This window comes from Thermobia domestica, chromosome 10 (assembly GCF_964235325.1).
Source record: "Thermobia domestica chromosome 10, izTheDome1.hap1.1, whole genome shotgun sequence".
Classification (NCBI taxonomy): Eukaryota; Metazoa; Arthropoda; class Insecta; order Zygentoma; family Lepismatidae; genus Thermobia; species Thermobia domestica.
This window is the reverse complement of record NC_137463.1, coordinates 207,939,154-208,011,242: the sequence shown is the minus strand read 5'-3', so window position 1 is coordinate 208,011,242 and position 72,089 is coordinate 207,939,154. Positions and strand designations below refer to the sequence as shown.

At 34.2% G+C, this 72,089-nt stretch overlaps 1 protein-coding gene across 1 annotated transcript; it reads left to right on the top strand.

Moving 5' to 3' along the window:
* The first annotated feature begins 11,790 nt into the window (after positions 1-11,790).
* On the top strand, positions 11,791-68,098 carry LOC145662157 (uncharacterized). Its single transcript, XM_081727491.1, has 5 exons — positions 11,791-11,940; positions 49,658-49,792; positions 50,303-50,452; positions 55,408-55,577; positions 66,383-68,098. The coding sequence occupies exons 2-5, from the start codon at positions 49,664-49,666 to the stop codon at positions 67,587-67,589; spliced, it is 1,656 nt and encodes a 551-aa protein (XP_081583617.1). The 5' UTR covers positions 11,791-11,940; positions 49,658-49,663; the 3' UTR covers positions 67,590-68,098.
* Positions 68,099-72,089: the final 3,991 nt, after the last annotated feature.

Sequence of the window (72,089 nt, the reverse complement as noted above, 5' to 3'; positions counted from 1 at the left end):
TTGTGTATAACCAATTTTATTGCTATTATCAGCCTCCTCTCTGAAAGACGGTCAGAGACAGTAAACTTGAAATTATGAGGAGAGCGTATTAATGTTGTGTATCTGATTATCAGATCATTTAAGAGATCAGACAGATCTCCAGTATTCATCACCATTTTTGTTTTTTTTATATAAAATTCCAGTGTGAAAAATTTGTGTATTTCAATATGTGTGTGGTGCACCATAAGTATTAAGGAAAGTCAAAGTGTGTAAAATTACAATGGAAGTGTTACGTGCTTCTATTTTCATCCATGGTTCCTTTATCGAAGAATAAATCTTCATCTATCCAAAGTATTTCCAGGGTGTCTGTTTTCTTGTACGGTGAGTACCTGAATACTAATTCCAATGTTTTGTTTTCAGGAGTGAGAGTCAAGGAAACATTTTTCCTTGTCTTAATGTACATCTGACCATCTTCCTGAATGGGGCCCAGGGAGAATTACGCCCAAAGAACTTAAAGGACACAGTTATGAGTATAGAGAGTAATTAACAGGCTGCTACCTGTTTGGTTAAAATTCTAAATTTTTTTTACCCTTTGTTTATTCTGGAACTCTCTATAAGTAGCTTCAAGACCATAACTGTAGTCAGAGAATACCCTGAGATTCTTGTTTGTTTTTATTCATATATTTCATGCTCTACCGACTATTAAACGTGGCAGTGGCGGCTTCCACAGGAGATCACCAGTATCTCCAAACAGGGAATTACTTATGCTAATGCATCTTATTTGCATTTTATTTAGATTTTCTGTATTAATTTGAATATCCCTAGCCACTCCACCGTATAGTATCATCTTTTTTGTGGTGGTGTACCCTGGGTATACATAGATTTCTTCTATAGCTACCTGCACCTCACCCAGCGTGCCTTCTTCTTCAAATCATGGCTCTCAAAACTTTGTCCCAAAGAAGCCTATAGATGAAACCATACAAGTGCTTCCTAGCCAGAAAAAGTTTGTGTTCAAAAGGGACGTCATGTCACAGAAAAACATTCCACTCAATTTCTCCAAATATTCGGATAATGAGAATAAAACAACTCCGAGGAAAGACGCAAGCATCGGGCGCAACAAAATCCAAGGACACTATAATAAAGAAGAGATTTAATACAGAACCTGCCAAGAAAAAAACAAAAGCAAATGAAAGCTCGAAAGAAACTGATATTCTTTACCACTTCCAGTGACGAAGATGTAGGCCTAAGTCTAAAGATGGCTGCAGGCAATCAAAGTCAAACATGGAATTGCTGTTATTGTCTTCTTGATTAGTATTCAGAACGTTCTGCTAGAAAGGGAGACTGGATTCGTTGCCAGCGTTGTAAGACATGGTTCCACGAAGTCTGTGTCGGTACACAAGGTCGAAAACAGTTTACCTGTTGTCGTTGTCGTTAAATACGAACGATGGAAGATGAATAACCTATTAGGGATCTTTGCCTTAGATAGTGTTCCTAACAAATTTCTTTAGTGTAGGCCTACATTCAAAAAGATAGCTACAGGTGACGCATAATTACAATTTATGTACTTCTTTTCATTCAAAATTAGCATATTTCAACTACCGTAGATTTTCCAATATAACAATTAAGTACTTTATACATTATTTCTATATGACTTGCTTATTTTGTTTGTTATTCATATTACCCCACTCGTTATTCAAATTGCCCCTCGCATTTACGTTTTTCGAAATTTCGGCGGGGAAATTGAATACCCAAATTTCACAATGATGTATCTCAGATACTATCTTAAGAAAAATTGTTAAGCAATAGTAAGGTTCAAAGTTTTTGTTCACAATTTTGTATTTGAATACCAATTACAATTTCTGAGATATATGAGAAAATTTCTGAAATTATAAAAATTACCCCGCTGTACCATATAGGTGCTACAATTAAAATACCTTTCGAGGCCAAAGGGAACTTGGCGCCCCACTTCAAGCACTAATTAAAACCCTAGTGCCATTCGTTAGTGCATTGTTAGTGCTTCTAGAAAACACTAACAGTTTCGTTAATACTTCACTATTAGTGTAGTTATGGCCAATTACATGTCACGAAACTCACATAACAAATTTATTGGGAATTCTAATTGCATCAAATTTCCGCCTAATTCAAAAGGCACTAATGATCTCTTCTAGTGCAATTGTTAGTGCATTGTTAGTGCTTCTTAGTGCACCAACCCCTAACGTTAGTACTTCATTAGTGTACGTGTTACAGGTAAATTATCTTTGGAAGGCACGGTGAATCTGCCCCAGCTTCAAGCAGTAACAAAAAAATTGCCATTCATTAGTGAATCGTTAGTGCTTCTAGAAAGCAAGTAGTAAGGGCGTCACCTGATCGCGTTTTGGACTTTGACCCCGACTTTTGTGACGTCATAGGTCAAAGGTCAATGACCTTGGCCCGGAGTCAATGACCTAGAGGTACATTGATCCACCCCTTCAATTTTGGAAATTGTCCATTTTAAGCATTCGGTATTATAGTATAGGACCTCAAGATGTGTCATGATAAATTTGAATGTTCTACCTCGTTCCCTTTCATGGGTAAAAAAGTGCCAAATTTTAGTACAACCACGTGTTTGGTTTTTGGCCCATTTTATCCCCTTACATGAGGTCCTATTACCTTATATGGTTATATGGGCGGATACAGGGATCCATTCCCTTTCATAAAACATAGATACATTTGTGAACCCCTTGAAATTTTTGGGAAGGCTATCTTGGCCCCCCATTCAATTTTGGAAATTGCCAAATTTAAACATTTGGTATCATAGTATTGGACCCTAATAAATATCATTATAAATTTGGGTGGTCCATCTTGTTCTCTTTTGGGGGTACAAAATTGCCAAATCTTAGTATAACCACGTGTTTGGTTTGAGGCCCTTTTATCCCCTTGGATGAGGTTCTATTACCTTATATAGTTATATGGGCGTATACAGGTGTCCATTCTCTATCGTAAGACATAGGTACATTCATGCATCCCTTTAAATTTTTGGGAGAGGTACCTTGGCCCACCCCTTAAATTTTGGAAATTTTCCAACATATGCATTCGGTATCATAGTACATGACATCAACATGTATCATGATAAATTTGGGTTGTCCACCTTGTTCCCTTTCATGGGTAAAAAAATTGCCAAAAAGTTAAATTTCGTGGGTTTTGACCTAATTTATCCCCTTTGATGAGGTGTTATTACCTTATATAGTTATATGGGCGTATACAGTGGTCCATTTCCTTTCATAAGATATGGGTATATTGATGCACCCCTTTTAAAATTTGGGAGGGGTATCTTGGCCCACCCCTTAAATTTTGGAACTTGTCAAATTTAAACATTTGGTATAATAGCACAGAACCCTAGTATGTATCACTATAAATTTGGGTGGTCCACCTTGTTCCCTCTTAGAGGTACAAAATTGCCAAGATATAAAAGTAAGAAATACATTGTACCACGTGCTCGGTTTTCGACCCGATTTATCCCCTTGGATGAGGTCCTATTGCCTTATATGGTTATATGGTCATATATAGGGGTGCATTTCCTATCACAAGACATGGGTACATTGATGCACCCCTTTAAATTTTGGGGAGGAGTACCATGGCCAACCTCTTAAATTTTGGAAATTTTCCAATTTAAGCATTCGGTATCATAGTACATGACCTTAACATGTATCATGATGAATTTGGGTGGTCCACCTTGTTCCCTTTCATGGGTAAAAAATTGCCAAAATATAAACATAAGCAATATGTTGTACCACGTGTTTGGTTTTTGGCTCAATTTATCCCCTTTGATGAGGTCTTACTACTTTATCAAATAACAAGCTGGTGTCCCTCTTATGGCCAACTATTCAAATTTTAAAGGTTATTGACCTATTTTATCTTTTTTGATACGGCTTTATTATTGAATGAGTACAGGATTTATTACTTTTACATAAGACACAGGTGTATTTGTGTACCAATCTTAAATTTTGGGAGGAGTACATTTCTTATTGTTCTTAGAATTGGGTAGTATCTCTTTCTTTGGGTAAATCATTGTCAAATATGAGTATGGTCACGTGATCTGTTATTGACCTATGATGGTATTAGGTGTCCAGGACATTGGAACATTTAAACTTTGTATGATAATTTGAGAATTGTCAAAATGAAATTACGTTATTGGTTTTAATTATTCCCTCCAAATATAAACGTAAGCAACACGATGTACCATGTGATTGACCTTGATGAGGTAGTGTACAGGGATTCATTTCCTTTTCAAAATTCGTGGAAGTTATCAAATAACACGTTTCTAGACAACAGTTGATTCTGCTAAGATAAACAATTCACGGAGATTATTGAGTTTATTGAACATATAATGATATGGTTAATTCTAAGACTTAGTTATATCGGGAGAGGTATTCTTTAAATTTGGGAATTGTGATAAACAAAATTTTAGTATGAGGAGCGAAATTTGAAACAATACTTTGAACTTTAGTTAAGCTCATAGTCTAAGATCATTGGTGGTGGTTGAATTAACCTTGAATTTTCACAAATCCGATAAGTAACCTTATGGAATCTTATGACTCATAGACGAAAGGCAATACATGCTGCAACACTTTGAAATTTAATCACATAGTGATGTAATCTGCCACTGGCAAAGTTATTGTTGATGCAATTTGATTGGCTGATCACTATCTTTTATGCAATCTGATTGGTTGATCACTGATAAATATGATCAAACCATTTATTTGTTAATCGAATAGTTAAAAACCGGATAATCTTCGACGGTTAACCGTGAAACGTGAAATTATTTTAGTTGAAATTTTTAGCAAATGAATAAATGCGTAAACATTTGGAACACTGTTTCACCATCTTGCATATTGGTTGATCTTTATGGTATGGTACAGTCAGATGATTTGTATAGTATGTTTCACCATAAAATTTACGATTGTATTCTGGGCATTGTTTCTCCGTATTGGTCTTAACAGCATGGCGGTTTCTGCAAACATTTCTCACACATGGCCGAACAGTTCTTGACGTGTCTATTAAGATGATCATATTTTTTGTGGCATGCAACACAATAGTACTTAGTAGAAAACACGAACGTTAATGATGTGATGATGTCATAATGAGAATTGATGCACATTAAATTGATTGGAATTTTCTCTTCACGTCCAGGCCCTTCATACAGAATATCCTCTCCCGAAAAGCTGGTGTATACAGTAAGTTTATAATCGGTCAAGTAGCGTTGCAATTGTCGCAATTCTTCCACAGATCCCCTATGGTCTAAATTCACTGAGGATCTGGACAAAAGTTTATGTACATCAGGGAGAACGACACACTTTCTCTGGTCCTGACATTGTCTGTACAGTTTCTTATTTGTATCTTTATATTTTTTCAATCCAATAGCAATCACAATCGCATAAGCCAAACATCCTTTGTCGATGCTTTTTACTCGTAGAATGCCATTCTTGCGTTTCAGTAACTCGTCGTTTGATAAAAGACCTCGACGCACCAATCCAAATCCACGGGGCACATCCACATGATGAAAATGTACAATGAACGGTTCGTTCATGAGAAAACTATCGTTACTTTGAACTATGCGACCGAAGGAAGCCCATAAAGTCTCCAGTGTCAAATTACTTGCACGCCGAAAAGATAAATAAAACGGCTTGTTCTTCTCATCTTCTAATCTGTCCAAATTGTTCTGCTTTGCCCAATCGAATCACAGGTTCAAATGTTGTAGCACAGATACCAACCATGACATGTTTTGTTTGAAATATATTTATTGGATAACAGCTTGCGAAGAGGAATTCTTTATCGTTAGAAGTATACATCTTTCTTGCTGAAACGCACTTGCTCGAATGATTTCATGGGCTGGCACGGTATTTGCTGATTTCATAGAGCTATGACTGATGTCATTGGAAAGGAATGTGCTGCCGTTTGAATTCACATTTGCTGACGTTATGCTGACCAACCAAATTTATAGATCACATTCTGTGATTAAGATTTCATCATACGGCTGCGGCTGACGTCATTGCAAAGGAATGTGCTGACGTTTGAATTCATGATTCATGATTCACATTTGCTGACGAAACCAAATTCACAGATCCGGCTTGTGTACAAAATTCAAATTGATGACTCCGTCCAACGAGTCTTTTATAGCATAAAGATATAGATCCAGTGTTTAAGAAACGTAATAGTTCTTCTTGTTTTGATGCTTCCATGGGTAAATATCTTGCTGATAAAATAATATCCTTATCATTTTCAAGCTTCACTACGATTCTTAATCCAAACTTTGTAGGAATCATTTGGCTAGCTAAGATTCCATAAAGTATATTCTGTTGTAAATCAGTAATCTTGGTAAATGATTTCATCACATCACGTGAGTTAGAAACTGCAGACAAGTAGCCATGATGATGTTATCATGAATACTATTTCGAACGATGATGCAAAACTGATGACGTTGCATTACCATGTTCTGACGTGTACTATTGCATCATGATAAAAAAAAATGTTGCCAGATATTTTTGTTCTAAACAGTTACGAAACGGTTCTTTACTAATGAGTGCATAAACTTAAAAATTTGAAACAAAAATTTTCCAAACAAAAATTTCAAACAAAAATTTACAAACAAAAATTTCAAACAAAAAATTCAAACCAAAATTTTCTAAACTAAAATTTCAAACAAAAAATTTTCAGTTTTGAAACGAAAAACATTTTAAAACAAAAAGAATTTCAGAAATTTCAAACGAAAAAATTTCAAACAAAATTTAGAAAAAAATTTCAATCAAAAAATTTGAAAAAAAAAATTCAAACGAAAAATTTTCAAAAAGTTTCAAACAAAATATGTTCAAACAAAAATTTTGAAAAAACTGAAAAAAATACCAAAAAATTTCAAACGAAAAATTTCAACTAAAATAGTTTCGTGTTTCACGTTTAACCGTTAAATATTATCCGGTTTTTAACTATTCGATTAACAAATAAACGATTTTGATCATATTTACCAGTGAGTACAAAATGTTGAACAAACGTGTTCAAACCAAGATTTTTAAATGTTAAACAAAACAAAACTGAATGCAGCAAAGATTTTAAAATCATCAGCCAATCAGATTGCGTGAAAGATAGTGATCAGCCAATAAAATTGCATCAACAACCACCACCAATGATCTTAGACTATGAGCTTAACTAAAGTTCAAAGTATTGTTTCAGATTTCGCGCCTCATACTAAAATTTTGTTTATCACAATTCCCAAATTTAAAGAATACCTCTCTCGATATACCTAAGTCTTAGAATTAATCATATAATTACATGTTGTAATTAGGTTTCAATTAGGTCAATTGTTTATCTTAGCAGAATCAACTGTCTAGAAACGTGTTATTTGATAACTTCCACGAATTTTGAAAAGGAAATGAATCCCTGTACACTACCTCATCAAGGTCAATCACATGGTACATCGCGTTGCTTACATTTATATTTGGAGGGAATAATTAAAACCAATAACGTAATTTCATTTTGACAATTCCCTAATTATCCTACAAAGTTTAAATGTTCCAATGTCCTGGACACCTAATACCATCATAGGTCAATAACAGATCACGTGACCATACTCATATTTGACAATGATTTACCCAAAGAAAGAGATACCACCCAATTCTATGAACAATTACCAATTATTAATTTAACAATAAGAAATGTACACTTCCCAAAATTTAAGATTGATACACAAATACACCTGTGTCTTATGAAAAAGTAATAAATCCTGTACTCATTCAATAATAAAGCCGTATCAAAAAGATAGAAATAGGTCAATAACCTTTAAAATTTGAATAGTTGGCCATAAGAGGGACACCAACATTTACAATGGGTCCTAGAAAATGTTCACCGAATTTTGTTATTTCATAATTCCCAAATTTAAAAGGGAACATAAACATATAAAGGTAATAAACCTCTGTACATACCCATATAACGTGCTAAATCCTTATCAAAGGGGATCAATAACCTCCGAAATTTGATTTTTGGTAGTTCTTTACCCATGAAAGAGAACAAGGTGGACCATCCAAATTTATAGTGGTACATATTAAAGTCCTATACTATGATACCAAATGCTTACATTAAACAATTTCTAAAACTGAGTGGATGAGCCAAGATACCCCTCCCAAATTTTTAAAGGGGTGCATCCATGTACCCATGTCTTATGATAGGGAATGGACCAATATACATGGCCATATAACCATATAAAGTAATGAGACCTCATCAAAGGGGATAAATTGGGCCAAAAACCAAACACGTGGTACAACATATTGCTTATGTTTATATTTTGACAATTTTTTTACCCATGAAAGGGAACAAGGTAGACCACCCAAATTTATCATGATACATGTTGGTGTCATGTACTATGATACCGAATGCTTTAATTGGAAAATCTCCAAAATTTAAGGGGTGGGCCATTGTACCCCTCCCAAAAATTTAAAGGGGTGCATCAATGTACCTATGTTTTATGATAGGGAATGGACCCCTATACATGATCATACAACCATATAAGATAATAGGATTTCATCAAAGGGGATAAATTGGGCCCAAACAAAACACATGGTACAACGTATTGCTTACGTTTATATTTTGGCAATTTTGTACCCCTAAAGGGAACGAGGTGGACCACCCAAATTTATAGTGATGTATATTGGGGTGCTATACTATAATACCAAATGTTTAAATTGGGCAATTTTCAAAATTAAAGGGCCGGGCCAAGGTACCCCTCCCAAAAATTTCAAGGGGTGCACAAATATACCTGTCTTACGATAGGGAATGGACACCTGTATATGCCCATATAACTATATAAAGTAATAGGACTTCATCCAAGGGGATAACTTAGGTCAAAACCAAACACGTGGTTGTACTAAAATTTGACAATTTTTTACCCATGAAAGGGAACGAGGTGGACCATCTAAATTTACCATGGTACATACAACGGTCCTATGCTACCACACCCAATTTTTAGATTTGACATTTTCCAAAATTTAAGGGGTGGGCCAAGGTACCCCTCCCAAAATTTTAAAGGGCTGCACAAATATACCCGTGTCTTATGAAAGGTAATGGACCCCTGTATACACCCATATAACTACATAAGGTAATAAGACCTCATCAAAGGGGATAAATTAGGTAAAAAATCCCGAAATTTAAAATTTTGGCAATTTTTTACCCATGAAAGGGAACGAGGTGGACCTCCATTACTAATAGAGGTACATACTATGGTCCTAGGCTACCATACCCAATTTTTTTAGATTTGGAAATTTCCAAAATTTAAGGGGGTGGTCCTATGTACCCCTGGCAAATTTTAGGGGTAAACCAAGGTACCCCTGCCAAAATCTAGAGGGGGTGGTCCTAAGTACCCTAGGTCATTGACCCTGGTCATTGATCCCGACCTTTGACCTATGACGTCACAAAGGTCGGGATCAAAGTCCAAAGTGTCCTCAGGTCAGGCCATTACTACTAAGCACTAACAGTTTGTATGGACTTTGATATTTCTGAAGTTGGCCCCCACCAAAATCTTGAATAATTCCCAAAATATGGTAATGCTAAAGTTAGTGTTTAGTGTATTTAAGTGCACTAACGATCCACTAACTATTGCCGTTAATCGCATGTTTCTACATCAATTCGTATAAAATTTTATATTTCTGAAGTTGTCCCCACCGAAAATCTTGAATAAATCCCAAAATATTGTAGCACTAACGGTTGTGCTTAGTGTGTTTAAGTGCACTAACGATGCACTAAGTTTTGTGAAAATCTGTCTGCATAAAGATAGGTGGGGGCTAACTTCATGAAGTTGGACCCGCACTAAAAATCTTTAATATCTTGTAAACGCTGATAGCACTAACGTTAGTTCTTAGTGCACTAACGATGTGCAACGTTTTGTGTAATTTGGGAGAGGTGGGGGAGCCAACTTCAGGCACGTCAAAATAAGTCCATGATAGCTAGGCCATTATAATCCAGAAATATTAAAGAACTAATTTATCCTAGTATAAACAATTTAAGATTACGGATATGAGTCTACATGATTAATTTTTAGTAAAGAAAAGTTTGTTACTTACAATTTCGATAGCAAAAACTGTTTAACTTCTTTAATTACCGACTAACGTTTCTCAATGTTGCTAATTGAAATGTCTTCAAATTATTAATTATCTTGTTAGATATAGTTCATTCTTCTTGTTTCTACTGTTGTAGTAGTTATTTTATTGTGAAATAGATTTCTAGGTCCTCAACTCCTGGAATGAAAGAGTGCAACAATGAGGGTTGTTTGGGCCATTCAATAGGTCTGAAGAATTGAGCTTATAAGAAAGCTGGGAATACAATATTGAAAGTTGCAGGAGAGTATAAGAACTCGTTTTTTCACCGCAGACTGTTTTCGTCTTTAAGCTCAATTTAATCCTTTGAATTCTTATGTCTGTTGTGACCCTCTCCTATCAAGTTTCCGATCTACTTTGTGTCAGGACATCCTTACAACGTAATTTCTTCTCCGATCTGCACTCGGATGGCATATCTCAGCTGACCTTTTTAAAATTCTATGTGTAGTTAGTTCTCTATTTCTACAACAGCTGGCAAGAGTGTCTGCAATGTACTCCTGCCTATCCACTGCTTATCACTACATGAGACCAGTGGCGAAAAGTAATCCCACATGTAGGGTAGGTCCGATAAACTAGTAACACAAATAACATTTGATGTGCCACAAAATGTTTAAAGTTTACACTCAGAATTCTATTTTAATTATTGAGTTAAACAGAAAAAACTACCAAAACTATTTATTTTAAAGAACTTTGTTAGTTTTATTTCTAACTATGTTTAGAGCCAAATCTATGTGCATGTATAGATACATAGTTTTTTTTTTTTAACAAGAATGAATGAATATGTTCTCTGGCAGTTACCAACCTAATTTGTTTTTAATATTTTAAAATTTAATATAATATTAGTAGTAGGGTCAAATTTAGAAAATCTACTTACATATAAATTTAAAATGTTTAGCGGGGTAAAGGTATGTGGACTTTCTACACCAAGTGTTTTTCCTACATGTTTACTTGCTTGAAATATATTGTAAGTAAACATGCAGAGAATTATTTTGACGTATGATTAGCGTGATACTAAAGGCCTGACTACTGAATGAAACATATGTTAGTCTAATTCTTCAGTATGGCACTAATCACATATCAGAACGACTCTGCAAAAGGCCCGTAGTCTCTAAATAACATAAAATATAATAACATAATACCGTTCAGAATGTACATGTTAAAGAATCCTCTGGAGACAACAGTAATAAGTACACTGTGTTAAAAACGAATTTTATTTTGAAATCATAATATAGTAAGAGAATGGAATTTCCTTTGTGTTTGTACATAAATTCCAGGAATATTCTTATTTTTGGGAATTTTCTCGGAATTATTCCCAGGAAACATACCCGAAAAATATTTTCCAGAAAATTTACTCATCACTAGTCTCATGTCACCTCACTGCATGGGGTGACATGAGACAATTTATATTTAAAAATAAATAATGATAAAGAAGAAGTGAAGACTTGGCGGTACTATGAATGACAAGTGTGATAAATACCTCCACAATTCCAAACCAAACCAAATCTTGCCAACCATGCAATGTGTCGTGACATACTAATATCCAAAAATTTTCTCAAGTCGCCCCATTTGACGGCAGTAAAGGAAGCTAATGAAGGACGATAGATCATGAAGATAATTGGAAAAAGAAGAAACAGCATGCTTTCCCATCATGTTCTGCGCCCCGATTGGATCACCGTATTGATTGTACAACAACTTTGGTATTTATACTGTATATTTTATTTAATATTCAGCGCAAAAATAAATTCCCTGGCTCTAGCAACATAAAAGAAGAAGAAAAAATATGTAGTATATGCCATGAATAATCTTATTCTGTAAATGTTTATTTTTCGGTCGTTAGATGTAAAAGGTATGTTTATTGGTTATCTTTAGTTGATGAACATCACTCCATGGAATATTTTCATTCTGCTTCATCGTATATACTCCAAAGCATTAGAATTCAAATCGATGTATCACAATGGATTAATCAGTACAGATTAAGAATATGGTTTTAAGTTTTGGGAATTTGGGCAAGAGTGCACTTTGTGCAGGACAAGTGGGTTTGTCACACTGTTGACATGACGCGAGGTAGGAATAAATAGGGTAGGGTTGGGTTAGCTTATGGTTAGGGAAGTTTAGATCCATTTTAAAATTAATAGAGTGTAATTGCTCATATCGCTATTATTTTATCGGTTCCTATCCCAGGCAACACGTACGTGTACGGTACATGTGCACTATCCATGCATAAGCCGTACATGTGCATTTGTGTGGATGATGCATACGTACATAACCCGTGCTTAAGCCGTACATGTGAATTTTCGTGGATGAAGCACACATACATAACCCGTGTATGTGCATAGGTGCATTTGCGTGGGTTATGCACACGTACATAACCCATGATTAAGTCGTGCATGTGCACATGTGCATTTGCGTGGATGAAGCACATTTAAATAGGCTACTGCACATGTGTATGATACGTCCATAGTACCGTGTAAATGTATATCTTTACTTTCATTCTCCTAGTACTTAAAACGCAATATGGCAATAGTATTTTTAATTGAAAGTTGTCGTTTTCCCTCTAGACAGTGTTATAGAGACTTTTCGACGAATGACAGCTGAATGACTGTAAAAACTCCGTAACGGCTGTTGAGCTAGGATATAAGATCAACAGGTGGCAGCACTGTACTGATGTAACTACTGTCAGACAGTTCAGAGGTTTACAAAGTTATTTTCGTGATCAGTTACAGCAGAACATGTTTCGTTATTTCTTACTTGGCAAATATGTCAAATATACTACCTAAAACTTTGCTCATTGCAAATAATAAACTCCAAAAGTAAAATTCTCACTGACAATTATTAGTTACTTCTGATATACTTGGAAGGTGATGTATACACTCTTGCTTACTCATCAGCTTGACGTACCATACGTCAACAGCTGCTTTTTGTAAGAACCTAGCCTAGCTGGGAAGTGTTAACGTGCCTTCGAGGACGTTGTGTTGCATACGCTCTCACTAGGATTGACAGCGCTTTTCAGTACTGGAGGGTGAAACGTTTCATCATCATCATTACTCATCTGTAGGCGCAACAAATCTCTTCATTCGGGCATTCGCCCAAGGACGGATTTTTCGATGGCGGACTCACGATTAGGCCCTGGCAAAACGACTAAAGGCAAACATCACGGGTTACCTCAAGTTCTTGTTGGACCATCCGAGAGTCCTAAGAAGACTCAGCTTCGGAAAGATCCTAGGCAATGCCATTCTTCCACTACTAAATCACAGCAACGCCGAGGTTCCCAAGCTTCCATTGCTTCTGCTTCTTCAATTGTATCATCCGATTCCGTTCGTAGTAGATCACCATAACCACTAGCATCGAACGATAGCTATTCCGAACGTCTTCAGCAATCTCCACCATCCAAGAAACAACATCTTGCATCCACATCGGATCTAGATCAGATTCCAATGAACACTACTGCATCTACAACCGATAACAATGCGCCTCCTTTGTCTTCTATCTATTCCATGCTGCTCACAAATTTCGATACAAAGTTCAGCAATGCAAAGTTCGCCGCAACTCAACTTCGTAAATATCTTCCTCGAGCTGCGATCACACAAATCCTGCATACTAGAAACGGCATCATTCTAAAAACATCTAATCCAACTCTTCTTACTACCATTAAAAACAAGGTGCCTATTGATACCTTTGGTCGGGATGCGAAGATTCAAGCACTCACATCATCCACTCGCAAACAGCCTCCACCTCCGAAACGTTCCCCATTACTATCTGTTGTCATCTGTGGGGTTGACCCATCTTATACAGATGACGAAATACAAGAGGAGCTCAAGCTGGAGGGTCATACCATCACTAAAGTCTTGCGAATTCGTAATGATCAAGGACCCACATACATAGTTCGTGTCCTAACCACGCATCAAGATACTATTGATGAGTTATTAGCAACAGGTGCTTACATTTACAATCATAAACACCGTGTTGAACCATCAAGGACACCGGTTCCTATGCCAGTTCGGTGTGAACGGTGTCAGGTCTATAATGCTCATCATACAAACGATTGCAAAAACACAAGTAAATGCGGATATTGTGCAGGCCCGCATACCACCCGGACTTGTAGCAACTTACAGTTACCACCTAAATGTGCCACTTGCAATGATCAGCATCCGGCATATAGCTACAAGTGTAAAGCTAAACCAGAAGCTATTCAGGACCATCCAGAACTCGTAGTTCCACTCAGACCACCTGCACAAACCCACACTACTCCACATCCGATAGATGCACCTGTCTCGTTAGATCAACTCTTGACTTTCCTGACTTTAGCTTTACAGAACATCCATCCCTTTATAAGACCCCACATACTCCAGCAAATCATTCTTGCGGCAAAAACCACTTTTCATGTTAATTTCACAGCCACTTATTCAGGAAATACAGTTCATTTTCATAAATCCCATACAACTAATCTTGACTAGTTTACTCTATACCATGGCTGTTACTTTTCTGTTTCTTAATATCCGGTCTTTACCCAAAAACAAAATTTTATTCGAACAGCTTTTTCTTGAGGAACGTGTCACAGTGTTCTTACTAAATGAAACTTTCCTCACAAAATCACGAACGTCGTTTACCAGGATACACTATGTTGCACGCTGAAAATTCTCTACCTGCACTCCGAGCCAATGGGGGAGAGGCCATTGGATTTTCTCCTCATCTACCGTTTCGTCAACATCATTATACAACGACACCTCTTCCGGAATATCTCCTCGCCACTGTCTATTTCAAAAACGCCATTATCACACTGGCAACAATATACATCAGACCCAACCATCCTCTACCGGAGCAGTTCGTGCAATACATTTCAAATACTTATAAGACGTACATTATCATGGCTGACTTTAATATGCATAGCCGCACCGATGGCGAGAGGACAAATTTTGTTAATTTCATTACGACCAATACCACTGGAATCATACTTGATCTTCCACAAGCAACCCGTCCTATATCCAACACAAAGCCAGATATATTTATAACCTCAGCAAACCTCGTATCGCATTGCACGCTAGATATTCTTGATCTTCTGGGTAGCGACCATGCTCCAATTAAACTCACCTATCAGCCAAATCCCACCACCAGGCATATTTCATCTCCACCACTCCGCTTAAGCGTCCGTTACGATAAGGCTAACTGGGATAAATATCGCACACATATCTCTCAACTCACTGATCATCTTACTGAACCAAATACAGGTGAAGACTTAACTGCTGTCGTTGATAATATTACTTCAGCTATTCAAGAGGCCAGTCATTTATATATTCCAACTACCAAATCTCGTCCATATCAGCCTAAACTTCCGCCGCAATATCTCACACTGATCCAACGCTCACGTCAATTCTATAGAGATTATCTTCGCACCCGCAACCCTGAAGCACTCCGCCATCACCACCAACTACAACGCACAGTTCACAATTACATTAAAGCGTATAAACTTCGTAAATGGGTAAACACCTGCAATAATCTATCCGAGACTTCTCATCCAACCAAATTTTGGAAGCGTTTCAATGCATTATGTGGGAAATTTACTAGCACACCCTATCCGATTCTGCAAGGCGACACGCCTGTTTCCACCGATAGTGATAAGGCAAATGCTTTTGCTGATCACTTACAGGAGATTTTCACGCCATCATTCGGCAATACTCCAGTCGCTGCAGATAGGCTTAACACGTCCACACCGCACCTTCAACCAAACACTACCCATCTCTTACAGCCAGACACAGCCATATCTCAACCCATAAGTGTTCACGAGATCTCACAGGTTCTCCACCATAAACGAAATACTGCACCTGGTCTAGATAATATAACATACCGCCATATCAAAGAGTGTCCTGCTTTGTCATTACTCCTCCTCGCTAATATCTATACGTTTATCTTGCGCACAGGCTTCTTTCCCTTAACATGGAAAATCTCTAAGACACTCATGTTTCTAAAACCAAATAAACCACCCCAGAACGTTTCATCATATCGTCCTATTCAGCTAACTTCGACTTTCAGTAAGATTCTGGAACGCATCCTGGTCAAGCGCCTACATATCTACCTAAACGATCGCAGCTTAATTCCTATCACACAAGCCGGCTTCAGACCCTCCTTTTCTATTAATGATTAGCTTTTAAGACTCACATCACTTATTACTCAACATTACAATTCTGCAAAACCATCCTGTCTAGTCCTATTTGACTTAGAGAAGGCGTTTGATAAAGTCTGGCACCATGAGCTAATATACAAACTTCTTCAGTTTCGACTCCCCATGTGCTACATCCGCCTAATATACAATTTCATTACCAACCGTCTCGCCTACATATCCATTCATGACTGTTTATCGCATCCGATCTTTCTACTTACTGGAGTGCCACAAGGGTCTGCATTATCTCCTTTACTCTACCTCTTGTACGTCGCTGACATGCCCAGACTACCTGATAACGTTCATCTTTTTCAATATGCCGATGACACGGCTTTCCTTGGACTCGGAAACTCTATCCAACAGATCAATACCGTTCTCCAGCTTGCTATCGATCGTTTCAGTAACTGGTGTAATCATTGGAGACTTACTATTAATGCAACAAAAACTCAGGCCATGGTCTTCTTACCTCCACGACGCTCTTCCCGAGTTCGCAGAAACCCACGTCGCTTATCTCTCCATGTTGATCAAGTGCCGCTTCAGGCCAAAAATACAGTAACGTATCTGGGAATTACCTTTGATCGCCATTTTACATGGTCGCAACATCTGAAAACAGTCACTACTAAGGCCTATAATCGCATCAATCTTTTGAAACGTCTTACTGGTACTACATGGGGTCTGAAGCCACACACAATCCTCAACACCTACAAAGTTTTTCTCCGACCAGTTTTGACATATGGTTTCACTGCCTGGATAGCCGCCAGACCTCAATACTATCATAAACTTTTCATCTTAGAACGCCACGCTTTCCGCACAGCTTATCGAATTAAGCTCCCTAGCCCTACGCAGGAACTTTACCGCCATATTACTTTTCCAATTCTGAAATTTCACCTCGAAAAACTGCGGCTAACATACATCTCTAAACGCTTTCAAACTTGCCACCCATTACTCCAAGATACAATGCATTATTTAGCAGTTCATCCCACACCTTACACCTACTATTATCCACCACTCTCCCTACTGTTTACATTATATCACTATACGCTTTAACCACCAGACCCAACTTTGCAATTCATATCAGAATATGTTGTTCACGATCATCTTCCTCTCATCCATCCATCATTTCCCGCACAGTGATAACCTTTGTTTATTAACTTGGGCTCCCCACGTTCTCATCAGTGCCTAGAGCAGCCCCTAGGCTGAAGAATAAGCTCATCTGTCTCACTAACATAACCTAAAGTGTTGTATTGTGTATTGCACTTCGCCTCATATTTCATTTCATGCTTATTGATATTTTGAAATGTTTTGTATTATTATTTCTATTCTTATATTTCACGTACATTTTTCAATGCACGTTTTCACGTATTTCTAATCATTATGTTTTTGTATATTTACCTTTGTTATATTCACCTCACCAAATGTTAAGGATCAAAGTTCCTTAAGTCACCATGTTACATTCATTTTGACAATTTGAAGTTAATAAATATTTCATGAAACAGCCCAACAACGGGTAAACTTAGCCTATCCTATCACTGCACCTCATTCCTAACAGAGGGCATAACCCTCTTAAATGTGGCTAGCCTTTCTGGCTAGCATGAAGGGAAAAAAAATAAACTCTTGGAAGGTATAAACTCTTTTTCTCTCTCTCTCTCTCTCTCTCGTTGCATCTGAAATATGCTTTTACATCGCCTTTGCACTAGGAGGAAATCACCTGTATCCTACATGTAAGTCATCTGGCTACTGCGTGTAAATCACCTATGTGGTACATGTAAATCATCTCTGTTCTACATATAAATCACCTGGGTACTTCGTGTATATCACCTGTGTGCTACGTGTAAATTTACTGTGCGGTAAGTGTAAATCACTTGTGCAGGACGTGTGCATTGCACAATGTACTGCGCACGTGAAGATGTTGAATAGGACCTGTGATGCTTACGGGTACTGTGCGTGGATTGTGCTGCCTGGGTATGAATGTTTTGCACAAAGTGCACTTACCGAAATGTGCATCTAGAGTATGGTAATTCGCAAAGGAAGGATAATGTTTAAGGAACCACAATATATGCAGATTAAAAATATATATTATAAAATTACTTTATATCAGTTTTCTTACCTTAGATATTAGCCTAATATATTCTAAAGTGTTATTTTGTTGGTGCATGCTCAAACAACTGCGTAGAGATCTTTAATATGTCTACAAATTGGTATGTTATTAAAGATTATAATGAGGCGGTCTGCCTAAAAAGGGCACATAAAAGAAAACTATGTTTTAAGTAAACGCAAAAACAAAGTAGTAATACTGTATGCTATCAATAGAATAACGGTTGCTGCCAGTGGCAGTTCTAGCACGGGGCTGGGGGACCGTAGGCTTCCCCAGTTTTTAAGTGACTTCAAATTATACATATATATATATATATATATATATATATATATATATATATATATATATATATATATATATATATATTTGCAAGTTTGTAATAAAATCATGATATACCTACCATAGTCTGGATTCTGGCTGCCTCTCCCAGTTTTCCTCTTCTAGATCAGTCTCTAGTTGCTCTGTTAACAACAAACCACATAGAAGGTACAACTTTTGCAAAACGTAATTTCCCGATAACGCTATATTGCACTTGCCTATTAAGTAATGAGTAATAAATGCAAATTTGCAGTATAGTTATGTGCCCTTTTTATGTAGAACATTTTTATAGTACAGAACGGATAATTGAAAGCCATATTAAAGATTCGGAAGGTTAAGAGCTGTATTGCCGGATTTTAGGAAGTTTACCAGGGCAATTGGAGAATTTATTTTGGTTTGTGAGGAAGAGTGAGTAAAAGTCAGGTGAGGCGAATAGTTGAAGTTACGAAAATTGTTTGTTTGTGTGTGTGTGTGTGTGTGTAAGCAGTACTGTATATAGAGCGGAAGGGACTATTTGGCGGAGAGGTACATTTGTTATAATTTAGTCGAGGGAACGGAGTGTGGAAATGGCGCGTATATTTCTACACGATTGTTCACAATTTTTGCTCGAAATCGGAAAAGACACAGCTGTGTTTTGAAGGTTTAACCTAACCTAATTTACTACATTTTGGTACTTTTTTGGATAGCATTTAGTATCTCCTCAAATCCACACATAATTTAAGTATTTTATGCCATATTCTATGTTTTGCGCTCGTCGTTTATGTATATCCACTGTCGCTGACGCACTTGCTCCCTACGAACGCAACCTCTCGCTTCCGCATGGGATCCCTTGCTGCACTCCTGTTCTGACTCAGATAGTATTCGTGCTTTTTAGTGACCAGCAAGAACAAGTTGGTTAGTGTCTTTTGCACAGTAGTTCTTATCGGGTACGTACACTAAAGTCTTCCTAAAGTGAATCTGCTTAGAGCAATGCTAGTGTACACCCCCATACACGGGTCCGGAACCGGTATTTGAGGCAGAGACACAAACACTACCAAGTGATTTGGAAAAGAAATAAATAGTACCTCCTTCCTTTCGATTTGCTAGGAAAGTTTGCACGCCTCTGTTTTGAAAGCCTAACCTAACCTAATTTAGTACATTTTGAATTTTTTCGATTTTTTGTGTCACTAATGCCGTTTTGGAAACTATCCTTAGTTTGTCAAGATGTATTGAAGCCGAAAGTTATGGAGGTTATGAAACATATGTTCGATAAAGTCAATATAGTCCTGCTGTAACAAGTGATACAAACTTTTAACATTATTAACTTTTAACTGATTCACTTCGGGGTAAGGACATGTTGCAATTCTTACGTTACTAAAATCTCCAATCTCCTGAATAGTCGCCAATAAGTAAACACATCTTACTATCCAATATAAGTTTTCGAGCACAGGAACGCTCCATTGTATAATAATTTGATGATAAGATATTTCATTAAAGTAAAAGGAATGTTCGTTTTTGAGACTTTGAAAAAAAATAAATAAAAGAGGAAGAAACTTCTGAAAAGGCCCGCAGTCATGTAAAAGTTCTGCGTTCATCACAGTTTTAAAAGGTAATGGGTTTTCCTTACAACACCATTGCAGTTAAATCAGGCTTTGGATTACCAGTCACCTCCTTTTTTAAGATGTTCTTTCTGATCAGACGGAATTTTGTCGCACTGAGAGAAACTATGCCCCCTAACCGGAAAAAGTTAAAGGACATGACATCCTTTTCATAAAGTCTTGCAAACCAAAGAGCAAACCTAGTCATCAAAAAATTTCTATTTTGACCACCTGTAGCACCAGAAAGCAAAACAGTCGTGAAAATATCAGGAAACTTCTGAAGTTACTTTTCCAGACAGTCATGCAACAAACAAATAACAGAGTTTGGATTATCTAAACCGTTACATTCAATAAATATATAGCAGTAACTCGAGTCGTCATGACATACATGTATATTAAAATAATACACCCAGAATATCCTTTTATAAAATTAGTTATTCACATGTAGTTTGGGAGTGGGGTAGTTTTGAGAATAGTCAAATTCTCCTCTCTACTTTGGTGTTTCGTGTGCAATGCCCACCCAAAATTGAAGTATTGACACGTCGATGTGCGAGTAGCTAGTGGCTAAGTTTCGGTGACCTTCTCAACAAGTTCGACCACACTGAAAAAGTATGCAATGCAGAGTCAGCTGCTTCAATTTGTCAAGAAACACATTTTGTTACAATACGTTCTCTGCATATGACATGTCAACTTCAGAAATGTGTACCACCGCCAATTTATGAGATATTGACATAAAACTTACACCACCGAACCATCTTCGTAAGGACAAGGAACCAACGTTGAATTTGGACTAATTTGTTTCGTTGGTTTGAACACAAGGTCTAAAATACAGACAAAACAAAAAGTTTGAACATTTGATTCTATCAATTGTAAGATCTTCAAATGGTTTTTGGTTTACAAATATCTCTTTAACACTTTCACTGCTAATCACATATGTATATGGAGTAGCGGAGCTTCTGTAGACTGTGGATCACGTATAAATACGTAGTTCCGTTCAGGTTTATTTTATCGGTTTTCCTTCATATTTGTACGAAGTTATCAAATCTTGAATTATTCTTTGAATTTGATAGATCGTAATTTTGTGACTAGATAGTGTGCATATGTTCCTTACAGTTCTTTTGCTTTCTTTGTCTAAAAAGGATATGTACGTTGTTTTACTGCAAAAATGATGAGAAAAAAAGTCTGTCGAACGATTTTATTCACCTTAGTTTGGAAGAGGAATTTAGCGAAAGTTACACCAGTCTTTTTACTAGAAAAGAATATCGCATTTTTCTAATAGTTTTGTTCTATTCTTTTACACTGTATAACAAAACTACATAGAACAGACTATCCCTTTCTGAGTTCATGAAAGTTATTATGATGCTCTATCTATAGAAAGTAAAATATAATATACCGTCTCGGAAAGGAAGCTTTAAACGTTGCATGTTTTTTGTATTTCTAGATATCGAGATTTGACTTTTTTCAAATGTAGCTAAAAAACCAACCTTCTTGTCTCAAGAGACCAGCTCTAAAATTGTTTAAACAGCTGACTATCAGAGGATATCATTTTTTAATATTTCTCACGATGTACAGTAGTTAAAAATCTGTATTATTTCTGTAATAAATGTGTGCAGTGATGTAATACGTATGTGCGTACAAGAACAATTAATTGTCTTAGAATAAAGGAGAAAACTGGGTTTCAATATATGTTTTCATAAAATATAAATTTTGTGAGATATTTAACAGCTATTTATTTTGAACTCAACAATTATGTTTCACAAGCAGTGAGAACTTACATGTAAGCCATTCAGAACTGAAACGACGTCGAATTATTTAAAGAATTTGTAGACAGATGTAGTATGTAGACCTTTATTCACTTGAAGTCTGAATGGCGGTAATAGGAAGACAATACAAATTGTAAACGAAGGAAATTCAACAATAATAGTTTACTCACCCATAATCATTATTTCTAGAAAGAAGATTTATCAAAAATGTAGTTTTTCGAACAACTTAAATTTAAAATAAATAAACACGCACTGATGAAGGCGAAAGTCTAACTCTGAAACGTCTGGAACTTGATTGTTACTCTGATGCCTTAAGCGAATATTGAATTTTTGTAATTGTTATTTGGTATCTGTGTTTTGACATATTTGATAAAAAAATTTTGTGGCTAGATGTAGTATATCGACGTTCATTCACCCAAGTTTGAGTGCTGATAATAGGAAGACAATACAAGTCGTAAAGCAAGGGAACTCAACAATAATGGTTTATTCACCGATAATCACTATTTCTACAAAGAAGATTTATCAAAAATGTAGTTCTCTGAGCAACTTAAATTTTAAAAAAATAAATAAATAAACACGCACTGTTGAAGACAAAAATCTATCGCTGAAACGTTTGCAACTTGATTGTTATTCTGATCCTTAGGGAAATATTGATTATTTGATGCATCATCATATTTCATTAAGTAATGATATTCAGATTGAATTATGTACTCTATATATAAGATACAGTACTTTCTTTTCACAGACTATATGTCGAGAATGTACATCAATTTTCATGCTGTTACATGCAATTAACACTAAGGATAGATCGGTTTAATTTGTTCAAGGTAGATACTATTAAATAATAATATATTTTAAACTTCTTTTAGAAATAAATCATGAGCTTCGTGTTTCTGCAGCTGAAGCTCAGTATAAAAATAAGCTTTGGATGATGTAATTTGGCAACGTTTCTAGTACTTCAGCTTTAATATGTCATTAAATTAGAAAGTAAATTATGAAATTGGAAACTAATTGATTCCTATAGTATCTAAATTTCAGATACCATAATCTAGGATTGAGCACATGAAGTAGATCAAATATAACAATGGGTAGACAGAGCACCACGTGCCAGCTACTATTCATGCCTTTAGACCGGAATTCCTTATATCTTAATTTAAGTATTTTCAGTTACGCAGAAGTATATGCTTCCACCAAAAATCGAAATTGAATTGTTTAAGTGTTCGATCTGGACAGATCTTTACCAACAAATACATAAGTGACTTATCCCCACTAGCTAAGCTCAAATTAATTTCAGTGTACATTAACATCGCCATAAGAATTTGGATTAGCTTAGCTCTAGTATAGACCTACTTTTAGATGTTCAGTTACTAGTAGCACGTAATAAAGACACTTCTTAAGCTGAATATGTTGTTATACAAAATCCGAAAGTTTTCCTCCATTTTTTTTTTTTTTTTTTTTTAAATTTACAATATAAACTTTGTTTAAAGACAAACCTATAGAGGGTATGGATTCTGGTTCGGATTTCTACAATCCCCTCCCCTACTCAAAATGCATTTGGCAAATTCGTGTTTCTGAAGGATTTCACATAGAAACTTTGGAGAATTAAATGCAAGCAAACACTACGTTTCTATCTTTAATATGAATCAAATGCATATTAATCAAGAATAGTTTAAGTTTTCGGCACAGCCTTCTAGAAGTATTATCCGTCAAATTTATAACGAATTCAGTAAGTACACGTATTTTTTGAATCGTTCCATTTCGTCAATATATATGTGAAACAACTCGGCAAATCACATTTGGCGGGATTTATTAGGACTATTTAAGATTACTTCTGCAATATCGAAACATAAAGTAAACCGTATATGATAGGTAAACCCGAATTAGAAACCTTTGCATTTGTCAAATGTGTAGGATATATCTGCATAGCAATCGAAAACAAGACTGCAGAATCACTGTTGCAGAGTTAAATCACTGTTGCAAATAAACGTTTTCTTCTTAAAAATCCTCATTATTAAAAATTATTTTCTACAAGATAAATAAAGAGTGATTATTTGAGGCGTAGAATATGTTTATTGCAATATAAAGGTACTGAAAATATTAAACCGTTTTGTTGCACCAGAGAGAAATACAAAAATATAGTAAGTCACGTTCAGGCCGTCAGTCAGTGTCAGGCGATGGGTTAGTACTTGTACCTAGCATTACAGAGTTACCGTTGTTAATGTTTTAACACCCAAATATTTTAGATTTAATTATTTTTAATTTATTATTTAATTCAATCATAATTAAGTTATTTCTTGTGATGCATTTAGCAATATACTTGCTTTTCTTTCATGTCGAAAACTTAAATGTAATCTTTGTTTTGTAGAAAAGAAAGTTAGAAAATTATTTTTTCGATTTTTTCAAGATTAGCTGTTCCAGGGTTCACACAAGTCTAGAAAGTGAGGAAAATGCTAAATAGTCAGGGAAAGTCAGGGAACGGACATTGCTATGTGCAAAACATCAGGGAAATAAACGAAAAATTAGTGAAATTATTTCAGTTCATAAAAGATGCATACGATGCTCCTACAAACCTGGAGATGGAACCTATTTTCTAAGTGAATGAAATTTTTATTCGTGCCAAAATTCGGGGAAATGAACGAAAAATCAGTAAAATTATTTCAGTTCATAAAGAATGCATACAATGCTCCTACAAACCTGGAGATGGAACTTATTTTCTGAGTGAATGAAATTTGTGTTCCGAAGTTAAATTTATTCACATTTAAGAAACCATATTTTTAGTTTAGAAAAATACTTGCTGTCTGAAGTAAGTTCTGTCTCATCATTATTTAGTGATGAAGTGGGAGGTTGGAGGGTATGTGCTCCGTGCAGGAAGGATTGAGGGAGCTCTTGGATAGTATGAATAAAAAGAAGTAATGGCTTGTTTTGGGAGTAATGCTTTTCCTTCAAGTTTTTAAGCAAATACTTCAAAAACTGTATAAATAAACATGGGAGCAAATGCATTTGGATACTCTTTTTAAACATTTGCTTCTAAAACATTGCATTCACTTCAAAAAGCAATTACATCTTTTTACTCCTACTACCCCTTGTGTCGTGTATCGTCCTTTGTCGTATACGATGTGATTTAATAGTTATATATTAAAGACATTAAGGTTAGAGCTTTGAGACTTGTTTTATTCGGTTCAGAAGTCTTTGAAGATTTCAAAACTACTACATTGAAGGCATCGAAAATTTTCGTCATAAGATCGGTATCTTCGGGCAGGGTCACATATAGTTTTTTTTTTTTTTTTTTTTTTTTTTTTTTAAGGCTACTGGCACTTAAATAAATATGTATACTGTTCCATTATACTACTTATTACTTTTGAGCTTGCATTTACATGCCTTTCTCTTCATTGTAGGTGTTATTGAAACGGATCTAAGGATGACATGTAAGAAAACTAATTTTAATGAAAGGTGGCTTGTTTTGCATCAGTATTCCCAATTTGTTGGATGGTTGAGAAGAGGACCTCACGAGTACCAGGGTTATTGTACGGTGTGTAGAAAGTCTTTCAGGCTTGGTAATATGGGACGCCAAGCAGTACTGTCATATGCGAGGGGAAAAATCCTTTCAAGTTTGACCTAAAATGTACACTCTCAGTCATCTTTGAAGACTTTTTCTATTACTTCTCATAAACCTGGTGTAAAAGAAACACAACATAAAGATCCCAGTCTGGAAGGAAAATCAGATGTATTACAAAGTATAAAATGCCGTAGTAGGGTAGTTGATGTTAAAAAGTGCTTCATCTAGCGAATCAGAAGTGCAGTTACTAGAGACTTTTTGTACTAAAGATAATGTTACAACATCAGAGATTTTGTGGGCACTGAAGGTTGTTTATAGCAAGCTGTCATTACATTCGTGTGAAGATTTAGGCCAAACATTTCGTTTAATGTTTACAGACAGTGCAGTTGCTTGCAAATTCCAGATGAGCTCTACAAAATGTTCTTATGTCATAAATCACGGACTTGCCCATATTTTGATAATCACTTCAGGGCAGGTTAAATGAATGTGATAACTTCGTTATTTGTTTTGATGAATCGTTGAATAAAATTGTGCAACAGGGTGAAATGGACCTGTTTGTGAGGTGTTTTGATGTCAATAGTAATAGAGTGTGTACGCAATATTTTAACAGTGTGTTTTTCAGAAGAGCTTCTGGAATTCGTCTGCATTGCTTTCTGAAGAAATACATTCATTGCCATTAAGGAACATCTTACAGGTTTCAATGGATGGACCAAGTGTGAACCCAAGTTTCTTAAATAAATTTGAAGAAAAAATGAAAGGTGATAATCCTGAGGGAAAACAACTAGTGAACATTGGCGTTTGTGGACTTCATGTTATTAATGGATCAACTAAAACTGTACTGGAAGTGGTTCAGTGGGATTTTTTTTTTTTTTTTGTGATACCTTCTACATTTTTAATGACTCAACTGCTCGTTGTGCAAAGTTCATTGCATTAACAGGAAAAAGTGTATTTCGTATCAAGCATTGTACTACTAGATGGCTGGAGAATGTAACTTCTATTGACAGGGCCTTACTGCTTTTTGATGATGTGAAAAAGTTTGTGGATAGTGAAAAATCTACGCATACCAGACCATTTCATAATGTTTTGGAACAAACGAAAGATGTGTTTTGGAACAAACGAAAGAAGAAAAAGATTATCAGCTGATTGTGAACCATTTTTGAAGAAATATCAGACGCCAGTGCCGCTGTCACCCTACTTATTTTCTGACTTAACAGCGTTAGTAAGAAATCTAATAGAGCGAGTTGTTAAGCCAACAAAAATGCCAGTTACCATAAACAAGTTGTTTGCTATTGATCTGGATAATGTTAACAATTTACGTCCCTTAATGGATGTTAATATTGGGTTTCAAAGAAACTTTTTCGAGAAGTAAAATCATCTGAAGTTTATGTCAAAAAATTCCAACAAGAATGCCAAAAAATTGTAATACAAAAGATTAAGAAGATTCTTGAGAGGAGCCCTCTAAAATATAAAGCTGTTCAGGCATTGTCATCATTGGCCCTTGTGTGATCGCCAAGCAGATTGAACAGGGGAAACTAAGATTCGGAATGTTGCTGCAAATTCTAAATGAAAAAAAAAAACCTTATTACTGACGGTGTTTCAGAGAAGGCAAAGGTTCAGTATACTTTGTTTTGTGATGAAGGTGCTTCAAACTTGCAAGGAAACTTTAGTGAATTTTTGGATAATGCTACTTCTAAGAAGCTAGACGATTTCTATTCATCCCTTTTGTTTGACAGAAAGGCATATGAAGATTTATGGAAGATTGTAAAGCTGTGCCTAATATTTTTCCACTCTAATGCAAGTGTAGAAAGTGGTTTCTCTGTTAACAAAGCACTGCTGGTAAAAGTTTTATTGCACTTAGGAGAGTGTATGACTCTATCAGATATTTTGGGAGAATACAGAAGGTGCCAATAACACAGCAGATGTTTTATATGTGAGGGGAACTAGGAGGTGCTACGAAGAATATCTTGAAGATGCCAGGAAAACTTATACAGAAGAAGAAGAAAAAAAAAGAGTTGAAAAGAAGAAACTGACAGAAGAAATTAAAAAAAAGAGGAGAGAAGGAAAATAGTGAAGCTTGAAGCAATGCAGAAAGAAGAAGCAATAAAAGCAAAAATTGGAATTTTGGAACAGAAGAAAACTTGATGTGACTCAAAATGAACATTGAATATTTCGTTCGTATGAGCCGTAGAAATATGATACGTATTTCATTGTTACACTTGTACATTCTATAAATATCCAAGCAACAGCATAAACTGAAGGTTATTATCAGTCATTACACTAAAATGTTTAGTGATATTACAGCCTCAAGACTACAGAATTTTGAATAACTTTCGTGTTGTAGTGATAAATGAAGATTTGTATTTGTTTTTATATCTACCTTTTCAGCTTTGTTTACTGTAAATTTAATGTGGGTTTTAGAAAATACTGTACAAGGTTGTCTTAAGGAGAGAGTTGGCCGGCTATGGGGATGGTAGAGACCGTTAGTAAACAGCGATAGCTGTTGGTCAGGGAAATTGATTACTTTAGTCAGTGAAGGTCAGGGAAAGTCAGGGAAATAGATTTCAAAATTTCTATGTGAACCCTGTTTCCTTCTCCAAGCAGGAACAGATAGGTTGATACAAATGATCAGATGCACTTGCACCTGATGAGTGATTTAAACTGCTATGGTAATAGTACTACCAAATGTTGATAATAAGAACTGGATTATTGCTTTCATATCACTTCGAAAATCTAGACAATTTATTTGGGCTACGAAGAACAGGTGAAGATTTTCATGAACTTTTAGTTCACAACGGTAAAAGAACAGAAGTTTAACATGTTGAACTTACAGTAAATCTGTTCAGAGCCACTCCAAGGGCTGGAGTGAAGACGCATGATGACAGGAACACCAAAGTGAGCACAAACTACATACTATATTTGCATAACATATTATAAAGGTCAGTAAATGTCTTTGTTTCTTTGTGATGTAATAGGTATATCCTAGTAAGGTATTGATCCAATTCACATGTAAAAGAATCAGAATCGATAATTTGGGTTACTTCTTTTTCTCCTCTTTTTAGTAGTATTATTATTTCTTGGACTTTTTCAAGCTTTCTTTCAAGTTTTCTAATATTTTCACACAAAATTAACAATTGCTGCACTCCAAGTAAAACCACACAGGAAGTGGGATTACTAAAACAAATCAACGTCCCTCTGTGGCAACAATTAATTACCACTTGTTGACAATAGTTGGGGCGGAGCAGACAGCGGCGAGAAAATTCACATTATACGTTACAAAAATGATTCACGTGTGTCTTAGGTGTGATTTTTCAAGTAAGTACTGCGAGAAAAGTGCTTATAGTCTCTTACGTCCTTGATTAATGTTTGCCGATGTCTCTTTTGGATGCTAACAAGTCAAGTTACCTGACGAGTATCGTTTCATTTATAACGATATTGTTATAACAACTTTTTAACCAACCCTCATATTCCCAATGCTAGTTCTTGGAATCAATATGTAGCCAGCCGGAATTCGCAGAAGAGCGAGACACTGGAATTTTCTACCCAAAAGGTGCCTCATTCTTCAAGACATTTCAGCACCTCCCGTCGGCCCTTACTTAGTAAGGAATTTGTTCATTCCCTCACCGACGCCCACGCAGAATTGATTCCCAATCAACTACAATGAATTATGCGTCGTAATGTGAATTTTTGTGAATAATTACTAACTTTTTACATTATTAGGTACGTCAATATTCTCAATGTATTTTCAATAAGAAAATAATCAATCCATTATTTCCTATTTTTGGAACAGTGATATAAAAATTAGATGTTTTATGTGAACTATTTTTTGTTTCTGCATTGTATTTCTACGCTTTGAAACAAGCAAGAGAAGTGACGCTAAAAAGAGGCGCGAGAGTGCTCCTTCAGATCTTACGTTAACAACAACTAAAGTAAAAGCACTCGTAAAAGGATTTTATCAACTCACCCAAATAAAGCCTAAAATGAAGAAAAACTACAAATAAAATTTACCTAAACGAGGACTCTGATGCTGGAAAATACTAAGGAAAACTTTAATTAGTGATGCGAAAAAGGATGAAGTACTTCTGAAATGAACTTCAAAATCTTTATGGAATTTATCGTGAAATTCGTAATTTTTATCGGTATCGTTTCGCGCCCGTTCGAATTAATTTCTTTGGGCCATCATCATTACTTTTTAGTATGTTGATTAAAATACATGTGTGCTAGTGATGTTCAGTGTATTCTTGTTTTCGTAAAAGTTGAGATATAAAATATAAAAATATTTGGTGCAAAACCTATTTTATTAATCATGAAATAATATACAAAAGTGCCATTATGTGTGATATTTAGTGTTGTCTTTTCTTTAGTTGATGAAAGAAAAGTATCATTTCATAATATGTGCACAATTTAGTTCAGCATCAGGTTACAGGTAAAGTATCTTAAAAGTAGCGCAGTACAAACATATATTTTTGTCTCTCTGTAACCATCTGGCGTTACCTATGCTAGTTGTTCCCAGCTCAAGCTTTCTTTTTGCAGGTGTTAATAATTTTGCTTTATGCGCGACTCGACAGTGACGGTGGGCACACGGCGTAAACTTTCATAATTATCCAAAACGCCCGAACCGAAAGACCGTAAGTGTGGACTTCTTTCGTAGTAACTGGTGTTCTTGTTCATTAGCATTTAGCTATTAATTACTGAAAACCAGAATCGAACCGGGGCATGTGGCAATTGAACCACGTTATTGTCATAAATTGTCTTCTCAAACAGGGACAGGTAAGGTTCGAACCCAATCGTCTTATAAATTGGCTTTTCCCACCCAAACAAAAACACACGATCTTTGAATCCCATTTTTTCATACATTTAATATCTAATTAGGAAACACGTAATGCCTGGAAAAAGACCGCAACATGTAAAAAATTATTTTATGAATTGTATTTTGTATTGATACGTAAGCAGAAAAAATAACATCTTTTAGATCTTTCTTTGTTTTAATTTTCTGTATTTTTTTTTTTTTTAATTTTAACGGTCTTTCTCTCATATATTTTGGGTCCTCAGCTTCCGGATCTTAGAAAAGTCAATGTATTGCCAACATACAAAATTTTAAAATGATTTTGTTTATAGGCAGAATACGAGGGAAATTCAAATATAAAATATAATATTTTTTGTAATTTTATTGGAACAAATAGAAAGAAAGAAAACATACGTACATATTTTCCCCACCAAATTTTATGGCAGTTTGTCCATCGAATTAGTAGCTTCTTTAATGTCATCCTCGAAGATAGAAGAGGGTCTTGTGTAATTACAACCTGTTGCACACAAAATGTTTTGTCCCTGTATTGTCTCCTAATCACTGTTCTCCCAGTTTTTCTTTCAACGGGTCAAACAAATAGTAGTCGCAGAATAATAAGTATGGACTATAAGAGGGATGTTTCCAGAGTTATGCAATGAACTTAAACAAACTTGCTTGTGCAAAATTTTTAGTTTCTGGATGAGGATAAAAGGAACTAGTCTGGCAAACAATTTCCGAAAGTTGAGTTCATGAACGCTAGTAGCTCGAATGCTGCCATAACTTATATCTGACGTAGAAGCAATTGCCAAAATTGATATAGGGCCATCTTCTTCAATAGTGTCACTAAACAGCACGAAAGTTGTCTGCAGTGGTGCTTGCCTGTGTTCTGTGCACGCTATGCTACGAACTTAAATTTCGTTGGGTACATTAATCTGTGTTTGGATCAAGAATTTGGATGAATGTGGATTCAACCAAGGAAACTTCGTTCTCTGTAATTGTTTAATGCAGATTCATTTTTGTAAATAGAAGTATCTTTTTGTTAATTTACAGAATATACAAGTTAAAAGTAAACACAATTTCACACAAAAAGTCATTGTTTCTACCGTATTTTTATTGTAACTTTAAGAGAGAAAACTGAGTAACAGTTTTTTGCTTGGGGTATTCAAATAAAAAAGACACAGGATGTTCTTTTTTTTTTTTTTTTTTTGTAAAATTTAGATATGTTGGTAGAAAATGAACAGTCTTCTACAAGAAGAGGTTATTTTATAAATCAAAAATTTATAGTAATTGAAAATAAGGTCATTCTTGAACTTTTAGTTAATCTATGCTTTTGTACTTTTACATTAGCATCATTATTTAGAAATTAATAAAAAATCGCAACAATAGAAACGTCAAATATAGTTTGCTACAAACTTCTAATTTACAATACTTTTTCCTAAGCTCTTCATCCAGTAAATCGTTCAAATTTGAATTCTGTTATGTAAAGGCATTAAATTTTTGTTAGTATCTCTCTGTATTAGTATACTTAGAATATTTTCTTTTGAATATCATTTTTTTAAAAATATAAATTGATTTTTTATGATAGTAAGAATTATGGTGTAAAAGTAGTATTCAAAAATAAAAAAATAAAATTCATGATGTTGGTGTTTGAAAAGTATGTTGCAAATGTGTATAAATGTATATAATAAAAATTGTAAAACTCAATCTGTAACCTAGAATTGTGTATTAACAAAGGAGTGAGATGGAAAACGATTGAATTAACCTGACGCAAGCGGACTTCAGAAAGGTTGATCTGGAGATTGAACTCGGGATCTTTTTATTACATGACAAATTATTTGATATTGCATCTTGTTATTCGATATATCATATCAATTCGAGACATTCTTATACGATAAGAGTTCATTCCAGTAACTCTTATACTGTGTACGTACGTATTTCATAAGAAGTTGATAATTGATCAAAACAACATTATGTGTCTCTGTAAGTTACATAATTTGTGTTCAAATTGTTAGATTTGTGTATCAAAAATAATATGAATTGAGTAAACGTACTCGTACATATATGCAAGCTTATATTGTTATTTCTTAATTGCATTCGAATTAAATTCTATAACCCGTAGAGACAGAATAAACATACCGTGTTAAATACAATATTTCGTATAAAGTCTTTATGTAGAAAAAAGATGTTATTCTTTTTTTTTATCACAGATAGTGATTTTTTTTTTCATAAGTAGGAGCCTGTAACTTATTTAAATGCAATGCATGAGTAGTTAGTGGTTCAAGTTATATTGCAATATGTATGGTTTTCCGTATTATAGTTTCGAAAAACAACGAAGACAGCTTTTTATTTAGCTTGAGGAGAAATATAACTGTGTTCTACATTTGAAAGGTTTTATCATTGTTATGAAACTGATAAGATCTTATCTTAAAGAGACATACTGTAGTTAAGTTTGTTCAGTTACCTTTTCTGACAGCATTGTACTACTCGAAACCAATATGATTTGAAATAAAGCTTAATTACGAAAAAAAGTATTATTTGCGTTGTTTGTGTAATATAGAACATTAGTATTTCTCAAGTAGTTTACTGATTTCTTGCCTCAATAAGTTAAGGAAAGGTACTCACTCAGTTCCACAACGGAAACTACCTCAGGGTTTTTTTTTTTTTAATATACATAGAACAAATTTGGGAATTTTTAAAATTAGGACAGCCAAATTTCCCAGTAGATACGTTATATCGTTAAAGCATTTGCGGCTTGTGGAAACCTGATCATTTGGAAATAAAACGTGTAACCACTGCAGCAAAGCGCTGAGTGCTACAAGTCGCTTCCGTAAACTTAAAAAAAAAAAGGCGAAAAACTAGCCGTCGACTAACGATTGAAAGACAATGACGAACTTGATTATTTCAGAGAAAAAGTATTAACATGCAACTGGCATACCTGAAATGAAATTATACAGTGTGTCTGTATGAAAATATACCAATAAAAGATTTGAAAAACTCGAGAACTAGTAGTGATGAAATCGTCGTTTTTTTTTGGGGGGGGGGAAGAGGAAAGAATATAATTTTATGTCCATGAGACAATTAAACGCAACAGGACTTTACGCGTGCGCATTACTCGTGAGCACAATGGCGTACTGTCCTGCTTAGCAGTAAGCGGAGTGCTGTTTCTGATTCGCAGAGTTCAAGTCCCCTATAAACGTGCAGTGAAGATTTAGACATCAATACGGACAGGAAGAAAGGCAGTAGGGATAAACCCGAAAATGAAGAAATGGAAACGGTTCGGGATGAGTGAAGTACACACAAATCGATAAGGCGTATGAGTACACATCTGCAAATCTCGCATTTGACTGCGTATGATATCGTACATAAAAGGTTACACATCAGAGCCTACAAGCTACAGTTTTTTCAAAAACTTCAGTTTAATAACAAGCGTTGAACATATGAATTCGCTGCACATTGATGAGAACAGTGATTTCCTTGAAAGGTTGGCATTTTCTGACGAAACCACCTTCCATACGTCAGATAAGGTGCATAATCACAACTGCAGGATATTGGTTGAGAAAAATGCACATCAGTTTGTGGAACATAAAGCAACAGCCCAAAATTAACCGTATGGTGTGCATCGATTGAAAATTCTGCCATCCAACAAGATGGCGCTCCTCCCCATTATGGCCGTTGCATGTGAGAATTTCTGGATAACCATTTTCAGAACAATTGATTTGAAAGAGGAGGTCTTATTTAATGGCACCGAAGATCGCCCGACTTGATCCCTGGATTGTTTTCTTTGGGGATACGTGAAAACTTTTGTGTGCAAGACCCAAGTTCAAGATTTGGGTGACTTAGAACAAACAATTATCGATGGTTCTGGATCCGTGACATCTCGAATGTTACGCAATACCTGGAGGGAGGTTGAGTACCACCTTGATGTTTGTCAAGGAAATAAAGGAGTACACGTGGAGTTGTACTGAGGTGAGTTGTGATTTCTTGTCCTGGATATAAAATTCTATTCTTTCCAAAAAAAAAAAAAAAAAAAAAAAAAAAAAAAAAAAAAAAGATTCTGTCACTGTTGATTTTCGAGTGATTTTTTCTCTCAATACTCTCAAATTTCTTAAACGAACATTATTACATTTTTCATAAAATATTCAGCTTTGTTCTTTAGTAATGCAGTAAATGGGTAGCTAGGGATGAACATATTTACCATACCATATTTACCACGTCTGACAGCAAGAATGTTTAAAATATACAGGGTGTCCGGAATGGTATTAACAGTGTATAATTTTAATATGGTCAGAGATACAGAAGAAAAAACATTCATATTGAAGGAAAACTCAACAAGTTTTGTTCAGCAAATTTTCATACTTGAGAATACATATTTTCAATGTTGTAAATACACAAAATACAGTAAAATTACTATATGTGCACATCGATAGATGTCCATTCTTTATGAAGAACTACATATCTCATGTGACTGGAAAACAAGTCATGAAAATGATATATACAGGGTGGACCATTTATCTTGATACATCCTTATAACTTTTAAAATTACGGACAAAAAACGCTGAAGATTTGGGTAACGCGAATATAGGCAAATGGACATTGTTTGTCATACTCAGTGATATCACAAGATAGATAGTGTTGTTAACCCAACATAAAGTTGTATTTTTTCATAGGGCATTACATCAGGTTATTGCTTATTTCAGATTTGCTTGCTAAATGAAAACTTAGTGTTACTTTATTTTTCAGTGTTGCAAAGTAAAGATGTTACGATATCACAAATGTCCAAATTTTGATGGCCTATACAACAGTAATAACGCAGCTAAAACTGACGGGACAATGCATATCCAAAGTACTCCAATGTCTAACACTTTTATCATAATATGACGTATTTCAAATGAATATGAATAAAGATAAAAGGATTTAAAAATTGGCTTTTTCAAAAGCTTTTACTTCGAAAAACTGCTTAGATAAGTGCCTCATCCAACTGCATATATTGTTCTCAATGAATGAGAATTACAATATTACAACAATTTAATATTTCAAACCGTTCTGAAAGATATGGTAAAAACAAAATTTGCAACATTGCTTAAATTACGTAATAACGAAAATTATTGTAATTACACCTACCAAAAGTATTGTTGTTATGTTATACAAGTGAAGAAAATCAAGAATTGTTCCAAAAAGTTCCCATAAATACGCCATTTTAAACAACATATCAAATTTAACAATTTTGTGACATCTCCCAAACGGTGTGGGATATCAAATTGCTGTAAGCGGTATTATGATCTTATTGCAAACCATATATATGATTCGATGTGATACTTAACTAAATATTTTTTCGAAATAAAGTACTGTGAAGAAAGAAAAAAGTCTCTTGTAACTTTGTTTCTACTTGGGTTCGAAATACATCATATGATGACCGTAGTAATCGACATCAAAGTGCTTTGGATGTGCATTACCCCGTCCGTCTCACTTGCGGGGCAGAACCCTCCGAAATCTGTTGTTTTCGATGTTTATGATGTTGCATACTTTGTTTTCAACAATGCAACATTGTAACTCTTCGTTTCACATGTAGATTTTAAATATGTAATAACCTGACGTAGTACCGTTTGAAAAAATATAATTTTTTGTTGGATTGGCAACACTGTTAATCTAGTGGTATCACAAAGTATGCCAAACTGTCACCCTGCCGTTGTTTGCATAGTACAAAATTTCAGTATTTTTTATCCATTAGTTTAAAAGTTTTAGGGTGTATCAAGATAAATGATCCACCATATATATATATATATATATATATATATATATATATATATATATATATATATATATATATATATGTATATATATTTGTCAATCAGAATTGTATTCTATTGAAGTGAACTACTCCAATACAGCATGCTATTAAAATTACTCTGTATTGTATTTTCAGCACTTAGAACATCTTTCTAAGAACAAAAATGAAAGTCTGACTGTCTTTTTCTCTTTTATTGCGTTTATTACTTAGTATTTTACTTTCTATTAGTCTTTAATAGTAAACTCTCATTTAGGATCTGAAATTCTATGTAAATAGTTTTCTTGAACGCTTACTTATTGCACTGGTCAATTCTTTTAAAATCAATATAGCATTTAATTTTCTCCTTCAATTGTGCCTCAAATACTTTTATATATCGTATAATTTCACATACTCTTGCCACTATAAAATTTTCTTTCCATTATGCACCTCGAAATGTAAATAGTTCTCTTTCAGCTACATATTTAAGCCTCTGAAATTACCGAATTTACTCTTGTAATTGGATTTTCTGTATATTTGTCTGTTAACCAATACTCTGTTTTATTTATTTATTTTTAATTTAGCCCTTGGGGTTGATAATCTTGATAGATTCCACAACTTCAACTAACTTCTCAATATTTGATATGTTTAAGTATTGTTGGGTTATTCGAAAGTTCTGATAATAAGAACATGTGTAACTTTCATTTATAGGTCGGAAATTCTAAAGAACTGAATGTCATTCGGCACTGATTGAGTGTCATGCAAAATAATTTAGATTGAATGTAAAATAATTCTCATTTACGAACCAAATATTAATTCTGTCTAGCATTTGACCCCGTTTAATAAAATTCCTATATAATATATATTGTACATATAAAGTTTATAGTTTCAAGTCACTCAAATCTGTTTCCAAAACATATATTGAGAAACTACATGGGATGAGAAGACACTATGCGAAGAGATTAAGAGTATATATATATAGAGAGAAGTTCGTAATATTAAAAAATTAAACTTACCGCTTAATGACAATGTTATTTTCTTTAGTACCATTCTTTTTAATATGATAATTATGTAACTGATAAAAATATTTCTCTATCCAACTGTAATACCACCAACATAATAAGATGAGGGACAGATTTCGGTAAAAGTTACGAAAATTCTACCCGAGTGTGATGTATTTGGATCTTTTTTTTTTTCAGTAACAAGACTCATATTTTTTACATTTTTGCTGTAAAACGCCAATGATAAATACGTTTTGTTCCCTTGATACTCATGGCATGTTTAAAGAAGAACAAAGCTGATTATTTTATGAAAAATGTAATAATACCCATATACTTGGGAATTGTGAATATCGAATTTTAGGAATTTTATTTCATTTTATTTTATTCTGTTTTTTTTTTTTTTTTTAGTTTAACGTCCCACATTTAAGGCCCTTAGGCTAAAAGAGATAGGCGACTAATGAAAGTCAATGATTGTGAATTTAAATTTTTTGTACTCTTCAACCGAGAATCGAACCAGCACCACGTGCTCCAAAGGCACACACAGTAGCCATTAGATCAGTGAGGTCAGAAATTCGAAAATTTTAAGTGTTGTTGGATTACTCGTATTTTCTGTTAGCAAAATGTGTCAATTTATATATCTATCGAAACAACCGACACTTATACATTTAAGATCTATTTTTCCTTAAGATGTGCAGGTTGGAAATTAGTATTTTTATTTTATTTATTTATTTCATTAATTTTTGTCTTAAATAATCAAATCTGGTTATGCTTCTTTAATCTTTATACGGCGGATAGTTTCTTGCTGATTTCACTGAATTTTAGTGAAAAGTTGTTTATAATTTACAACACCTTGCCGCAGTGGTGTAAATGGTACATTTTATTTTCAAATGAACTGTTTTCCCACACCGCTAACAGTTTAACAGTATCACATGTCTAGTAGAAATAACAAGACAATTCACTGAAATTTGATTACTGTAATTTTAAAGAAAATCCCAAAATTGCTCTCTGCGCCACTGAATCTCAAGAAAATGCTCAAAAATATTTGATTCATATAGAACATCGTACGAAAGTTTCAGCTCAACAAAATCTTTTGTTCTGGAAATGGGTTTAAATATATTTGTGTGGTCATCGTCATAGGGATTCTGCCTTTATTGGCAGATCACTTGCCGCAGCTGAGAAGCTTCCATGCTCCATGGTCCTCCGCTAACCTCTTCGTTTTCGCGTATGATTTTTCTGTTTTAATATCATCCATTAATTGTAGTCTCCTTCGCCCCTCCCTCTCTTTCCCGTCACCATACCCTCTACGACTTCCTCATGATACATATTTGTGTGGAATTAAGCTAATATATATATATATATATATATATATATATATATATATATATATATATATATATATATATATATATACAGGGTGCGGAAAAGTCCCGGAACGGTTTAATATCTCGCGAAATACACAGATCAGCAAAACTAAAATAACACCTATCAAATAGTTTTGAAAAAGCTATTCAATGATACCAAACGCAACCTCCTATCACCACCCCCTTCGAGGGTACAGGGGGATAACTTTAAAATTTTAAATAGGAACTCTCATTTCTTATTGCACATTTGCATTCTCCAGATAAAGTTAGAGCGATTTGACCCCAAATTAAAAACAGTGTCTTCACGGATGGCGCTTGAATCGACACACACACACACACAAATGACAACCTCCTTGCCTCTTGCCTTAGAATCGGGGACGAGTGCGTTATGACACAAGGAAGTCTCTTCCGCTCATTATCCGGAATGAACGGGATTTCCTACCTGGTTTTAATTATTACTTTGCGAGAGGATAATTAAGAACTCCAACTATTCTATGAGATCTGTGTATTTACATTATTTAAAAATGTATAATGTAACGTGTGTGTATAAGTGGATATGACATAAGCCTTCAGATCACAGTACCAACTTGTCTGACAATCCAGCCACAAGCAACCATACAGCTGAGGAACACATACCTGCTGATGTTCTGGGTCGTTGATGCTGTTGTCTGAGCTGTCCACCCTCTGGAATCTTCTCTGGAAGCGTATGATAGAATATCCTTTACCGCTTACTGTCTTCGTAGTAAGACGATAATCATCGGTAGGTGTTACTTCTTCTTGGTTTAATAATTTGTACAAGGAGGATAATAGACCATGATAATACAGTCTATTCGATCACGAACTAAAGCTTCTAGAACACTATTTCTCTTCTCGACGGATGCTCAACTCTTCGACTCTCTCTCTCTCTGACTAATCGTCGACCCTTCTCGATCCATCTTGGCTTTGGTTTTTATGATGAACCTCCAGACGATGGAATCTGCCGTCTAATGTCTGGAACGCCTCTTGTTACCCCAACTGTTGGCCAAACTCTCGTTTCTCCATTGTCACATCATGACTGAAATTCCCAGACAGCCCGTTTCTGCAAATCTAATTATTATGTCATATCCGAAATTGTGTTTCCGTTAACAATGTCATGATACAAACATCTTTCTTCATTTAAGAATTACATTTTCTTTTCTTACTCTATTATTTACATCATTCTGCCGACTTGCGTCTCGAAAGCGTTACATCAATAATAACAACAAACCACAATAACAACAACAAACCAACGTCCAACGAATTGTGAATTGTTTTTGTTTACATAATTTCTTTGTACTATCCACAGGCGAAAACTTAATTTTATTCTGATTCAATTTTAATATGATTTTACATTGAATAAACTTAAATAAATCTACTATAATTCTCTGTTCTTTGACACGCTCCCCTTTGAAATCCAAGTAGCTACGCTACTGACTAGATCTCCCAGCAGATCGATTTATACTCATATAAATATCTCTTGATTACCTAAAACATAATAAATAAGAAACATATACATAATAAATTGACTATTAACTTTAAAAAAATTCCCAAAACCTAAACAAAAATAACCCATCACTAATATTTTCAATTTACATTTGGGTTTAATTCTTTATTTTGTCCTACCTGCTAAAATATATATATCAGCTACAATCATATTCCATCACCTACAAACTTCTTCCTGTATATATTTCTTTTTTTGTTACATCTTTTATTTCATTTATACAATTACTTAGCTATATATATATTAAATACATTCGTTTATTTCTCTTCCAAAAATATTTACAATTTTAGTTTTAAATCCTGTTCGTAACATATTACTCGTTCTTTAGAAATGTATGCTTCTGCCATCTATTGTCCCGAGCCATGAACCTCTAGGTGTCCGCTACCCTCTCTACATACATACATATATTTTCGCTTCTCATCTCGCATCAACTCATAATGTTCCTGATGGAAATTTCCTCCGGACGATAGATTATAGTTCAACGCATACTTTCCAACTGAAATACTTTTATCCAGGATTCGTCACATCCTGGTTTCAACTTTTCTTGCACTGCCTACACTTGAACTTGAAACACTAAGCACTATAATTTGCTAAATAAAACTAGCATCATACTTTCGTACTATGTTTCTGCACTCTTTATACGTAAAACACTAAGTTTTCCAAACCCTTCAATACATCATTACTGCATCGAACCATACAATTCATCTTTGACGGATTGGCAATACTGAAATCACCTTTGTCCCACTGCTTCGTAAGGGTTTTTGGATTCCAACCTTGACTTTGACTTTCTACGTGGCCACTTAGCGTCTTATCACTGTGATCACCCGTAGTCCTTACACGTTGTCCGAGTCTTTTCGGTAAAAATTCTCAGAAATCTAGAGAATTAAAATATTACAAGGAGTAAAATACTCCTTCACCCCTCTAAACTTTTCAGTGCCGAACTCATGGTTCGTAGACAGTTTATTTTCGTTTAACCAGTTCGTTTCGTGAAACAGGCCGTGCACCATTTCTTCGGTATTACCCTACACCAAACCAACGTCTTCCTCGGTCCGTGTGTTCGGCTTCTCCTCTGTACTATTGTTGTTAACCTGTGATTTATTGGCCTGTTCAATTATGTGATCTGATAGTGATTTTGTGTTGTATGTGCAGTAATTAAGTGTGTTCGAATTGTGTGCTTTCAAGTGATGTGCTTTTACAGTTTCTTTGTTAATTTTCGCATAAATGGGAGTTATGTCTTGGTGAGTACCTATACCTATCTTATTTTTATTCATGATTAAATTATTATTATTATTATTATTATTACGCGTATATTTATTTACAAAATTATTTATTTCCTTAACCTACATGATTATATATATTGAATATTTATTTAATCCTACCTATCGATAACTGAAACCAAAACCTGTTTATAGATTCAGGGTATTGGTATCGATGGAAATTTGCATTTCCTCAGATTTCGGGTGGAGTTTTGGTCGTTCAACGGCTGCTCGCCTAGCCGTGCATCTTTAAACCTGCTTTGTTCCCAATTATCTTTTTATATCCTATCTACTAGTATATTTATAGACTATATTATATATACAACAATATTAAAGTCTCAATTTTATCTCCATTTTCCATTTTTTTTCAAACACATCTTTCTTCTCCATACTCGTAAATGTTTTTTTCAATTATCGTTTTAAATCCACGTCAAGTCCGACATAATCCTAGCTAAAACGTCTCTTAACTATCGTCTCGTCTGTTTTAATTATAAAATTCAAATTACCTAATGTGTAGATAATTAAAGTTTTAATCCAATATCAAATCAGTATATTTCTTTTCCTCAATCAGTACAGTAACTAAATCTGCGTCGGTGGCCAACCAACAACAAAATGACTTACGCCATCTTCACAATCGTATGTCTTTTATCTCATTTCCTATTAAAATAAACAAACTAACCCCCAGTCATACTCCTATATTTACTTTCTTTATTATCTTATTTTATCTTATCTTATGCCTCTCGGCCTGGCTTGTGAAACGGTCACCTTAATCTGTTATTATAAACTAGATATTTTTACCGTCTCGAAACTTTGTTCTTACTTGTTTAGGGCAACTTTTAGACCAGTAATACACCTGCATCTTTTTACTTCCCTAAAACCATTTTTCCTTTTTTTTCACTATAACTCTATTTATAACATCTTTTATTCTTCACTCTTTATTCTATATCATCCTAACCGCACTTATTTCTATATATCTATTTTCTCTATTCTTCTCTATATTCATTTTTTATTTTATCAATTATAATCTTATAAATTATTTGTCTAAATCAGGTTCCATAAATGTCAAATCCTTATCTATATTCTTAAAGTCGATATTCTATTTATCTGTCGCTATGATATCTCTTTCTCTATTATTCTATTGCTATTCTTCCTCTTCTTTAATTCTCTTTCTATCCTGATCTTTCCCACTCTCTCTCTTCCATCTCTTCTCATTCCTTATTCAATTAAGTGTCAATGATTAGCTAGACTCTTGTCCACTCCTTTCCTAGGCATTCATCTAATCTAGCATTTCATTATATATCAAAGCTTATACTCTACATTACTATTTTACTACAAATCACTATTTTCTTAAAATCACTATGTTTATCTCACTCTTATACCTTAATTCTTTTACTTCTTATTAATTACATTAACCTTACTTAATTTAAATCTTACTTTTGTACTCATCAGATCTTCTTCTAAATAAGTCGGATTCACTCTAAAAAAAATCACTGCTTTCCGAGTGATAAACGAGGCAACCTCTTTGTCTCTTCTTTCTCTATCACCGAAGACTTACGTGACCTTATACATAAACTATTCTCATTGACGTTTTGGTAATCGCTCACTTTAAACTCAAAGAGAATGTGACTTCCTACCTATCTAGTTCTTTAATCTTCTGAAAAGTTCTTCAAACTTCCATGTTATTTAACCAATTCTTTTCTTTTTTAGTTGTCTGCTAGCTAAATCATTAAACATTAATTTCGATCATCCCTTTTTAATTTTCCATTCTATCTTGCCTTTTCCTACTCATTTTAATCTAGGTGTTCCTTTTTGTTAGCATTTATTACTATTTTTTCATTCTTCTTTATCGTCACATTTGTCAGTTATTATCTATTCATGATTAATTTTAACTCTCTAATTACTTCTATCTTTCACTCTTCTTAATCCTCATGTTCACTAGATATTTTCTCTATTTACTACTTTCTCTCTGTCTATCTATCATGTTTATTTATTTGTCTATCAGTTTATCTATGTCCTCAAGACATAGTGCTACTTTCTATATTTTAATCTTCCTAACTTTCCTAGCTTAATATCTACTAATAATACATTATCCTAATTACCTAATCAACTTCACTATCTAATTTATATTTCTTAATCCTATAATTCTAACCTAACCTTAATACTAAAATAACAATAATACTAACCTAATTCTAATATAATCATAATCATAATTTAAACATTACTATATCTATATATATATGCAATAAAACCTAATTTCGATAATTTCTAACCTAGTTCCTTTACAACTATCTACACTTATGACCATTTCTCCTTTCTATTGAAACAACCAAGCATTACGTTCTCTAAAAATATCCGCAAATGCTACCAGATCGAGTGAAAACTTATCGCTTGCTACAATTAACTTTGCTTCTTTTTCATACTGGGCAACTGTCGGTACAAACCCAGCTATTTGAATTGCTTGTGTACAATCAAACCTGTTACGAAACCGGTCTAGCCATTTATTGACTGTGACCTGATCTCCTTTTGATTTGAATATTGCGCATATCGTGTAATTATGCTGTTTTGATTTCAACACAAAAAAGATGGATTCGCGCAAAATAATACTTGTTTCGGCAATTCCTGTTACGGTGGCCAAGAAATGCCTCCTGAGTCCCAGCTCAATGAGCTCCTCCAAATCAAAAGTCTTATCTGTAAACTTCATAAAATACGTCTTGTATCTCAATCCTAACCTGTATTTCGTATGATCGTTTCGTTTTGTTCCCCATAAGTTGGGTTATATTCTACGAAATGTTTTAACACACCTAAATCTAAATAGTAAAATCTAGATCTCAAAAACATTGTTGCCGGTTTGTCATTATCTTTCATAACCGGATAATGAATGCGGTGATTGTTCTTCAATGACAACATTTCTACGACGTGTATTACAAACCAAAACAACACTACTGTTGAGCAAGGGTGGGTGGCTGGGTTTTTTAGCTTTCTATTTCGAGTACTACTTACGCACTCCCATATTCAAATTTTAATCTTACTTTATTATCATTTCCTCTTAAAACTTAAACCTAAGTATTTGTCCTTGTAATCTTACTTAAACTAATTATTAATCGAAAACCAAATATAGCGTCTCCCATAACCAAGCGGATTATTACAACAATTAATTCTAAATCAACCAGTACTCAAACTTAAAGTACCTCCATCATGCCATGGAAGGTTATTATAATAATTAACTCTTAATCAACCAGGGATCGAACTTAAAACGCCTCCACCATGACAACCTCCTTGCGTCGTGCCTTAGAATCGGGGACGAGTGCGTTATGACACAAGGAAGTCCCTTCCGCTCATTATCCGGAATGAACGGGATTTCCTACCTGGTTTTAATTATTACTTTGCGAGAGGATAATTAAGAACTCCAACTATTCTATGAGATCTGTGTATTTTCATTATTTAAAAATGTGTAATGTAATGTGTGTGTATAAATGGATATGACATAAGCCTTCAGATCACAGTACCAACTTGTCTGACAATCCAGCCACAAGCAACCATACAGCTGAGGAACACATACCTGCTGATGTTCTGGGTCGTTGATGCTGTTGTCTGAGCTGTCCACCCTCTGGAATCTTCTCTGGAAGCGTATAATAGAATATCCTTTATCGCTACTGCCTTCGTAGTAAGACGATAATCATGTGTAGGTGTTACTTCTCCTTGGTTTAACAATTTGTACAAGGAGGATAATAGACCATGATAATACAGTCTATTCGATCACGAACTAAAGCTTCTAGAACACTATTTCTCTTCTCGACGGATGCTCAACTCTTCGACTCTCTCTCTCTCTGACTAATCGTCGACTCTTCTCGATCCATCTTGAATTTGGTTTTTATGATGAACCTCCAGACGATGGAATCTGCCGTCTAATGTCTGGAACGCCGCTTGTTACCCCAACTGTTGGCCAAACTCTCGTTTCTCCATTGTCACACCATGACTGAAATTCCCAGACAGCCCGTTTCTGCAAATCTGACTATTATGTCATATCCAAAATTGTGTTTCTGTTAACAATGTCATGATACAAACATCTTTCTTCATTTAAGAATTACATTTTCTTTTCTTACTGTATTATTTACATCATTCTGCCGACTTGCGTCTCGACAGCGTTACACCAATAACAACAACAAACCACAATAACAACAACAAACCAACGTGCAACGAAGTGTGAATTGTTTTTGTTTACATAATTTCTTTGTACTATCCACAGGCAAAAACTTAATTTTATTGTGATTCAATTTTAATATGATTTTACATTAAATAAACTTAAATAAATTTACTATAATTCTCTGTTCCTTGACACAAAGTAGGCGGGAAAGCATAATGAAAATGTGGCTATACGGTACCGTACTGAACTGTGGAGGCAGAAGGCGTGAGTTCGATTCCCGCGCAAAGTAACATTTCTATGCGAACTTTTATACCTTAATAATGAACTCATACATTTTAACTTAGCTTAAAATAATGTATTTGTCCATATTTATTAATTTGCAAGAAAATACAATAGCGACACAAAGGTTTATTTTTGTTGTAAATAACCCTATGAACTCTAACCCTATTACTAAGAACTACTTCATAAATCTAATTTGCAAAACAATTATCGAAATTTGTATTCTATGTAACTTCAAAAAAGTACTAATTGAAGTTAAAACGCAGGGAATTTATTTGGGAAAATAAAAGGGATTGCATTGAATGGGGATCGAACTCACAGCCTCAAACTCCATAATCCCATACGCTAGTCGTATGGCCACAGAGCACGGGACTCTCAATTCACATTTTCGTAACGTTTTGGCGCACCGCCCTTTTTAGTGTGTCGATTCAAGCGCCATCTGAACACTGTTTTCAATTTTGAGTCAAATCACTGTTACTTTTTCTGAAGAATCCAAATGTGCAATCAGAAATAGGGGTTCCCATTTAAAATTTTAAAGTTATCCCCTGCACCCCCGAAGGGGGTGGGGATAGGTGGCTGTGTTTGGTATCATTGGATAGCTTTTTCAAAACTATTTAATACGTGTTATTTTTTGTTGATCTTTATATTTCGCGAGATATTGGGCCGTTAGCCGACTTTTTCCGCACCCTGTACATATATATATATATATATATATATATATATATAGATAGATAGATAGATAGATAGATTTTTTTTCAAATATTAAATGCATAAAATAATTAAGATATGCTTGTGTTCTAAACTATATGAAATGCAAGTCATAAGTCTTTTTTTTTCGTCATGTAGCTTTATTTCAAATTAAAATATTGGTATCGTATGGGCTCAATATTATCGGATAAGATAAGGCTACACACTTAATTACAGTGTCTCTCTTTAAGGTAAATTCCTATTATTTTCAAAATCTTGATAAAATGTTTCACACTTAGAACATAGGTATATATTCTCCTCATAGTAAAAAAAAAGTTATATTAGTCGTTTCATTTTCTTTCCCTTATTTCTACTGCATGACATCAGAAAATAAAAGATGTTAAAAATTCAAAATTTGCCATTTTTGAAACCTCACACTTCTGAAGGAGTCGAAGATTGGAGAATAAATTTTCACACGTACTATATTTGTCTTTCTTACAAAGATGAAAGTAAAGTTTGTTTTTCACCATAGAAATTAAGTAAATCGCCATGTATTCTAATACAATTCAAAGTTTTCTTAATAATAGGCAAATTTTCATACATTGAAAGCTTGCCTTTAACAATTTTCTTCCAAATAAGGTAACATCAGAGTTTAAAATATATTGACTAAACATAGACAGAAATTAATAAAACAAATACCTTGAAACTATGTATATGTATATCTCGATGTTTCTGTTTTCTTTATTTGTTGTACGTGTAGGAAGTTAGTTAACATTGTAGGAAATTAAAGATAAATCCAGTCTCTGTAATATGCAGCAGCTAATAAAGAAAAAGTGATAATACAAAGGAGGTGGGCGGATAAGGGCCATTTTTCGCCCATCAGACAACGGAAAAATGAAGTGTCCGATTCCGACAAGTTTGCAATGTATTTGTATACTAGAAGATATGTTGCATATGTAAAAATAATAGATACGTGATAAAGAAAATAGTAAGTCATAGAAATGAGTGCCCAAAGAGAGTCCGTTTCAGCGTTTTGCGACATTTTGGTAATGTTTGCTGTCTTTGATGGAGGCTTATAGGAAGAAGGAGTCGATGAACCAAAATAAATCTGACTCGTCATAATATAACACTGTGTAACCTTTGATATGAGTACTAACTGATTTTGGTTCAGTGTGTCCTTCTACCTATTAGAGAACAAAATGTATTGCGCGAGAGTATAGAGCGATGAATACCGTTTATACGCTGTAATGTACGAGTTCAACTGGATACTCTAGCTCTGATGTAAGTTACTGATTGTGACTGAAAATACATGCTCAGCATGTCAATAAGATATATAAAGAAAATGTATTGTTTGCGCGGATATGTGTGTAGGGCAGCAAAAATAGAGACAGCACGTTATGGAGTATTGAGAAGGCGTGTCATTTCTGAAAGTGGTATGAGTAAAAGTGCGAGCAGGAAAACCAGTCGCAGAATGGCATGAAATTCTGCAATAGATATATATATATCGAAGAATCATACATACCACGCGTCAATGAAGTACCGGTGGGAAGTCATTAATACGTTATATTGCAATACTGAGGGAAAGATGAAAAACAACGACCAACAATCGTTACCTGATGTCTCCGATCCTTACACTCACGAGCACTTAAGTGACAAAGGTATGTACTCTCTGTACATACATCATGACGATGCTTCTGTTCTCCGAGTTCAGTGGTACTGTCAATGTAAAGTAGGCGCACGGGTCGTCGGATGTTGTGGGCATGTTGCTTCCGTACTATGGTTTCTGGATTACTAGCGCCACAATTCCACCGCAGTTAAGAAACCGAGTCTAGAATATACTCATACACTACAAGATGCCGCTGCAGGATGGTCCAGTGGCGATTCGGATGACAACAGAAAGCACGATGCCTAATCTGCAAACTAGCTACAAGTGTCTCCAGCTATCTGATTATTATCTATGCTTGATTATTTCCGATGTAATATATTGATCTCATAGTCGTAGTAGACTTCATTCTTCTTATTCTTGCCGTTAGTGTTCTATTTACTGTTGCTTTCTCGGATGCCAACTCATGACATTAGTGTTTACGTTCCTCATTAACACACGACTTACGTCTTTGTTTATTTTATTTTTTACCTCTCACTTATAGCGCTTTCCATCAAAATATATTTGTTTTCTTATTTTTATGAGGTATACTATTGGAAACCATGCATTTCACATCTCGGGCCTGATGGGCGAAAAATGGCCCTTATCAGCCCACCTCCTTTACAAAGGTATTAATTTCGGTCACTGTGTACATGCGGCGAGGAACTTTTTCTGGTTCCATGTGTGAATTAGAAATACTACTACCTCTGTCCCTTGCTTCTTACGACTATCAGCACTAAGTAGTAGGTAGACAGCTACGTTCTTCAAGAAGCGGTAGCGATATAAAATAGTGAAGTATGAAACTGTGTTTACAAATGTCAATCGCGGCGAAGGTGACAAGAACGAAAAATTAAGTAATAAAATTTTGTGGTCGGATCTCTTCGCGCTCATAATACGAGGGCTATATTTTTTCAATCTCCATTAAGCCACCAGAGGAGAATGGAGTGAAATGACGAAACGAGGATAAGACAAAGCTGTTCATTGAACGTCGTTCATTCTCCTCTGTTTTCCCTAGCGGAAGGGCATAATACAATCAATTCAATGTCGATTAAGTAAGGATTACGGCGGAAACTTAACTGGTGTATGCGTACATAAGTGCTACAGAGAATTTCGTCAGAAATACCACAAACATTAAATAAATGTGAACTGTTTAACTTTCCTTTGGCAATGCCGTCGACAAAGAAAGAAAATAAAACTTTACTATGATCAAGCCACCATTAATAGAGATTTTCGTGTATTTCAAAAGTTTGAAACTATTTCACATTAATGAAAAAAGGAAAAAAGAAAATGTACTTCGTTTATTCCATGAAACAAGGCGTAATTCAGAGAAAAAGAAACATTTATACGGTTAAGAACTGACGCAGACTAGACACAGTATTCATTATTCTAATATCTTAAAACTTCTATTTTTTTAACTTGCTGTGTCTATTCTCTAATTTCGAAATTCAATATGGCTGAACACATACACAGCGGAGGTTTTTGTGCCTTGTTTCTCTTGTTTTTTTTTTTCCTTGCTAGACGACAAGCCACTGTGTCGGAAATTCAGATCTATTCATTAATCTCTTTAATGTGTATAAATCTGTATCCGTATTTTCAATTATCAAATATTTTGACATATATTCCAAATTTATTCAAATATTTCAATCACTTCTATCATATTCCAGACAAAAATGGAACAAGAATTCAAGATAACGCACCGTTGTCGTCTCTGCGCATGGATTATAAATGTTGAAGAATCTTTCTACATATTTGAACCCGACATAGAAGATGAAGTGCGGAAGTGTTTGCCAGCTATAAAGGTAACTAGTGTTGAGATCATTTTATACAGATTTGTCATTCCGATGGTAGTGAGTAAAACTAATATTGTCATTAGTGATAATATTAATTCTGTGGAAATGTAGTTATCGAAATCGTTGTTAGAAATTGTAAGTTGATCATATACAATATATAGTATCAAATTAACTCTACAGTATGCATGAAGGTAATTTTGAGTTATAAAGATACAAAACTAGCAGAACCTCAGTTACTTGCTACATTGAGGTGCTATTCTTGAATACGTTTCTTTTAAAGAAGTTATTAAAATGAGAACGATTGAATATTAAATGTCCAAGGCAATAGTGCATTTTAAATATAATTTTGTATATACAGGGTGTTAATGAACTATACCGACAAACTGTAAGAGGTGATGCCTTTTACAAATACGAATTTAAATTACAAGATTATCTTCTTTGAAATATATGTCAATGCATATGTATCTTTTTTTATATCTCTATATGTTTTTATTTTTTATTTACTTATTTATCTTATAGATTGCAAAGAATGACCTTTTACCGAAGAATATTTGCATTGCTTGCAAATGTAAGTTGGACCAGTACATCATTTTCAATAAGCAGTGTGAAGAAGCTCAAATAGTATTATCACAGCATGCTGAAGGATATATACTACCAATTCATCTGGAGGTAAGAAAGATAACACAACCAACAGTCGAAATGATGAAGCGATTCCTTACCTAAAAATATACGTAATTTGCAACAACATGAATTTCCAAGCGTTTCTTTTTAAGTTAGAACCCTTTCAATATTGGAGCACCCAATTTTTAAATTAGCGTAGAAATTATTCGTGTACAGAGACGCCTTCTTTTCAAACATTTTTGCACTGTGTTCTGGTCGAGGCTAAGCTATATAATAGTAAAACATGCTATACTTTGTTTAATCTTAAGTTAATAGTTTTTAAGTGTGTGCAAATGAATAAGGTGGCTTAATGACTTACACATATCTAACAATTTCTAAAATGGCGCGAACATAGTGATTGTTCTCGATTTATATGGTATTATCTGAGCTAGGCGAAATAACCACACAGTGACTGAAGTAACTATGTTATATACACTGAGAAACGCATTGATTCTACATTTGTGAATAAAATTTCGTACCTTGTTTCATAAAATCGTAGAAATTGATAATAGGGAATTTCTTCGACGTTCTACAAGTAAATGGTATCAATATATGTAAAAATGAATCCGATATTTAAATTAGAATATCTTCTCGAAATTTACACAACAAATATGTTTCATGGAAAGGAACAAACTATTATGTACATAGGCGTACAGCTTTATTTAAAAAGAAATAAAAAGTCAGCCACATCTCTTTGATCACCTCCTAACTCAGATTTGTTGGATTTGTTCCAAAGATGTATTTTCTATATCTTTCAGACCCTTTCTGCAACCCTCATACATAAAATAGTGCTTTTATGATTCTGAGTAGGAGTGGTAGATAATCAGGACATATATATGTATATATGTATATAGGGGCGGATCCAGGATATGATCAAGGGAGGGGCCAAACCATATTTTGCCGTTTTATCCAGTGTAAAGCAGGATTGAAGCTCATTTTATCCAGTGTATACCTGAGCGTCAAGGGGGGCCATAGCCCTACAGCCCCCGTTGGATCCACCACAGTGTATATATATACAGTGTTCGAAGTGGAAAAAAAGCAGAGGCGGTATGTTTTATTACGATTTTGACTCGACATACCGGCTATTTAAGTGTTGAACTACAGTGAGGGTATGTTGCCCAAAAGATTGCGTTTCTATTTACATAATGACTGAAAACCATTAGAGAGCTTTTCTGTAGTATGGGGGAGGGGGATGAAGAGACTTTGATCCCCTACCAACAACTTTCTGAAAAAAAAAGTAAAAAAACAATATGTCCTTATGTTGTATTATAGACAATTACACACGAAAATGCTCAAAAACCGAGTTTTTATATTAACAATTTCCTGCGAAAAAACTCCCGAACCCTCTACTCGACTTAGGAGTATTCGAAACCCCGGAAGATTCGCCCCAAAAGCATACCGGTGGGATCTCATGTGGTTCGGATTCCACGTTAATCAGTAGGTCCACGTCTCATATAGCCTCGCTGCTGAACGGGACGTTAAACTCAAAATCCATTCCATTTCATTCGCCCCGCACAGCAGACATCCTAAATCCGCCCATGCTCAAAACACGACATCTGTATGCATTAACGCAAGAAGACACACTTGCACATAAAAAATAATTCAGTATGACACATCAAAATATAAACTAGATGAACTTCTTTGAAGAAACCCCATTTTAAAAACAAAAGATAGGAAAAAGATAACAAAAATGTCGGTGTTGTTAACACAGAAATTATTACCACATAAGAAATAATATCTTTCTTCTTGCAAAACTATTCGTCAATTACTGTGTATAAAAATGGATTTATTAAAAATATTTAGTATTTACTCTCCAGTGACGGTATGTCTGGTTACTAAAATACCAGAGGTGCAGAGGTGGTATGGCATACCACAGCATACCATCTCACTTCGACCATTGTAGATATATATATATATATATATATATATATATATATATATATATATATATATATATATATATATATATATATATATATATATATATATATATAGGATGAGTCAAAAGTGTGTGAACGCATTTTATTTTGAAACCTGAGAGGAAAATGTAAAATCTTTTAATGGAAGATAATAGTAGAAGAAAGACACAGTTTGCAGGGTACATGGCGATCATGTTTGCAGTCTTCAAATCCCCATCTCGAATCCAAGTTTGAAATTTCAAATAAGAAGGGGTCATTTCAAGTATCAAATAAGACCGATGTAAGTTCAAGAATCCAAAGATGCCATTCTTTCTTTCATTTCTTGCATTATTTGCACGTTATTAACACTGAAAATTTGAAAATCACCCAACAGTGGCACACTAAGGCACAGGTTCTATGTGGTAGTCATCTCTTTTACTGCACAATCGTAGTTGCCATATCCACTATGACTGTACACGCAGAGGAATGACCGGTGAAATATGGTCGAACACGTACTGAATACATTCCTGTAGGTGCATTTTATTGTGAGGTTCCTGAGCGTACACCATCTGCACCAAATAATCCGAAATATAGAAATCAAGGGGTGTGAGGCCTGGTGGTCTGGTCACGCATTCTATGGGACTACGACGAGCAATCCACTTCCCTGGGAGTTGTGCATTGGACCATTGGCGCACACCAATGCCATAAAGGGGAGACGACCCTCTCATGTTGAAAATAAGAATAAAAATTGCCATCTGGGTAAGTTGTTCTTATAGTATCGTTACATACTTATTACTATTGCAGCCCACAGAGGATAATATTTAAACGTAAAATGAAGAAAGTTATTGTGGAGCTATGATTTGATACCCCAGCTGATCCGTATTGATATAATTTTATTTATCTCGCTACTCTTACTCAATTTTGCCTGTAGAAGGAAATAACTGTAACTTAGAGAGCGGGTAAACACTCTTCGAAGACTAGTTCGATGCTAATGATTTATTCAAAAAGAAATCGCAGTTAGACAGGTCTTACGCGTGCAATTTGCAATTCCGAAAAGAAGTACAGAATTCTTGGTATAAGCAATAATCGAATCAACCAGTCAGGTTGTATATTTCAGAAAATACAACAAAATATGTCGCTGTGCTGCGTTTGTTTAAATCAGCGGTCGTCATTCAAACAGTTAAGAAATACGCTGTTCTAAATCAATATTTCTATTATTTTCTCTAGACATTTAAGGGGGATTTCCTAGCTTTCTGAAATATGCTCTCGCATAAGATTATCCTAACGATAATTTACAGTTTTTATTCAGATGTACTGTATTTTATAGTTCGTTTACAGGTTGATAATTTCAAGAAAGGTCCTTTCCCGTTCCAAATAACACATAATTTTTCGTGTTTAAAAGCTCAGGATGTGTTTAGTTTTAAAAGTTCATTAAATGAGTAAGAATTTGAGCGTAGCAATACAAGTAGATTGAAATTTAAAATTTATATTCATTAAGTGCTCATTAAGCATATATGGTTGAAGCAAAGGAATTTTGAAGTGGGCATAAAAAATATATTACCAGAAACTTGTAAGCACATATGACACATCAAAAAAGATAAGTGCTTTCACTAAATGCTTCATCAGATTCCCACGTGAAGCTGAGCAGAGTATTTTACAGCTGCTTTCCTTCCTATTCCTCATTCCCACCTCTATCTGAAGAATGATTTAGCGAAAGAGCTTATACTGTATCAATCTTCGCAATAATGTTCTATTTTTTCTATGTAGGTAGAGAGAGAAAAACTTTTCGTACTGAAACATTTTAAAATGATTCATTTCGCAAATACTTTTAGACTTTTGAAGTTGGTGCATAACATATTGACAAAGGGTTAGTTTCCAGAACTTTGAGTACCGTTCCATCTCAAGAAAGGAAATAATAATACTGTAGCTATGCATAGGATAGGAATTGTAAATCTGGGATTTTAGATTAAAATACTATTTATTTATTTATTAACAGGGAACTAAGAAACAATAAGTAATTTTAGCATTTCATTAAAAAAAAAATCGGACAAAATTAAATAATACACAAAACATTAAACATTCCGACACAAAATTGAACTAAGTAAACAAATCCTCTTGCCACTATCATCGTGCAGTTTGTTTAATGCAAGTCAAACTGTACCTGTCTAATTCGGTTACGAAATAACACAAATATGTTGAATCTAATAACGCTAAGAGTTTGGGTAAGCTTTTTTGGCTATTGCCTCTCAAGAACTTGGTGGACCATAACTATCACATATTTAAAATTAGCTTTATCAACGTTAGGAATGTAGCTGGTCTAATTTCAATTAGATGTGACTAGTTTGATCAGAAAGAAAGCCTGCTAATGTGGGACATTTTTCATCCACCACTTCTTAAAGCAAGCACCACTATATTTGAGTTTCTTGAACTGTTTCGTCTGTTGGAGCAGTTAAGCGTTGTTTTCATCGTTCCAACGAGCGAGGCCGTGGAAACACGTACAAGGTACTTCGATCACTTGCAAAGAAATTGCTATCGAACGAGAAACACGCTATATCACAAATCATATCTGTACAACATACGGGAAAACGTGTTTAATAATGATTTTACTTTATAATGTTAAGCTTTACAATTATACTACTCACATAATAAAGTTATTTTTTATTTTTATTTATTTATTTATATTTATTTATTTATTTATTTATTTATTTATTTTTAACTGAAAATGTATTATATAAAACATAAACGGAAAATGTAATCAAATAAAACCATATTTTTCTATAAAATGTAATATTGGAAAAGAAGTTTCCAAAGTATTGAGATATACTTCAGTTTAATGTTCTGGGTTATTACTTACATGCATATACTCTTTCATAATTTCTTGTATTTGGTGTTATAAACGAAAGAATGGATGATAAACCTAAATACTATATAATAGGCACACTTGTCCCGCAAGAAATTTATATAGTTCCGACTACAACTACTATTATTATTAGACCTTCCCGCTGGTCCAGTGACTCCTTATTCCTTAAAACACTAGGTTTCATAGTCACATTTTCTTGCTTTCAGGACGAAATATCAATAAAGGAAGAAGTTGAAGATATTTGCATGGAGAGTGGAAATACTATTCCTGTGAAATATGGTATGCAAAAAACATCAGAAGCAGTGCCTGAGTATTCAGTTGAAGAGGACACGCGAGACGCAGAAACAAAAACAGTAGACAACACATATACTACTGAGTAAGAGTTCTCATTAACGAAGTATATAAGATTCATTAAGATGATATGACTCTCATTCTCTTCTCCTTTGTGATTAGGTGTCACAAAAAAGTAGTTTCATCCTGTAACCGTTCAAGGTGTTAATCGACGAACAGCTGGTTACATTTATATGGATAAAAATTCTCTTAACAAGCATATAGGCCCAATCGGGAAGATTCCAGAGTTCGGAATTCAAACGCTGTGTCTCTTCCTTGAAAGTAAAACGTCGATCTTAATCTGTTAGCAAGACAAAATAAATAATTTAAAGCAAAATAACACTGGATTACGAATATAGTAATTTATAGTTACGCATTTATTTACTGTAGATCTAAATTAGGTTTACTAAACAAGATCGTAGGATGTTTTTAACAGCATAGGCGCATGCAGCTATCTTCAAGTCAGAAACACGTAGATATACATTATAAGACATGGTTAATATGCTCAGAGAACAAGAGTAAGATCAGACAGCACAACTACTGCTACACCAGATATTGCAACAACCTAATGCAATACATCTATTTTCACGTGCAAGCACGTTCGTTCAACACAAACAAGAAAAAAACAGAAGAACACTTGAAAAGATGGGCACATAATAGAATTTAGAGCAACGCTTATCAAGACATATCTATTTATTTAAGCTTTCTCCGCGATTCGTCTAGGTCGATACATAAATATTACCAAACATTTCATCATGATTCATATACGCGGATACATTAATACATTACTCATTAAATCGCAGCATGTTCTCATTCTCATTGCCTATTAAACCAATACTTTTATCATTTCCTCATTTTATTAATTATTTTTACAAAGCCCTCTTAAGATTCTGTAGCTCGAGAGTCACAGATCCCTCATTTCATAGAACGGAATTTTCTCATGAATGTATACAGCCTTATAGTACTGCTTAATTCATATTCTTATATTCATATATCAGCCATTACAGTATACTGAAATCTGAGTTTGATCAACATCTCTATAAAATTGCAATGTATGCAAATTGATAGACTTACTTGACATACTAGAACTTACGTATATCTATCCCGACGAAATCCATTTAAAAGCTGCATGACAGTTTAACATATATAACAATACGCTTGCGTGATTATTAAAACAATCGTCTTCGAACAATAAAATATAGCAACTGAATTCTTCTATGCCACTAAAACATCATATCTTACTTAATCGCTTTATTTTGAATCTATGCCTGGACTAGCTTCTTCATTCCTTCATATCTGGCATTACATAACTCCATATCATAATCTAAATCTTCTTAATTTATATATTAGTAATCTTAACAAATCAATCTATCTTCAAAACTGAATCTTATATCTGTCTTATTTGCACATACTATCTCCTATTTACTTAGCGATTGTCAATGCTACATTAATAAGCACTTTGTGCCACTCTTAAATCCCAACAGTGACAAAATTACAAATAATTTATTGAATTATGGCATATTAAGTCAATAAACTCTGTAAAAAGTAGTTTATATTTTAGTAACTCATTTGGCAGCTGAATAATCATCTATGTGTTTTACAATTTCCTATAGCAAATCTAACTATTAGAGAGGATCTATATACTGTTTATATGTTGAATTGCTTGCCCCTTTTGCAAGTTATTTATTTGATTTTAAGTTGGATTTAGAAAGGATAATAAACACACTTATTTTGCATTTTAGTAGATGTACCATTTATATAACAATTTTCTTTAACAACAATTCTTTCTTCTTTTCCTTATAAAGTATACGTGGCGACCATATTCATATATCTAATAATTATCTGAAGCCATACTACAATTATTATTCTATAAATCTACGAATATCATAACAATTGAATGACAAACTTAAACATCAAAATACTAATACAAAGATATATAAAATAAGACGGGCAATTTATACAAGAACGAATATTAATGGTATACAACACAATATGAATTATGTAATAACAAATGAAATATACACAAAGTTACATATTGAATATTAAACTATTTATAACAGGAACTAATTTAAAACGTAATATGGCCATTACAACGGATTCATTTGGGCTCATTACTATCCTTCATATTTTATTCTCTCACAGAATCTCTATCTTTAATGTTTGTCCATTAAAAATATTTGAATGGTCCATTTTGCATCCAATTGTAAATAAAACATTTTATTTTTAATCTAGGGCTGTCTAGCTAACAATAGTTGTCCATTTACATGTTTTATAGCTACATATTTTATATACAGTATTCATCTTCAAGTCAATATTTCTTATTTCATTCTCTTTTGCTCTGACTTTGAGTAATATAATTATGTAAACGCCACGAATCAACACACAAGAAGAATTTTAAAAACTTGTTGAGACATTACTTCGAAAAATGTTGCAATATTTCATGTGCATCCCCAGGTTTAATCTTCATATATATATATATATATATATATATATATATATATATATATATATATAACTTTTCAAAAACCTTCCCACAATATTTGTAGCTAACCTGATGAAGCATGCATGTCCACTGAAACGCGTTGGTTTCGGCCAGTATTTGAGACTTCTCTACAGTTTAATATTCTAGAAACATTTCGTATTGAATTATTACATCTATTTAAGAAAATAATATAACAAAGGTGGCTTGCCCTCAATTAACGTACCTCGAATTTGAAAGTATTAAAATTAATTAAAGCAATAAGGATTTTACTTACACTATTTTCAAACCATTAAGAATATGCAAAGAACTAGTAATGTTGATAGCAGCTCAGTTGATAGACCTGCAAGCAGAAGATCCAGGGTTCAAGAAATCTGGTTATTGTGATGCTCTATTCATTATCGTTCCACTCTTACTATCAAGTGCATATATATATATATATATATAAAATTGCATTGAATGCTATGGATTTCTTCCATAAGTGATTGTTTCATAAGCTTGAAAATTGATACTTCAGTACCAAAGCGTGACAAACAGAAAATTTGTCATGTAGCTTGTAGTTGAATTGGCAAATAATGCTCCCAGCAAGCAGGATATTGGAGTTGCATCCTCTCCGACTCAATTCTTATTTTTCTGTTACTTCGACATTATTTCAAAAGTATTTCTCTTGTTTTATATATATATTTCAGTGTAAAATTGCCAACATGGTGTATCTGGAACTATTCTTATAAATAAATATACTGAAGTTAAGCCTGATGCTCGCACACAATAGACCAGAAGTCATTCTATCATGTTTAAATCCATATAACAGAAGAAAACAGGATTATATACAAAAGATTTCAAGTACATGCCTTACGAAAGAACGACAAAATAGGTTAACATATTTCCAACGTAATGATCAAGTCATCATCATCATAGGTGTTATGATATTATTGGCAGGTCACTTGGTGCAGCTGAAAATCTTCCATGCTCCATGGTTTTCCGCTAACCTCTTCGTCTTCACGTACGAGTTTTTTGTTTTGATATTGTTCATTAATTATAATCTTCTTCACCTCCTCCCTCTTTCTTACCCTCTAACACGTCCCTCATTATACATTTCCTTTTTAACTAATGTCCCTTTTCTTAATAAATCTAAAGTTGTTCTCTTCTCCCCCACCAATCCTAAGATCCCTCTCGTTCGTTTTCCGCTCGACCCAGCTAATTCTCTCCATTTTTCTACACACTCACATTTCGAAAGCTTCCAGCCGTTTTTGATCATTTTTGCGTAACGTCCATGTTTCTGCCCCATACAGCACAATACTCCACACGAAGATTTTATGAATATTTTTCTCAACTCTTTATTCTAAGTCCCACAAAACAGACTGTTCCTCCTAAAGGCTTATATCACCATTCCTATCCTTGATTTCATTTTACGTTCACCCTTCATATCATCACTAATAATGCTACCCAGGTATCGAAAACTAGTCGCCTGTTCTATTTTCTCCTCTCGTATTTCTATATTTGACACCGACCACTTTGTTTCAATGACCATGCCTTCTGTCCTTCTCACATTTAGTTTCATCCCACATTCTTCACAGCCCTTCCTCAAGTTTTCTAACATCTTATTGATTTTCTCTTCAGATTCCGCAACAAGCACCATATCATGTGCAAACCGTACACACCTAATCATTCTACTTCCTACTGAAATGCCATCTTCATTATGTAGGCTCTTTTCACTTTCTCATCTAGATAGTTGTTGGCGAGAGACAGCATCCCTGTCGAACTCCCCTTCCAATTGCACTCTCCTCTGTCATTTCCTCCCCTATTCTAACACTTTCTCATTGGTTCATATATAAGTTTCATAGGAGTCTTCGATCTTCCCATCTCAACTCAATCTTCTTCAAAACTTCCAACAATAATTCCCAATTTTTGCAATCAAAAGTCTTTTGTAGAAAGTAAATACCACATACACCTGTTTCCCTTTTTCTATAAACCTTTCACCGATCGTCCTTAATAATCCAATTGCATCTCTTCTGCCCTTACCTCTCCTGTCCCCGAACTGTTCCTCAACTTTTTTTATTTGGTATTCCGTACAACAGTCTCTTCAGAATTAATGCAAAATTTTTGTTGCATGAGATATGAGACTAGTAGTTCTATAATCCTTACATCTCTTTGGGTTCAATTTCTTAGTGATAGGTATTATTATCGTCTTCAGGAAGTCCTTTGTTACTTTCCTGTTTCATATATTCCATTGCACAGTCGAAACAATTCTTTCTTCCCCTTGTCTTCCATATTGTTAATGAATTCGATTGATATATTATCTATCCCATGCACAGTCAAAACAATTCTTTCTTCCTGTTGTCTTCCATATTGTTAATGAATTCGATTGATATATTATCTATCCCATGCACAGTCGAAACAATTCTTTCTTCCCCTTGTCTTCCATATTGTTAATAAATTCGATTGGTATATTATCTATCCCAGATACCTTTTCATTTTTAATCTCGGATATAACTTTTTCAAACTTATCCCGAGGAATACTGAACCCTTTATCATCCTCTCTACTTCATTTTCTACTTCAACATCTACGCCACACGCTCTATCCCTACTGTCGTATAAATCTCATATGTCATATAAATCTTGTATTCTTTCTATCTTCCTAGTACTTCACTTCTATCGCTTACTACTTTCGCATTCTTCGCGTATTTTCTACTGCTATCGTAATAACCCCTTGTTTCCTCCATAGTTCCATAGATTTCACCTCTTTGTACATTTCCTGATATTTCCTAACTCTTTCTAATTCTTCTGTGTCCTTACATTTTCTTTTGTAAAATACTTCCCTTACTCTCAGTTTCCCTTCGCAACTCGTTGTTTAACTTCCTGTACACCTTTGTGCCCTCTTCTGTATCAACTTGTTTCCACGTCTCGTCTTTTCTTCATCTTCTGCAACATCTGTTCTGTAATCCATGGTTTCTTAGCCGTTTTGTGTTCGCGGTAACCTATTACCTCTTTTGCAGCCAGCTGTATGCAAAGTTTAATATGCTTCCACCATCTGTTACTACCTGCACCTATCTTTCCTCGTTTAAGTATTTTTCTTAGAATTTCTCAACGAAAAGATTTCTTAAATGATCGTTTTTCAACTTTTCAGTATTTATATCTTGTTGCCTACTTTCCTTCTGCCTACATTTTTCAGTTGAATATCACTTTGCCCAGCACGAGATTATGATCAGAGAAAATGTAAGCCATAGGAAGGGTCTTCGCGTTGTTTAAGCTATTCCGATACCTGTCCTAAATCATAACATAGTCTATCTGATATCTTTCGCCGTCTATTAGAGATTTCCATGTATATCTTCTTTTCTTATGCTGATTGAACCACGTGTTTCCAATTACTAGCGAAGTCTGTGTACAGAAATTGATCAGTCCCTCTCCCCTTTCATTTCTATTGCCTAAACCATATTTGGCTGCGACACTACCTTCCGGTTTTTCTCCCACAAGTGCATTGAAATCTTCCATCATATTTACACATGAACCCCTCTTCTTTTTGTCCATAATTTCGTCTATTTTCTCATAATTTTCCTCTGCTGCTTCAATTGTATGCGAAGTCGTCGGTGCATATGCCATTGTCACTACTAGATCCTTTCTTTTCCCTTTAACATCATAACTTTATCGTCAGCATATTCTACTTTCACTACCTTATTCAAGCGCTTACCTTATTCAAGCGCTTACCAGCTACAGCATCATGATAGCCCTTTTCTTCCTGAGTAAAACATTCCATATCCTTCGCTGTTCAACACTTTATTACCTTCCCATCTAACTTCACAAACTTCTACCAAATCTCGATTATTTTCTAATTTCCCTCCCTGTACATGATACGTTCGTTCCAAGTCCCTATCCTAAATATTTTGCTATTACATGTATTTCTTTCCCTATCTATCCTCTCTACATTGTTACTTTTTCGTACAATAGTCTTTCCGAGGACATCCCTCTCGCGGAGATCCAAATGGGAAGATAATTTACCTCCGGAATTATATTTTGACCTGCGATAGACCATTGTACATATGTTCTCTTTCTGCTGTCAGCAAACTAAGGAAAAATAGAGTGATGGTTTCCCGTAGCCTTCCACCCCACAATATCCCAGCCGTTAAAGTCACTCTGACCACCCTAGAGCTAATATCAAGTTGGCGTACCAATCGCTATGATTTCCGCCAAGTAGTTCACCCTAAGTGTCGAGACATGTTAGAGACAATAAGCATAATGATCAACTGGAATCTTACTGAATTTCCCATGTTCGCTTGCTTCAAACCTCTGATTGTTAAAATGTTATGGTTGTAAACTTGACTCTGTACTAGCCGAAATACCCGTTCCAGGAAAAGGAAGGATAACATTTATGCAATAAATCGTATTTGAAGGTAAAATTTTAAAACTGAGTGAAATGAGTAATAATTGAAGAGCAACGCCTTCGGTATTGCCTCTCTCAATTTGAGTTTAATAAATAAATTAAGAATAACATCGTCTTCGGCATTGTGCACAATTAATTAGTAACAAAGGGAAAGGCCTTGAGTGTTGCCTCTGTCAGCTTCAAGATCAGCTGCCGTTTCCATTCTTGCTTAAATGTCAACGGGAATCTCACCAATCACCTAAGCAATCCCGAAAACTACGAATTTCGCACTAAATCGTCATTTTAGATATGTTATTTTTCACGTTCTCCCCAAACCCCCACGACGATGGGAGCTAAAGTTGGTCTCGAACGACAGTGGAAGTGTTACTATTCATGTAAGCGACACCGAAAACAATGAATTTAACACTAATATCCGGCGTTCCAGTTATTTATCATCTTCCCTTATGGAGATATGGAAAACCCGGGAAACGTGGGAGACCCGGGATATCATTATTCATCATGGTTCGAATTCCACATTAAGTTGTAAGTTCAAGTCTTATAAACCTCACTGCTGAAAGGGACACTAAACTCAAAAAAATTAATAAATAAATAAATCAAATCAATTGACACCCTAATTTTCCTCCGTGCTGAAACTTGAAAAAAGTGTTTCGTAGGCGATTAGGTCTGATGAAAATCGATCTGTATATCAAAGGATCTTTCCTAGTAAGATAGTGAAATCTGACCTCGATCCAAATTGAGTCACTATTGACCCGAAACGTTACCCTTGAACTAAAACTACCTCAAAAAATTTTTGACACTCCACCCCCTCCCCTTATAGAATTATCGTATACATGCTCAAAATTGAATATTTTTTAATTGAATATTTTATTGGTAGGGGTGATCGAAAAATTTTGAAAGTTTCACAGATTGTAGTTGCTATTTAGATGTAAATGTGGATTTTTTTCAAAATCATCGATGCGTATTTTCTTTATTTTTTTGCGTGTTGAAAATTTCAAAAAATTGTAGGAAAAAATTTTCGGGGGGACACGTCGCTGATTTTTTGATTAAAAATTTGTTATACCATTAGGTACAACATATATTTTTTTCGGGGCCTGAAAGTGATGGCAACATTGTCAAAAATAAATAAAACTGAAAACAAACGTGTTTTTTCGGGCTCAAAAAAACTCGCGTCGCCTGAACGTATCTATCAGTGCTTGCTTCACTGGCCGCACACAGTGGCACTCTCTACTGGTAGCGCTCTCTACCTCGAGCTGAGTGTAAATTTGTTGTGCAAGAGTCGTTAAAGTGGAAGCACTGTTACGGAGACATATTTGGTGTTTCTATTCCGAAATGGACCCAATCGAAGCAGCCGAAGAACAACAGAAGCGGAAGGGACGCAAAAGAAAGGAAAACTGTCAACTTTGGCAAACAATTATTTGAAGGGGCTCTCACCTTCAGGGCAATAAAATGGTGGAAAAACTGTGGAAAAAACACATTTGTTTTCAGTTTTATTTATTTTTGACAATGTTGCCATCACTTTCAGGCCCCGAATAAAATATATGTTGTACCTAAGGGTATATCAAATTTCTAGCCAAAAAATCAGCGACATATCCCCCCTAAATTTTTTTCCTACAATTTTTTTAAATTTTCAACATGCAAAAAATAAAGAAAATACGCATCGTTGATTTAAAAAAAAATGTATATTTACACCTAAGTAGTATCTACAATCTGTGAAACTTTCAAAATTTTTCTATACCCCCACCAAAATTAAAAAATATTCAATTTTGAGCATGTATGATACGATAATTCTGTAAGGGTAGGGGGTGGGGGTCAAAAATGTTTTTGAGGTAGTTTTAGTTCAAGGGTAACCTTTTGGGTCAATAGCGACCTAATTTGGATCAAGGGCCGATTTCACTATCTTATTAGGAAAGACACTTTACTGACTCTAGGTCACTTCTTTCTATGCGAAGAGATGACGGCAGACAGATATACAGATACACACACGATTTTATTATTATTGTTAAAAAAGCTACTCGAGGGAATAAATCAGCTACTTTCTGGGAAGTTCCTATCCAACATTTGGAAAAGTGTTATCTGACCAGCCCAAAACAGTATAATGGACTATGGCCATGCATACCGCCACTAAATGTCGTACGGAAAATTCCCAATGGTGATAATCGATATTAACCAAAGCACGATATTCGATATGCTTTGGACAAAATTCAAATAAGTTTCTTGTGTTGTAAATGCTTCCAAAAATAATTGATTTATCATTTATGATCATGGAATTCCATCCGTAGACCATCGTATCGAGACTGCTGTTATATACTTTAATCTTTACTTTGAGTTTTCATGTTTACAGTAAATACCTAGTGTATTTATGGTAATAATTAGTGTGTTTGCTATTCCAGACACATGAAATTTGCTTCGTCCGGTACAACATTAGGTTCTTCCAAATCAGGATTTTTTTTTTTTTTTTTTTTTTTAAGTTTATCGAAACATGTTTCACCAGATAAAACATGTTTGTTCGGATCATCGCTTAATTTCCTAGTGAGACAGGGTGACATAAAGGAAAATGTAACGTTTTCTTTATCCTCTGTTCTGATCGCTGTGAAATGTTCAACTGCTTCCATAATCATCGTGCCACATTTTTCTGACAAAGATCTAGTTTATTCTGTACATGTTTGTTTTCATCTGTGAGCTCCTGGTTTGTTCTTGCACACATTTTATTTTATCGAAGGGTTTGTTGAAGTTAGCAAATGTCACGTGTACCAACGAAGTCCAAGAGTTCCAAACTCACGTGTGATCTGTCTTTCAACTTTCCTGTAATTATTGACAATAAAGCTAGATACATTGCATTTGCTGCTCTAGAGTTAGCTTGATAATCGCTATTTTGTTACTCTAGCCACTGGTGTTTGTCCATTCTAAACTCACTGATATCGCATGTTAGTTCTTTGTGTGTAAATTTACAGCTATCGCCTTATTTTCAGCTGATTTCGTAGTGACAAATCTAAATATGATGTAATTACTTTGTGCCAGTCTGCAGATGTTAGATTTAATATGCTGTACAACTGCCTAGACTAAATAAAAAGGTCTAATAGAAATAACATTTTAAAGTCAAAATCAAAATAATGTTTCGAGATGATAGATGGTTATTATAGATTTATTGTTACGTATAAATGATTTCCCGTTAAAATATGTGTTCTTTTATGAAAACGCTTCATATTCACCGCAGTTATTGCAAGAATTAAAGAAGTTTCGAGGAACACGGTCCCTAGCAGCAGATTACTTAAGATAAAAGCATATGAGAAGGTGAAAAGGTGAAAGGATAAAAATGATTCGAAGTAAATATAAATATACCACTTCACGTCAAAGAATCATTTTGCGAATAAACCGTCGTATCTCACTAAGAAGTTACTCACTGTTCACTGATTGCAGGGTTTAATTTATGAATGTGAAGAGACCTCTCAATTTTAAGGTCAGTCGTAGTTTTTGCTTTATCCTGAAATATTATGTTTATTTTTCTCAAGATAATATTGCTAATGTGCGTTTAATGAATAATGCAAAAACTACGACTGAGCGCAACAGTAAGGAATCTTTTCGCATTCATAAAAAATACTCGACATTCTATCTGGACAAAGGGGAAATTAATCCGATTTGGAGTGATCTTTTACCAAATACTAGCGCCAGTTAGTAAGAAGTAGAAATAACAACAGTGGGCAAAGACTAGCTTCGTAGTGAGTTACAACGATGAATTTGACATAGGATCGTTTAACGTGAAGTGATGTATTTGTCTTGAATATTTTTTTATCTCCTTTTCATCTTCTCACGTTTTCACCTTTTAAACTTTTTTCAGACTTAAGTAAGATGATGATGAGAACCATGTTAATCGAAAGGGTTCCTTACTTCTTGAGATTATTGTAGTGAGTATGAACTACTGTATTTCATTTTACTTGCTATGCTGACTATTATCACTTCTCACAGTTTATGCTTCTATGTGTTATTTATTTTACAGGCATCAGTCTGCAAATGAGTGTGAAACTTACCCTAGTCACGAAAATCTAGCAAGTTCGACAGTTTCAGATTTTGTACAATCAGAATGTTTTAATTGTAATAAGTGTCCTGAAAGTTTTTCGTCAAGTGCAGTACTCTCTCAACATAAACTCCAACATACAATTAATTCGGACGAGATCATAAAAGACACTTTGGAAGGTGGGACTGGATATCCATGTCATAGCTGTAGCAATATTTTTGAGACTGAGAACACATTACTGAAACATCTTAAAAGCTTCCATAGTTACAAAGTCAGCAAGCCTTTTAGGCACAAACGGGTAAGGTCGCTTTCTCGGAAACCTAAACGATCAACGCAGGACAACCTAACAATGAACCAAAGCCATGGAATATCCTCTAACGATTGTACAGATATGAGCTTTCGTTGTGATTTGTGTGAAGCTGAATTTCCAAGTGAAGCACATTTACATGATCATACAGAAAAGCACAACGGGGAGAAAATCAAGCGATATTCTTGCAGTAAATGTGGACAAACATTTTCTTCCTCTGGAAATATTTTATCACATTTGTGTCAGGAAGGTTGTAAAGTCGAAGATGTTAAGCATAAAATTAAGCATGCAGAAGTGCATCTGCGAGATATATCCACTGAATTACATGTATGTAGAATTTGTGCTAAATCTTTTAAATGGGAGGATTATTTAAAACATTGTCAACAGAGTACTTGCATTAATTTGAAAGCTGAGAATGACATCATACTTGATAAGACAGTTGAGAGCAAGTCGACAGTACAAAACGATTATGCTTCACTACTGAATGAGGATAACCAGCCTGTTATTAAAAGAAGAATTAGACGAAAAGTCTGTCAGTCTATGCAGAAAAACTTACCAGAGATAGAGTGTCTAGAACGGCCGAAAGAGTTTAAGTGCAATATATATTCGAAATCATATGAATCTCGAAGCGCATATTACCTACATAAGAAGAGAGTGCATGTAAATCCCGAAAAATGTAGATGTAGATGCGGATTGGCCTATGTCGATCTTGAGAAACACATGCGACAGCATCATAAAAACAATTACACGTGTAATCATTGCGGAAAAACTTTTTTGTATGGAGCATCCTACACTATACATGGGGAAGTGCATACAGTAAAATCAAGTCTTCATAGCAGGAACGTTAAGTGTTCTGGCGTTCTTTGTAAAAGTTCTGTATAAATTACAGGAAAGTTTAAAAAAAAAAAAAACATTATATGCATATATGCATTATGAATGAAGTGGAAACCGTGCAAAACAGAAATTTCAAAGTCTTGATTTTGTTTCAGGAGGGTAATCGGTAATCGTCTAGTGTTGTTTTTACTTTTGCCCATACTACCAGCGTTAGGTACTGTTATCATCTTTCATAAATATTTTCTTTTCTGGAAACACCATATAACTATGACGCTAGTTGCGTCATCTTTACAATACAAAAACAGTGAAGAATTTTTGTTAATTTACATTATTGCATTTCTATTGGACTACTGGAATATTATGAAGTGATAATTTTGATATGTGTTCAAATATTTTATTTTGTTAAAAAAGGTTAAACTTGATTTTATATATTTTATACATGTACATACACATTTATTTATTTATGTGCATCTTTTCACAGCAGTCGTGCTAAGAACTGTTTTTCTTATTTCTTTGATATTTTTTTTCAGTACACGTCTTTTTTTTTTTTTTTTTTTTTTTTTGTCATATTAATTGATATTCTATTTCACTCTTAAATACAGTTTACAATTAACCTGTTTTCAATTTGACAGAAATTTTAGTTTAGATTATTGCTTGCTTGGTTTCTTCCACAATATTTCTACATTATGTTTCCATCTCGTAAGCTTGTGAATATTTTATTGGAGATCTATCAAGAAATTTCATTATTGTGTGTTTCTGTATCTTTTACTTGAGAATATTCCAGTTCTCTTACAAGCTGCTGGGTGATATCAACACAATAATGAAAACAGAAAACTACCATTATATGGTAAAACTATAAATATAAAGGGTTCTTAAACATGCAGTAAATCATTGTGTTAATACGAAAGTTTTATATTCTGTTGAATATGAGATGAAGAATTTATATTGATACATTGTAAGTTTTCTGTGAGTATGTTTGTAACTTAATTTTAAATGTTACAGTAAGTTTGTAAATTGAATTAAATAGTGTATGTCATTTCATATATTTAAGTGCGATCAGTTTTATAAAAAAATAATAATCAAGTAATAAGGCGTTTCTAAATAATAATGAAAAGGAAGCTTGTTTTCTCAAAGTAATATTTACTTTGTGCAAGTTTTTGATGAAATATATATATATATATATATATATATATATATATTTTTTTTTTTTTTGCCACTCAAAATTCTATCTAAGTCTAAACAGTTGTGAAATATTACTAGATTAGAAAATTAATTATTTAGTGAGTTCGCAGTAGGCTCTATATATAATACACATTTTTACTTTGCTATATTAAATTACTTTTTGCTTATACAGTGTTTAAATATGCAAATTATGATTTTCCTTTTAATGCTGTTGTTTTAGAAGATTTTGTTTGGCATAAATATAAACCAACATTTATAGATACGTATTTTATATACCTGGAGACAGATTTCTGAACATATAGACAAAGATACCAACAAAAGACATTTGTTCTCATCGAAATTTACATAAGCTTTAATGTTCCTAGTTAAGATAATTTCCAGGAATTAAACAAACTAATGATTTAGAATATATTTTTATATCAATATAGAATTTTATAAGTAATTATATTTTTTGAGTAATTATTGCTGTACTAGTTAGGATGATTCTAGAAATCAAAATTAGTCATAAAGATACAAGAAAGTTACTAAAGTTGTCTTACAATTTAAAAAAAAATGAAACGAGCAATGGATAGACAACTTTTTTCTTGTGAACAAATAACTTAATCTAAATTTGAATGATAGTTTGTGGATGCAGTTAGAGTTTTGTACTCAAGAATACTTCTTTTTTATCTGTACGAATCTTATAATAAGCTTCCTTGCGAAAACTAAACATATAACTCCGAATGTAAGTGATTTATTACCTGGAATGGTGTTCCATTCTTTTCTTATGAGTAAAGTTACGTGAGTTCCTATTTTCTCATACTCCTTCGTAATCCTTTTCCCAAAAAAAGTTAAAGTTTTAGTGAAAGCTAAGGAATAAATTTCACGAGAATATACTAATTCAATTAAATCCTTATTTTGATAAATTATGCGTTGAGTCTATACAATAATAACAACAAAATTCAAATATGACATAATTACTAATTGAGAAGACAGTACCTTCAAACATACTTTTAGTGGTTCATGATAACAAAGTCTGAAAAAATTAGTTAAATGATATTAGTACATTATATACGCTTACTTAATAGAACTTCAGAAAATTGATCAGTATTAATTCTCACAAATAAAGCCTGCAGAGTAGCACAATTTGATTTCAAACATCTGTCTTTTTGTGCTAAATAATGTAATAAGATCAAACAAATCATTGTTTGATCAATCAACTTTATGTTTACATTCCTTCTAGAAGATCCATTGTTATGTTTAAATAATGGAAGATATTCTCTGTTATTTTGTTCATTCTCTCAGTTTGTTGTCTAACTGTAATATTGCGATGATAAAATACTGTACAAAACCCATGAACCTTAAGCATATTTATTAAGTATGATATTAGAATTTTTAATCAGTATTTTATAACAAGCTACATTGAATTTGAGAACAATTATTTACGTAACCATCAACTTTCTATCAGAGAACCAACAAACTACATTATAAGAGCGGGGTATGGAAAGACAGAGAAAGTATGTTGAAGTATTTAACATCTTCATAAAGAAAATGCCAACACAAGAACATAGGTTAAAAATAATTTTACACTGCTTTGGATTATTACAAAAATAATTTTATGTTTATAGCTTGTTTAGATATTTCACGACAGGATTAGTTTAAATAATAATTACCAAAAGCTATATTAAGTTATTTAATAGATAACTAGTAATATGTTTTATTTCTTTTTAAAATTGCCAGTGTGAAGTTTAGAAAATGGCGATAAGCTCTCTGTGTTTCTGAGTATTCTTATTTTAATTTCGCAGTCTGCGGAAACGAAATCAAAACAATATCGAGAATAGATAGCTACATAATTTAGAATTTTAATGTCTTGTAACATATCCTGTACTATCCCCCGCCAAATATTTTTTCCCAAAAGAGAACACGCAAAGCAATGCATTTGACAGAGATGTCGTGAAGCGTGTTTCCGCTTGTTACTTTATAAATATGAATGTTATGTTTATATTTTTGTATTCGAATATATATATATATATTTTTTTATTTTGGGCAATGCAATGACTCACGCTCTTTGTTTTATTATAAGTGAAGAGAAATAAAAATAATACAGCCATTTTTTGTCTATTATTTTCCTTATGAAAGCTATATTACTGAACCAGACTTCATATGAAAGAAAATGTTACCCACAGTATAACATACTTTAATGTCAATGTTGCAACTTGCGTTGTTTTGCAGTTCCAACACCCTACTAGCAATGGAATAATTCTTCTAGTGAGACCAGTAAAGTCCAGCAGTGTCGGTCTGGGCAAAGAATGACTGTTTGCACTCACCAGATGGTATTGGCATTACGGCGTTCACCCAGTGTCGTGAGGACAATTGGGATCTTCTTAAAAGAAATAAGTAGTGAACTTGGGTCTACAATGGCTAGAGGAACCGATGTGCCGACCACACATCACCTCAAAGACGTGAGTGCCATAACCCGGTTGGTAGACTCTAGGTCCCTAAAGACTGATGAGTCAGAAGTTTAGAGTTAACATTTTTATTTGACAGCCAGTCATACATTAAGAATCTGTGATACTGGGAGCTTTATTTACTTCTCTTTCAAACTTTCTAACAGCGAAACTGACTTAATGTTGAAATTCGTTAAAAGATGGTTCTGCCTAAAAAGAAGAAGTTCAGCGAAAGAATTAATCTCTTGTTTAGGTTTATTCCTCGTTGCCGGAGACAAAATCTTAGATTCCATCCTAGTTTTTACATGCCATTCTCTGATTCACTGCTGCTGTTTCCCGAAACTCCTCTATCTTGTCTGCACTATTAATCCTATGTAGGTAAAATCATGTTCACATACGAAATGTTCTATTTAGTTAAAGTTTATTCTTGTTGAAGGGAAGTATTTAAAATAGTTATAAAATTCCTAATGATATTTCATGGAGATATTATCTGGTACTATTAGTAATATTTGGTTCATTATTCACACCCGAGCGATAAAATGGATGCGTTTTCTTTCCTTTTTTAAAGAAAAAATATACATTAATTTATATTCCGATATACGTACGGAGAATTTTTTAAAGAGTAAAATGATAGATTTATAATACAGTTAATCTTCAGAAACACGGTATTCAGCAATAAAGTATCAACTTTCGAGCATTACAGGGTTTTACTGTATTGTGAATGATATACTTAGGACGTAGTACTTTCTACTCGTTCAAATAACCTTCAAATAGTGTTTAGGCTAAAGCGTTATTTGAAACAAAAAAAACTGTCTGAAAAATCGTGAAAAAATACCGCGATTTATTCAAAAAAATATTTTTATTGAAGAAAGCTTCAACAGAAACTATTTTTAGAACTCTAGGTGAAAATGAAATTGACAATCCAATGGAAAACAACAGG

What these genes read in the sequence shown, in the direction of transcription:
- LOC145662157 (XM_081727491.1), top strand. Translation starts at nt 49,664, where the DNA reads ATGGAACAAGAATTCAAGATAACGCACCGTTGTCGTCTCTGCGCATGG. An exon ending in AGTGTTTGCCAGCTATAAAG is followed by an intron (nt 49,793 to 50,302) that starts GTAACTAGTGTT and finishes TTTATCTTATAG; the next exon opens with ATTGCAAAGAATGACCTTTT. An exon ending in TACTACCAATTCATCTGGAG is followed by an intron (nt 50,453 to 55,407) that starts GTAAGAAAGATA and finishes TCTTGCTTTCAG; the next exon opens with GACGAAATATCAATAAAGGA.